This window comes from Artemia franciscana, chromosome 6 (assembly GCF_032884065.1).
Source record: "Artemia franciscana chromosome 6, ASM3288406v1, whole genome shotgun sequence".
Classification (NCBI taxonomy): Eukaryota; Metazoa; Arthropoda; class Branchiopoda; order Anostraca; family Artemiidae; genus Artemia; species Artemia franciscana.
The window spans coordinates 3,033,196-3,105,284 of NC_088868.1; the positions used below are offsets into that span (position 1 = coordinate 3,033,196).

At 34.5% G+C, this 72,089-nt stretch overlaps 2 long non-coding RNA genes across 2 annotated transcripts; one reads left to right on the top strand and one right to left on the bottom strand.

The window, feature by feature from the left end:
* Positions 1–7,660: 7,660 nt before the first annotated feature.
* Positions 7,661–37,444, bottom strand: LOC136027917 (uncharacterized). Its single transcript, XR_010617695.1, has 4 exons — positions 37,378–37,444; positions 18,285–18,440; positions 15,261–15,455; positions 7,661–9,603 (listed from the first exon to the last, which is right to left on the bottom strand). It is a non-coding gene; the product is annotated as an uncharacterized LOC136027917 (long non-coding RNA).
* Positions 18,410–37,788, top strand: LOC136027918 (uncharacterized). Its single transcript, XR_010617696.1, has 3 exons — positions 18,410–18,448; positions 27,916–28,616; positions 36,613–37,788. It is a non-coding gene; the product is annotated as an uncharacterized LOC136027918 (long non-coding RNA).
* Positions 37,789–72,089: the final 34,301 nt, after the last annotated feature.

Here is a 72,089-nt window from a genome sequence, read left to right on the forward strand (position 1 = left end):
GTTTATTGTATGGTTAAAATTCATAACAATCTTGTGACCTAGATCTTAAAACTTTCTCACTTGATGATTTGGCTTTGAATGCCCTCTTCTGCAATAACTCTACAATAATTAAACTGAAAAATAAGTAGCTTTGAATTGAGCCTTATAACATCTTAATACAATGTATTGTTTCCTGTGTCCTAGTTCTATTGGTGGCAATTAAAATCGGAGGGGGGGGGGATGATACTAAACCGCAATTTTCGGGTGACAGATTGAACATTCTGATGGTGTCATTAAACAGCTCTCTTTGTTGTTCCAATGCCTCACTAAAAGTAAGAAAAAAATAGAAAAAAAGGATAAATCAGTGCTTCTCATACAGAATATAGTTTCCTTATTTCAAGGTAAGGTTCAGTAATTTTCCCATGGAATTTTCAAAAATTGAAATACCAATGGGATACATCTTGTTTTGGTCCAGTATAATTTTAGAGGGGTTTCTGGGTCTTTATAAAAATTTCTGCAATTCTTTTTCTAAATAACACTAACTTCTAAATAATATCTGAAGCTTTTCACATCTGAAGTTCCTTTTTGGGGATGTTTTTTTTTACCAAACAGCTTTAAAATTAACCAAAGTCCTTATTTCAAATAACTGCTACAACTAACAACTCAGAACAGCACCAAGCCTCCTGAGACCACCACAGCTACGCAAGCTTCTCCTCCATCCCACTCTATTCACAGCCTCCATCTCTACACCCTAGTTGTAAGTTTATTTAAATAAGCTTACAAACTACTTTCTTTAAACTTTTTCTTATCCTTCTCTGGCAACTCAAAACATCCCTCCAAAAATAAAAATCAAAAGATAACATTAAATTTACAAAAAAATAACAATATTAAAATAAACACCTTTGAATGTTTTTCACCGTGCATTCCATTTTTATTTTGGAACATAATATTAATCAGTCGTATCTTTTCTTCATTATTTTTACTTGTTTTTCTTTCCCTTTGTTAGCCGGATTTTATGCGAGGGTGATTTTCTAGGGAGCATTTGTCTGCTGAGAGATTTGTCCTCAGGGGATAGGGCTCCATGGGGAGGATGAATATCGACCGGATATCGCCAAACTTCTCGATAATTAGGCAAGCTATTTGAATGATATGTAATTTCCTTGCTTTAGTGTCTCACTTGTCCTAAAGGAATGAAGTGAAATTACTTTAAGTTTGAAAAGCCTATATCAGCTCTGATGTGTTCCTTGTTAGCCTTGTTACCAACTCTTGCTATATATTTTTATATTCTAATTGGTCAGTTATAGCATTCCAGTATATATTTAATAATTAGCATTATTTAACTCATCAAAAAATACTCATGACATCCACAGGTGTGGCCATGTGACATTATTTTACTCTTAAGATGTTATGTGTGATTAAGATGTGATTAAGATGTTATGAATTTTATTTTCATTAATCTGCTTATAAGCTATTAAATTAAAAAAAAAACATTTTGTTTTAACTGAAAGTAAGGAGCAACATTAAAACTTAACGAACAGAAATTACTCCGCATATGAAAGGGGCTGTTCCCTCTTCAACGCCCTGCTCTTTGCGCTAAAGTTTGACTCTTTCTCGCAACTCTACTTCTTAAAATAGTAAAAACCATCACGTAACACTTAGGCAAATTTGAAATTTTAATTTAAAAAAAAAGCAATTAAACACACATCATTAATCTTTCTTTTGGCAAAAAACGGAAAATTCCACATTTTTTTTTATATAGGAGCGTGAAACATCTACAATAGGGTTATTTGAAATGCTGAATCTGATGGTGTGATTTTCATTAGGGTCACTTGGTGATTTGGGGTGTCCCCCCTTTTCTCAAAAGTTGAGCAATTTTAATAAGACGCGCAACTTTTATGGGTAGAATTAAAGTCGGGAGAATTAAATTCGGTTCTTTTGATGTATCTATTGTTATCAAGACTGTTTCCTAGGGTTTCGGTTAATTGAGCCGCATCACTCATTGCTTGCAATTCGTTCGAACTGTTCATTTTCCCTGACCTTGCTTGGTGTTCTTAAACAATAATTCCACGTTGTGCTTGTGTATATTTAACTTTGCAATTGCTTAAGGAAGAATTATGGCTTAAGCGGCTGTTGTAACGTAGTAAAGAGCGAGCCTTAGCCCATAGTAACAAAAAGTTAAAAAAGGGGCTTAGAAGAAAATTACCTAGTTAAAAAAAATGCAATCTGACACTGATTCAGAAATGGTAGCTATGATTTTGTTTCGTCTTAAAAGTAAAAGTTAATTGCGAAAACAAATGTGTGGTGACTTCGAAAAAAGGCTGAAACCCCTCGAAAATTGTGTCGGATCAAACTAAAGTGTACCATTAGAGTTAGTATAATCGAAAACCTAGGAAACGAGATTACAGTCCCCCTCCTTGAACAACAAGGAAAATCACTTTTTTGATGGGTAGCACTGATCCGTCCCCTGTTTTTTCTTTGTTTTCTTTTTCTAGCATGGCTAGGGGGTGACCAGAAAAAGATGTGTAATAGCTCATTATAAAGGAAGTCAAATTTTCTTGTGCCCTTTTAAGTGACCAAAACACTGGAGGGCAATTAGTTCCCCTCCCCAATGGCTCCATCCCCAAAAAGTCATCCAAGCAAAATTTTGAGATTGCCATTTTGTTCAAAATAGTTCACAGTTCCAATATCTATAGTTTTGGTAATGATATAACCTTCCATAATCCCTAAAGAAAAGGATGTACATTGCATCGGTATCGGAGGTATCGATATCACGGATAACGGTATGGCCGTATTGTTATCGGGTGTACTGGTATCACAGGTATATTAGACAGATTTTTCAGACCTCATATAAAGGATGTTGCTCATATCTATGTCCTTCCTATAAATTCCACCATCAGGAAGTTCTGAATGCCACTGAAAACGGCACTTTCGGCACCATGTCTAAAGTGGAATAGCTGGGTCTAGTGAGCTACTAGAAATTTTAAGGGTGATGCTTGATTGCTCTTTCGAAAGCTATTGCTAATATCAACGTGATTTTTTTCAATTCTACCATCCGTAAGTGTTATTTAGCACTAAAAACAATACTTTTGGTGTCAGTTACTAAGTGGAAAACCTTGGAAGTATAAACCATATCCTTATTGTTATAATTATTGTCCAAAACCCTAAACACCCTTAACTGGTGGTTCGCAAAAACAGCTCCCGAATGTACCTCTTTTGTAACAGGACTATTCTCCCCCTCGAACTTAAATCCCTATATATTCAGATATTAATAAAAAATAGAATAGCGAAAGAAAACCAAAATTTAAACTTACTACCCAGCTGTCAAATTGACCCTCTTTCATTTTATTGTCCCATTCAAGTAAATAAAATGAAGAAGCCCAAAACAATTTCGTCACCAGAAAATCTAATCGAAAAGTTTGTGGTTAAGAAACTGGAAGTAAAAAGCAACTTGAACTAATATCCAAAGACAAGTAAAAATGTAGTGCAAGGCCCTGCAGATATCCAGGGTACCTAAATAGGAAGCACAGAGCAAGGGCGGACCTTGTCCCTCGGGTTCCATAATAGAAACTGGGACACCCTCGCCGGGGCCATAAATACAAGTGGAGGAAGAATAAGGCCCTTCAAATGTACAGTCAACAGGGCTCACTGACGTGTCCACATGTCCCGAGAGTTAAAAACATTCTCCCAGTAACGGGTTAAATTGTATAGTGACACAGAACACAATCGTAGGAGGATCCACTATAGGAAGATAATTGCAGCGGGGTGTAAGATCCAGATCTTTGAATAACGACCTCTGCAAAGAGCTGCCTCGACCCTTTTGGGATATCTGCAAGACTGGGGATCTTACAGTCAACTCTATTCTCACTTGAGGAGTGGCGCCCCTTGAGCAAATTATAGCCTAGTAAACAACACGGCATTCGCACGGGATTCTGATTAATGGATAATTGTTCTTGGTTTGGTATGCTTTCATGGGTTTATTGGGAAGAAAATCCTCTTCCTAGCTAATTTATCTACCATGGGTTGCCTCCCCGTATTAGCTTAATATTTGTAGGCAAGAATATATAATGAATTGAAGGTAATAGACTTGGGACTGTCTGTGCAAGGTTTTGACTCTTGTTGATAGAAGAGCATCGCCAAGTGCTGAAAACCGTGATATGACAAAGGTGAACCCGGGATTCCACAAAACCACCATTCATTCCAGAGGCCCTAGGGTCTTCTTGCTGTCCGGTTCTAAGCCGGCTTAAGCGCTTCGGTGTAGGCTTGAGAAAACATGCTGATCCCCGTTCTGCACTGGTATACGGGATCATTCCTGTTCCTGAGACCAAAATAATTACAATGGTTTAAAGAACATGAAAATTGGAACTTCAAACGCTACGACATTAAAAAATGACTATTGTATAGACATTTTGACTGACGAATTCAGGCGATTTGAACTGGACTTATTAGGAGTTTCGGAAACTCATATCCCTGGGGTAGGAAGCATGAAATTAGGTGATATAGAATTTGTTTACTGAGGCAGGAAGAATGGGGTACATAGACAGGGAGTAGGGGTTATGATGAATAAGGAAGCTGCTAAGTCTTATTTAGGCTTGGAAGGTATTAATAGAATACTAATTGCTTATTTCATGACTAAAAGCTCAGGATATCAGTTATAGTGGTATATTCCCCTATTAGACCGACTGGCAGAGAAACTAGTGACTCAGATGAACTTTACTTACAGTTAAAGGAGCAAATAGACAGGATCTCAGGTGGAAATATGGTGTTTTTACCATGAGATTTTAACGCCCAGGTCGGTAAAAACTGGGATAGATGGTATACTAGCCAAAGTACTAGATACTAGCCTAGGTACTAGGGTATATAGGAGTGCTGTTCCGGAGATCTAGAAGATGCAGCTAGACGGAATAATGGTAAAACATTGTACTGGCATGTTAAAAAATTGAGAGGAAGTATTAAATCTGGACCTGTCCCAGTTAAATATAGGAACGGGGCACCAATAAGTGATAAGGAAAGAGCTAAAGAGAGATGAGCGGTACATTTTGAGAATATGCTAAACCGAGATACAGTTGCAGGAAAAGATATAGAGGAAAATAAAATAGTTTTTGATACCTTGGATGTGAAGGAAAATTCGTTTTATGAGGATGAATTAGCGACGGTACTAAAAGGAATAGAAAATAATAAGGTCCCAGGTGTTGACAGTGTGGTAAATGAATTTCTTAAATATTGTGGCTCTAAGGTTAGAAACAAGTTACTGAAGATTATAAATATGGTTTTTGAAAAAGCAGAAGTACCCAACAATTTTAGGAAAACCTGAATTAAACCACTACGTACGAAAGGTGATAGGATTGAGTGTCTTAATTATCGAGGCATTAGTCAGGTCTCTGTAGGTAGCAAATTACTTAGTAATATAATACTTTTTAGAATGAGAGATGCTGTAGAGCAAGTTTTAAGAAAAGAACAGTGTGGTTATAGAAAAGTTAGAAGATGTGTCGACCAAATTTTCACTTTTAGGTTAATAATTCAGAGGTGCCTTAGTTTTCAAGAACCTCTGGTTCTCTGTTTTATAGATCATGAATAAGCGTTTGATTCTAATGATAGAAGAGCTTTAGCAAAGCTCTTTTTCTTATATGGTATATCAGACAAATACATTAAAGTGATTAGTACTATATACGAGAATTATACTTTCGTGGTTAAAGTAGGAAATGCGGTTAGCAGCTGGTTTTGTATTAAATCAGGAGTTAAGCAGGGTGGTGTTCTATTCCCCTTTATGCACATCATTTTGAATGACTCTGCCTTAAGGAGCACAGGAAAGGCAATGGGAGACCATGCAATCAAATGGGGAGGAAAAACTCTCCTGAACTTAGATTATACTGTTGATTTAAGCATCCTAGATGAAAGTGTGAGAAAAATGAATTAACTTTTAGAGGTTTTTCGAGTATAGGGTGCTAGAATAAGTTTGAAAATTAATGTTAAGAAGACTAAATTACCAAGGCTAGGAGAAAGCGAAGATGAAAAGGTGAAGTTGGGTAACGAAAAGACTGATCAGGTGGGCAGCTTCACTTGCCGAGGTAGTTTTATTAGTAAATAGGTTGTGAGCAGTGAAGATGTTAAAAGTAGAACAGCCGATGCTCAGGGTATTTTTTCACAGTCAAAACAAGTTTGAAATAACTGCAAACCAAGATTAGAATATTGGAAGGTACAGTGATGGGAGTGGTCAAATATGGCTGAAGCATGGGCTTTTCGAAAAGCGGATGAAGATTTTCTAAATGTTTTCCAAAAAAATTGTTTACTGATTTTTCTGAGTACCCGGCTGACTGACCGTAATTCAAATAGTAGGCCTTACCAAAAATAATGTTCATTTCCGCTTTCTAGGGCTATAATGGAAAAAAGGTTGAGACAGCTAGTGTACGTTCTGCAGATGAAGGACGATATATTGCCGGAGATTATTCTTTTCAGCCAACCGTCTAGGGCTAAAAAAAAAAGCAGGTCGTCCCCATTTGTGATGGAAGACACTCATAAAGAAAGATTGAAAAGAAATGGGAGCTTCCCGGGAGGGTGTAAAGAGGAAGGGTTTGAATAGATTGAGATATGAGAGGAGCGTGCGTAGCTGTGTTGGCCTCATGCGGCTTGGTGCTGCGGTGAGCTGATAGTAATAGTGGTAGTAGACATATCAGAGAACCCAACCGAAGAGGTTTGAAACTGCAATCTTAAAAATGTGGAATTTCACATTCTTTTTTCTTCAAAAGAAACATCGTCGGGGCATATTTTTTTTCTTTCCAGGATGATTGTATTAACCCGTTGGAACTAAAATGACGGGAGAGGGCCCATTTTAATGGAAAAGAAGAACTTTAGTGCCCTTTTTAAGTGACCAGTAAAATTGTAGGTCAACTAGGCCCCCTCTTACGCTAATTTTCTCCCAAAATATTCCGGTCAAAATTTTGTGATAGTTTTTTTTTGTTCAGTCTAAAAAATTTGCCCATTGTTTACACATAGTATTTGTTATTGGGAAATATACATACATTTTTCGCATGAGGAGGAGATGACAAATTTTCTGATGGGATGATTTTGCACGGTGACAATTTTCCATGGAAAGGGAAATTTCATGGGGTGAACTTTTCAGGGGAAATTTTACGCTGGATGAATTGTTTAGAATTCCTTTACGAAATTTCTTTATATTTCTTGTTTCATCTTTTCCAATTCACTTTTACGCGTAGAGATGTTAAGGGTAATTGTCCCGGGTGAATTTGCATCAGGATTGAATTGTCCAGACGATATTTCCGCGAGGAGGGGGATTTTTCCATGGAGGTGGAACCAGGTATCTTGGTTTTATTTAAAAAAGGATAAAAATCAAATAGAAAAACACGTTTTTTTAACTGAAATTAAGGAGCAACATTAAAACTTAAAACGAATAGAAATTATTACGTATATGAGAGGCCCAACCCCTCTTCGACGCTTCACTTGATACGCTAAAGTTAATTTTTTTTTCCCAATTCCTGAAAAACAAGTCCTGAAACACAAGGGTCGTTTGATTAGAACAATGAATAACCTTTTTAAAGTGCGAAAAAACTATGGCATAAAAGCGAGGGGTTGAGGAGGGGACGAACCCCTCATATACCTAATAATTTCTGTTTGTTTTAAGTTTTAATGTTGTTACTTACTTTCAGTTGAAAAAACTTGTTTTTTTTTTATTTAACGAGGCTTAGAGACAAATTTTTTTTAATGGCAATGGAAGAGCATGTTGATTAAAGCAAAAGTGTATAAAAATGAAAAAAAAAGGAATTACAAGAAGTACACGAAACAATAGCCTACTTAAAAAACAATATATAAACCCCGTGCATTCAGTTCTGTTGAGTAATGCCGAAGCGTTTCTCGGGTATTTTTTAACAATACAGAAAATTTTGAACTTCGTTATCAAACACAAAAATATTCAAGACCTTTAGACTCAGTGTTTATAAAAAGTAACGCATTATTAAAGTAGTTTGTTCAAAGTAAAACATTAGAACGAAGATTAAGAAGATCAAATACAAAATTTTAATTTAATATTTTTATTTTGAATGCCAAAAACCACTATATTTGACACCTCTATGCTTCATAACTGTAAGAAATTAATTTTTCTTTCAAAGTGAAAGCTAGATAAGTACAATCACTCCTGGAATAAATATAAATGATAATAAAACACAAAAACATGTCTGTTAAGGGGAAAAATACAGAAATTCCCAGCATTCCACTCAGAGAAAGCATTTCCGATTGTAGTGAATTCATATGTCAGCTTGTGGGTACTCTTCACATATAATTTTCACTACAAGGAACAGTTTGGCAACTACCCCTTTCCCTAATTGTAAAATTCAAAAGCCTACTCTGTCATTGGTCTTTTAATGACAACGAATACTACTAGAAATATTTTGTTTTGTACTTGATACAACATTGAAAATAAAGTTAAATTATTGTGGAAGAAAATCATATATATAGCATTATATAAATTTTTTTTAGATTAATTTTACTATAATTTCCAAGACTGTTCCAAGACCCTCCTATATGGTACACTTTCTGTTCATTTTAAGTTTTAATATTCCCCCAGAATTTCAGTTGATAAGAAACCATGTTTCTTTTGATTACAAAATAAAGCTAATATCTATGAATCAATAAAAAAAAAGAACAGAAATTTAAATACATAATCATATGAAGGAATCATATAACAGATACTTATACAAATACAAAAAAAAAATCATAAAACGAGTGAAAATCGAAATGCATACCAAGTACAACAAAAATTATAACGAACAGGAGTTCGGGCTACTTGTTCTCGCTACCTGTAAACCCAAAACCACTCATATTGCTGTTGCTGCTCGGGGACAATTGAATTACATCATCCCTCCCTCCCGACACAAATGATTCTTCCTTTTTGGCTATGAAGAAATTGTGTGGATTTTCGACAGCGTGTTTAGCTCTTCGAAATTTCGATAAAAATTAAAAAATGAAATAACTCCAATGATTGACAATGATGACTTGGAAAAAGTATGAAAAAAAATTGAATGTTTAGTCAATACTTATTTTTAGTCTATAATTATTTTTATAATTATAATTTTATTTAGTATATATATATATATATAATTATAATTATTTTAATTCTAGGAAATTTCCTAGATTTAAAAAGACAATAAAAAGACAACAAGACAATAAAAAGGGGAGGAGAGCCCCTTTTTAGTACCAGATATAACGCTAACATTTATGAATACCCGTGTAGAAATTAAAGAAAAAGTCAGGCACCTCGGTGTTATTTTGCATCGAAAGCTGTCATGGAGCTGTCACATGTCACAACCAGAGTTGATGCAGCTAAGCAGCATTCCTTGCAACTTATGTCAGCAGCATAAACAACATGGGGTTTAAAACCACTGGCTTTAAGCAAATTATATAAAGATATCATTGAAAGCACTATACTATACGCTGCACCTGTATGGGTAGTAGCCGTAAAGAAAAAAATTATTCAAAATGTACTAAGATCCGTACAAAAAATGTCAATGATTGCCATTTCAAAGGGTCTCCGATGTACGAAAACAGATACAGTGACAGGTGTCGCTGGATGTTTTCTCTCGATCAACGTCCAATTGAAGTATCTTTGAGCAGATGCTATAAAAAAGATAGACCAAATTATTAGCCAAGTCAAGAAAACAGGCATTCTGGCATTTGTTTCAGGTCAAATATGCATAGTATTTTTATAGATGAAGAAGCATTATCATTATTTACAAGTTGTGAAAATACAAGTGACCAAATTATTAACTTTGATAGGAAAAAATTACATAATTTGATTTTAACTCGATGGTTTTCAACCTTCAAAATTGCAACCAAGCCGTGGACAAAACACTTTTTTAAAACACTCAATGATTTTAAAGCAGCGGCAAAGATAACCCCATCTTTTAAGCTTACACAAGTGTCATTCTTGATTAAATTCATTTTTATATAAAATTAAGAAAATAGATTCGCCTTTATGTGTCTGTGGTAAAGAAGAAACTATGGATCATGTCATTTCTGATTGTCCCTTTTACATACCAGCTAGATTTTCATTACAAGTAAATTTAGGTTTTTATAGCGTAAACTTCACATTGGATCTAAACTTGGTGTGGCATATGAAAGATGTACGTCGTTTATTCATGAATTTTATTAACAAAATTGGTCGCCTAGATTTTTAGAATCAAGGAATTTAGAACTCATTAGTACAATTCCTGTATTTTATATGTATGTGTGGTAAATGAATTATGTTGCTTTCACGTTCTTTTTTAAAAAAAATTTCCAGCGTTTAGCTTTAGAATAGAAAGTGAAATACTTTTTGTAAGTCGAATCACTAAATAAATTCGTTCATTCAAGTTATGTTGGAAAGAGTCCAGAGTCAAACGCGCAGATGTCAAACAGTTCTTGGTAATGAAAAGTAGTAAGGAGCCACCCGGTTCAATAGTAACCAAAACTAGAAAAACGGAATTTTTATACCAATAGCTACATCAAAAGAATCGCATTTTAATGCTTTTTTAAATATATAAGTTTCATCAAGTTTATTCTTACCCATCAAAAGTCATGAGCCTGAGAAAATTTGGCTTGTTTTAGAAAATAGGGGAGAACAACCCCTAAAAGTCAATGAATCTTAACGAAAATCACACCATCAGATTCAGCGTATCAGAGAACCCTTTTGTAAAAGTTTCAAGATCCTATCTACAAAAATGTGGAATTTTGTATTTTTTGCCAGAAGGCAGATCGCGGATGTGTGTTTATTTGTTTTTTTCCCAGGGCTGATCGTATTGACTCAGTGGTCCTAGAATCTTGCGAGACGGCTCATTCTAACGGAAATGAAAAGTTCTAGAGCCCTTTTTAAGTGACCAAAAAAATTGGAGGGCACCTAGGTAATTATTTTCCCAAAGTCACCGGATCAAAATTCTGAGATAGCCATTTTATTCAGCGTAGTCGAAAAACCTTATAACTATGTCTTAGGGGACGACTTACTCCCCCATAGTTCCCGTGGGAGGGGCTATAAGTTACAAACTTTGACCAGTGCTTACATATAGTAATTGTTATTTGGAAGTGTACAGACGTTTTCGGGGGGATTTTTAGGTGGAGGAGGGTGGGTTGAGAAGAGGGGGATATATTGGGGGAACTTTCCTTGGAGGAATATATCATGGGGGAGGAAAATTTTCATGAATGGAGCGCAGGATTTTCTAGCATTATTTAGAAAAAAGCAATGAAAAAACTCCTCCAAAGAGAGCAGATCCAGTAAGGTTATCTCAATCACGTATCGAAGACATTTGCTTATTCTACCCACCAAATTTCATCCCGATATCTCCACTCTAAGCGTTTTCCAAGATTTCCGGTTTTCCCCTCCAATTCCCACTGATGTCAACAGATATGGTCAGGATTTGAAATAAGAGCTTTGAGACATGATTTCCTTCTAAATTTCAAATTTCATTAAGATTCGGTCACCCTTTCTTAAGTTAAAAATACTTAAATTTTTCTAATTTTTCCAAATAAACACCCCCAAGCTCCCCCAGAGAGAATGGACCCGTTCCATCTATGCCAATCGCGTATCTATAACTTTTTCTTATTCTTTCCATCAAGTTTCATCCCGATCTCTCCACTCTAAGCGTTTTCCAAGATTTCCAGTTTCCAAGATTTCTGTTTCTCCCTCTCCAACCCCCTATGTCTCCAGATCCGATTTGAATTGAAAATTGAGCATCTGAGATATAAGATCCTTTTATATATCAAGTTTCATTAAGAACCTATCACCCATTCGTAAGATAAAGATACCTCAATTTTCACGTTTTCCAAGAACTCTGGTTTCCCCCTCTAAACCCCCCCCCCAATATCAATATTCTAAATATCAAATTTCATTAAGATCTGATCACCCATTCGTATGTTACAAATATTTCATTTTTTCTAATTTTTCCGAATTACCCCCCCCCCCCTCCAAACTTCAACAAAGAGAAGACCCGGTCCTATTATATCAGTCACGTATCTTGGACTTGTTTTTATTCTTCCCACCAAGTTTTATCCTGATGTCTCCGTTTTAAGTGTTTTCCAAGATTTCTGGTCCCCCCCCCCAACTTCCCCTCCCATTGACACTGGATCCGGTCGGGATTTAAAACGAGAGATCTGAGTTACGAGGTGCTTCTAGTAATAAAATTTGATTAAGATCCCATTACACCTTCGTAAGTTAAAAATACCTCATTTTTCCTATTTTTTCAGAATTAACCCCCCCCCCCCAACTCCCCCAAATAGAGCGGTTCTGTTCCGGTTATGTCAATCACGTATCTAAGACTTCTGCTGATTTTCCATACCAAGTTTCATCCCGATCCCTCCACTAAGATTTCAGGTTATCCCCTTCAACTCCCCCCAATGTCACCGGATCTGGTCGGGATTTAAAATAAAAGCTCTGGGACACGATATCCTTCCACGATTATCCTTCCTTAATGAAATTTATCAAATTTCATTAAGATCCAATTACCCGTTCGTAAGTTAAAAATACTTAATTTTTTCTTCTTTTTTTTAATTAACCGGTCCCCACTCCCCCCCCCCCAGATCGTCAAATCGGGAAAAAGACTATTTCTAATATATCCCATAGCCATACCCCCTCTAGATCCTGCGGCATGATATACAGGAAACATAATCAAACAAATCTACAAGCCAAAAATTTGGGTGATTGATTTGAGATCTCATATAGACATCTATAGTGGTAAAACATTAACTGATTATAGTTTGACTATTTCTCTCAAATCTACTTTTTAAAACTGTAAAATCTTTAGCGTAAAGAGCAGTGTGTTGAGGAGGGAATACTTTTTCCCTCATATAAGTACCAAATTTTGAGATAGCCATTTTATTCAGCATAGTTGAAAGGCAGAATTTGTATGCCTTTAGGGATAACACGACCCACAATAGCCCCTGGGGAAGGGTCTACGCTATAAGATTTGCCAATTGTTCACGTACGGTATTTGTTATTGGGAAGTATGCATACATTTTCGGGTAAGGGGCGAATTTTCTCCAGAGGATTTTTCCACATGGAGAATGTTCCATAGGGAGGGAAGTTTCCAGGCGGTGAATTTTATACTGGGAAATTTGCCATAATTCCAATGCGAAATTCTTCTTATGTCTTGCTTTCACTTTGTCGACTCATTTTTACACGAAGAGATGTTAATGGTAATTGTTTGGGGTAAATTTTCACCAGTTTTGAATTGTCTAAGGAATATGTCCATGGGGAGGATTTTTCCGTAGAGGTGGAGCCAGACTTCCTGGCATTATTTTAATAAAAAATCAGAAATTAAATAAGGAAATAAGTTTTTTCAACTGAAAGTATGGAGCAACATTAAAATTTAAAACGAACAGAAATAATTAGGTATTTTAAGGGGGTAGCCCCCTCCTAAGCACCAAGCTCTATATACTAAAGTGTATATTTGGTCCCAATTCTTTCGAAACGATTCCTGAAACACAAGGTTCTTTAATTAGAACAGTAAGAAGCTGTTTTAAAAGTACTCGAAAACTTTAGTGTAAACAACGCTGTAAAAACATCTTTTTTAAAAACATCTTGTCAAATCTTTCCACTTTGACTGACTCATTCAAAATGTGTGAATCAACATGATTGATCACAGCAATAAATGAATTTATTGCCAGGAACTGAATAAAAAAGGCAAGAATCCGACGCACAACTGTCTTCATACACCAAGCATGTCTAACCTGTTTATTTGTATCAATAAAAAATTGAAAGCGTGCTTCCACAATAGAGAATACCTTTCAAGGCGAGTCTATTAACTTTTCCCCTGCAAATTCTAAAATCTGGAAATCTGGAAAATCATGTTATTGCCAATGGTGCTAATCACGTATTGTAAAATTTCACTAGGGTGCTCGGGAGCTTTTAAATCAGCTAAAAAACTGTGAGATTTTTAAATGGCAATTCCCGCATCTGCCTAATGGCACTTGGAGGCCTTTTAAATGAACTTGGCTGATTCAGAATATATATATATATATATATATATATATATATATATATATATATATATATATATATATATATATATATATATATATATATATATATATATATATATATATATATATATATATATATATATATATATATATATATATATATATATATATATATATATATATATATATATATATATATATCCTCTGTTGAATCTTTTCAAGATACGAAAAACAATGCCCCTTATATCCAGAGAAAAATTGACAAAAAAAAATTTTCCTCTTTTTTACGGTTGTACTAACCCCTTTTCAAGATCACAATATTTTTTTTATATTATGGCCCATAAGATATGGCCCAAAATATACGTATGTTTTTTAAAATATCTTTATCGTTTTCATAAAATGACGGTGCATTCCTTTGCCCTTTTTTATATATGGAAAAATTTATAAGCCTTGTATATGTTATTCCGCTTTTGTTTTTGCTTCGATTAAAAATTTGGCCCAGGCTAGCTTTCGAGTTATCTTAAAATAAATTTTATCTTACTGTTTGCATTTGATGGCGTTTGCATTTGCTTAAAATTTCTTTTTAGTAAAAGGAAAAATGTTTAATATTTGAAAATTTGAACCGTAAGCAAAGTTACATTATTCAGCTGTAACTAATCGACTACCTGTAAATCAGGATATACGTAATAAAATATTAAAATTGTTATTAATGTAACAAACTTAGTTTATGTCTCCTTTAAACTTCTATCAGCAAAACGAAATTTCTTTTACCAAATGTACAATTTTCCTGACTGAATGACAAAAAGCAATTTCAAACGAACTATTATACCAATTGTCTTATAATTTAGTTTTATTGGGCGGCGTTTGAGATTTCTATCCATTAGAGAGGGGTCTTAAAATCAAATAGCGTCAATCAAATCAAGGATAAATGATAAATTCGCCTTTTACCGATAGCTAGGAATTAACTCAAGGGTAGTTAATGCGAATTTCGCTACCCTTAAATGTATTCATAAATATGAATTCATCTCTGTCAGAAAAATTATATATTTGTTGATTACCCATCACACCATAATGTGTAGTCTCTCCCTAGTCCCCAGTATTAATCCAAAAGAGAAAACTCTTTAAGAGAAAAAATAGCACTGAACGATATTAACTACTGCAAATAATATGGTAAAATAAAAATAGATAATTGTCAGTCAACCGCAATTAATTCAGTTTCAGATTTCAATCAAGTTTCCAAAATAGCTCATCCAAGAAACCCAATATTCCTCAACCCGTTATCGAGGAAATAATAAAAATTTATTTTCCCGATCTATGTCTACTACCTTATATTTTGCTTTGTCATTAGCCATTGGTATCAAATTGAGTGTCGCTGAGTCTCTTCTTTTCTCTTAAATAACATTCTGTAGCCATTTTCAATTTCTAATAAGTTTCTATACAAATTGTTCTTCTTTTTTTGAAGTTGTTCTTCTTTTTTTGAAGTTGCTCTTCTTTCATATTACGGTGGGGAGTTTTTACGCCTGAAAAAGCACATAATTTATGGTAAGTAAACAGTCACATTTTACTATCGTGCTTACCGTGCTTCGGTATGGCGATCAGCGAATCAGTTTCTTTTTAAAAGATGAACTAATAATACCCAAGAAGAATGAATCCCAAGAAGGTAGGCAGGAGACATGGGCATTCAATCCAAAACTCTAGCTTTTTTCTTTTTTCACTAAGTGTTTCGCAACTTAACGAAAAACTCGAAACAAAACTTGAAAAATACACCTAAACAAAAAATCGTACTAAATTGAAGTACTAAAAACAAAACGAATATTAAAATGGACCTCATTGACAGGTATCCAGTTGCTTTAAGTAAAGAAAGTAAGCAAGAAGACATGTTTGCCACAACCTAAGCCGTTACAAGATATTAAAGGCCTAATGTAGTGTTGCATAAAGATACTATGGAGAGGATTATTCGGGGCATACAAACAAATATTAGCCTAATTACGGGTCAAATAAAAATTCCTAGAAACTGCTCCACCGTCCTTAATAATTATGCTACCTGGGTAAGTAACGCTGTTTTATTGACTTGAGTTTTCTTAAAAATAATTTTTTTTAAGAAAGCAACCCCGTTGAACTCCTGATTTAATATGAAACCAGCTTCTGACCTCATATTCTATCTTGACCGCAGCAATGTTATCAAACAGTTCATGGTAACGAACTATAGTACGGAGGGACACGGCTAAATAGTAACCAAAACTGTAAAAACGGAATTTTAATACCAATAGATGGGCCTACATCAACTGAACTTGACTTTTATGCTGACTTTAAATATATAAGTTTCATCCAAATAAATCCTACCCAACAAAAGTTACGAGCCTTAGAAAAAGTCATACAATCTTAATTGAAAGCACACAATCAGATTCAGCATATCAGAGAACCCTACTGTAGAGGATTCAAGCTCCTATCTGCAAAAATGTGGAATTTATGTGGAATTGTATTTTTTACCATAAAAATCACTGTGTTTATGCTATTTGCTTCTTTTTTTTCTCCCAGGGGTGATCCTGTCGACCCATTTTTCAAAGAATGTTGCGAAAGAGCTCATTCTAACAGAGTTTAAAAGTTCTAGCGCCCTTTTAAGTGACAACAAAAATGAAGGAAAACCAGCTCCCTCCCGCGCTTATTTCATCAGGGGAGGGGGATACGAGGGAGGATCTCTCCATAAAGGAATTTATCATGAGAGAAGAGAATTTCCATGAAGGGAGCACTGGATTTTCTGGAATTACTTTGAAAAAAAAACAATCAGAAATTAAACTGAAAAAAAAGTTTTTTCAACTGAAAGTAAGAAACAACATTAAAACTTAAAACAAACATAAATTGTTAGGCATAAAAGGGGGTTGGTCCCCTCCTAAATACCTCACTCTTTACGCTAAAGTATTTTCAGTAATTTCAAAAGAGCTATTTATTCTAATTAAACGGCCTTTGTGATTCAGGGGTCATTCTCAAGGAATTGGAACAAAACTCGAAATCTAGTGTAAAGAGCGAGGTATTGACAATTTTAACTGCAAGTAAAGTTACATTATTCTGCTCTAGCTGATCGACTATCGATAAAAGAACAAATCCGCTCTCAAATTGTAAAATTTTTAATAATGTAACAAACTTAGCTTATGCTATGATGTTGCGAATGGGAAATTGTTGGGAAACAAGTTTCCCAACAGACACCAAAGAACAAACAAAAATCATAAAACCCGTTTTTCAATCAACAAAAAATGTATGATCATCTTGAGATCTCTTTTTACTTATTTGCAAGGCCAGATGAAGGGGCTTATCGGGTCTGAATCCTGGTACTACTCGTACAAAAGCAACTAGTATAATTTTAGACAAATTTTTGATGCGTTTTGAAAAGCCGTTTTACCCCCCCCCCCCCTAAAAAAATCCTGGAGTCATTTCTTATTTTATTTTTATTTTTTTAATTTAAATGACTTGGATTGGATTTTCTAGACAACTTTTTAGAAAAGTTTTAAAATAAATTTTATCGTACCGTTTACATTTGATGGCGTTTGCATTTGCTTAAATGTTCTTTTTAGTAAAAGGGAAATTTTAATAGTTGAAAATTTGAACCGTAAGCAAAGTTACATTATTCAGCTCTAACTTATGGACTATCAAATTTTAAAATTGCCACTAATGTAACAAACTTAGTTTTTGTCCCCTTTCAATTCCCCTTCTTAAAATTCTCCTTTAAATTTCTAACCGCAAAACGAAATTCCTTTTATTGAATATACAATTTTACTGACTGAAAGACAAAGAGCGAGTTCACATAAACGATTACGCTAGTAATTGCCAATTCGCAAGAACTATTATACTAGTTGCTTTACATTTTAGTTTTAATGGGCACCTTTTGAGATTTCTATCCGTTAGACAGAGGGGGTCTTTAAATCACATAGCATCAGTTAACTCAAGGATAAACGGTGAATTCGCCCTTTATCGATATTAGAATTAAACTCAAGAATAGTTTGCGCAAATTTACCCTGAGTCTCTAAGTAAGAAAAATTTCCTTATTAAAAAATTATAAATAAGAAATATTTGTTAAACACCTGTCACGCCGATATCGGTAGTCTCTGCCTAGTCCCTAGCATAAATCCAGAAAAAAAAACTCTTTAAAGGGAGAATAGCACAGAACGATGCTAACTGCTCTACATAACATGGTAAAATAGAAATAAATAATTGCCAGTCAAAAACATTTAATTCAGCCTTCAATCAAATTTCCAAAAAACTTCATCCCCGTGCTTATATCCAAGAGACCCAATATTCCTCAGCCGTTATCCGAGAAATTATACAAATGTATTTTACAGATTAATGTCTACTACCTTGTATCCAATTTCGTCATTAGCCATTGGTATCAACTTGGGTTTTTTTGAGTCTCCTCTTCTCTCCTAAATAGCATCCAACTGCAAGGTATTATAGACATTGTTCTTCATTATTTTATGTTGCGCTTCTTTTGTATTACGGTGAGAATTCTGCGCCTGAAAAAGTACATAATTTATGTGAAGAAAATGTTGGTTAAAATAGGAATAGATGCTATCTTAGCCTAAGTAAATTACATATAGCAACAGAAAACAGTGATATTTACAGACCGCTGCAATTCAGTATGTATAAAAATCTAGTAATATAAAATATAGTATTTTGTCACAAAACAACACTAAAGTTAAAAGGATATTCACATGATGGTAACCCTATAAGCAGCTAGCCTTATAGATTAGGTTTTTGTAAACCAAAAACTGGGAGGATCAGTACAAGATGCTAGGATATATAGGAGTGTTGTTATTAATATTAAAGTAATGATCGCGATCGTAGAGTTTATAGGGTTAATTTAAAGCTATGTTTAGAAGGGTAACAAGTTCCAGGAGGCTATTACGTTGGTGGACTCCAGGATGAGAATTAGAACTAAAATTTTCAGAACCAGTTGAATGACAGACTGGGGAGTTTCAAATTTAACAATATAGAAGATGGATTGAACAATTTTAAAATAATAATTTGTGAAGTTGCTTATCGTGCCTTAGGGAAGATTAAATTTAAAAAAGAACAAGTTTTTTCAACCTAAAGTAGGGAGCAACATTAAACATTAAAATGAACAGAAATTATTACGTATTTGAAGGGGGTTGACTCCTTTTTAACACTTCAATCTTCAGGCTAATGTTTTTAGCACTTTTAAAAAGCTCCTTATTGTTTTAAGTAAATGACCCTCCAACATCTTTAACACCGTGCTTGCCTCATAACATTGTGCTTTGGTATGGCGATTAGCGAATCATTTTTAAACAGATGAAACACGATTCCAAAATGGTGAATGGGAGACATGGACTGGCACGTACGTAGGGGATGCACCCCCAACCCAAAATCCCACGATTTGTTTTACTTTCACATAATTTCCTGATACCTCTCACAGAATAAGGGATTTGAAGGATTTGTGTCCCCCCCCGAAAAAATTCCTGCGTACGTGCCTGGACAGGAAAATTCAATCCCACCACCGCTTCAAGGGCAAAAAACAAAGTTTTTTCATTGTTGGACAATTCACCACTAAGACTGTTTCGCAACGAAAAACTCGAACAGAACTTGAAAAACATCTAACCGAGAAATCGAACAAAATTAAAGTACTAAAAACGAAACGAAAATTAAAATGGGCAAAATTAACCACAGGGTATCCAGTTGCTTTGAAACTGTAGGGTACAAAAAGTAAGCAAGAAGACATAATTCAGTGTTTTATATAGAAACTATTGAGAGGATTATCCGGGCAGAAAAATAAATAGTAGCCTAATTAGTGATCAAATAAAAATTTCTAGAAACAGCGGAAATGGGGACTGAAGATTTGTCCTAGCGTCAAAAAATATCACTAGTTCCATCTAGCGTTTGACAGATCTTGTCGCTATTGTTTTATTTCTTTAACTTAGCAAATTTGCTAGTTTCAGAAACAGAGATCCAGTGCTTATTACTATGGTAATAATGCCTTACAATTACACCAAAAGAATTGAAGAAACGTCAAATACCAAGCCAGGCCTTGGTCACTTTTTCTTCGACAATAACACAAAATTTAACTGTTTGAAGTCACCAATATCTCATCGTGATTTTCTTCATTTAGAATTATGCAAACATCACGTTTTATAGTATAGGAAACAAACAAAAACAGAAAAAAACAATTATACAGTTAGATTACCCATCAGATACATTTACATAATTTGATAATCTCTGCTGTGACAGTTACACACTACTGAAACTGACTGAGACCCCCCCTGAAAGGCCGACACGTAGTTCCTAACTATATGCAAAATGAATTTACCGATATATCTTGCTGAAAACAAATAGCTGGCAGAGACTTTGTGTGTGCTTTTAGACGAAAGACATGTTAGAAGACCGAACTTTATATAAAACTACCACTCAACTGAAAACTAAGATTTATTAGAGAATTGACATCTAAAAATACTTATTAGAGAATTCCATAAACAAAGTAACTTTCAAAATCTAAGGGAAGAAGCAAAAAATATAGGGGGATATCCCCCCTCACTTTGATTGTGTTCCAAAAGAAATATGACTTTAACATGTCTTAAAGTCATTGTTTATGCTTATACCATCTGGAAGCAAAATTCATCGTACCTTTTGCATAAATATCTGTTAATGATCAATATAAAATATGTCACTCACATCGAGAGTTAACTGCTAGAAAAAGAAATTTCACACTCACCGGGGAATGTCCGACATACTTTTTCTCCTTGGTTTTATTCAGCGTCTGAAAAGCTTCTTTGCATTTAAATTTGTTTTCAATTTAGTTTCTGTTTGCATTTTATTGTCAAAGTTCTATTATTAATTAACTTAATGAACTCTTTGACTTATTTAAGTTTCATCTTAATTGATATATCCACAGCATCAGGTTTGCTCTAATGCATGAACAATTTTCTGATACATCTTCCTGAATGATCTAAGAACCTTAGAACACCCGTGTCGTGGTAACAAAAACTAACTGTAGGTAAGGAGCACCCTGAGAAAATATTAACCGAAAATGATAGAAAAGTTTTATCGAAAAACATAGGCATCAAGACAATCTATTTTAAGGTGTATTGCCAGATTTAAGCTGACACATAAAAGCTATAAGTCTAAGAATCTTTGCCTCAAGGGCCGTATCCAACATTTTAAATACATTTTTTTTTTGGGGGGGGGAGGGGGCTATATAGAGGGTGAGGGTAAATTTCTTGGGGAGGGAAGGGCTAGGGTATTCTCCGTGACTTAAGGTGGTGTTTTCACCTTTCTTTCGAAAATCAAGGGAATTAGGGAAGGTATTTTCCAGTTTGTCGCAAGAGGATGGATAAACACCGCTTCCCCACCATCTTGAATTAGTAAAAACAGTAAAGTAAGATCTCACTTTTTGAACTGAATCAGTGGCAACTTAAGCTTTTAAAAAAGTACTATAATTGTAAAAGTATTACCTTAAAAACCGATGAACAAAAATAAAACTCATAACTTTTTTCCAAAGAGTAACATAATGTCACATGGCCACTCCTGTGGATAAAACAGAAAATAACGCAGGAAAATGGCAATGTTTTGAGTATTTTTTGATGAGTTGAGCAATGCTAAACATCAGATATACACTCCAAACGCTATGACTGACCGATAAGAATCAAACAGTTCATGGTAACGAACTGCAGTAAGGAGCAACCCGGCTCAATAGAAATCGTAACTTTGAAAAATAGTTGCATCAAAAGAATTGCATTTTATGTCTATTTTAAATATATAGGTTTTATCAAGTTGAGTCTTACCCATTAAAAGTTATGGGCCTGCAAAAATTCCCTTATTTTCAAAAAAGAAAGAAACACCCCCTAAATTCATAGAATTCTCATGAAAATTACACCATCAGATTCAACGTATCAGAGAACCCTACCGTAGAGGCTTCTATCTGCAAAATAATGGAATTTTGTATTTTTGCCAGTAGAAAGATCACAGATACGTATTTATTTCTTTTTTTTCAGGGATAATTGTATCGAGCAAGTGGTCCTAGAACGTCGCAAGAGGGCTCATTTTAATGAAAATTAAAAGTTCTAGCGCCCTTTTCTAATTGACCAAAAAAAATGAGGGCACCTAGACCCCTCCCACGCTCAGTTATTTTCAAAAATTACTAGATCAGAATTTTCAGATAGCCTTTTGTTCAGCATAGTCGAAAAATGTAATAACTATGTCTTTGAGCAAAACCTAATCCCCCACAGCCCTTGCGAGAAGGGCTGTAAGTTATGAACTTAGCCCATTGTTCATATATAGTATTGGTTATTGGGGAGTTTACGGACATGTTCAGGGAGGATTTTTGTAATGGTGAGGGGTCGGTAGGGGGGGATTACGTGAGAGGATCCTTCCAAGGAGGAATTTATCATGGGGGAAGAGAATTTTCATGAATGGAGCGCTGGATTTTTCAGTATTATTTAAAAAAACGTTATTTAAAAAGTTTTTTAACTTAAAGTAAGGAGCAACCTTAAAACTTAAAACGAACAGAAATTATTACGTATATAAAGGAGTTCGTCCCCTCCTCAATACCTCGCTCTTTACGCTAAAGTGTTTTTAGTAATTTCAAAAGAGTTAATTCTTCTAATTAAACGGCCTTTATGATTCAGGGGTAATTCTTAAAGAATTGGCAAACAAAATTCAAACTATAGTGTAAAAGGGAAGGTATTGATAAGGGGGCGAACCCTCTGATATACGTAATAAAAATATACAAATATGGGCGTTCGATATGTAAGTTAATTTGTAAGTTACGTATATTTGTTACTTATAAAAACGGTCATAAATAAAACTGAAAGTTTTAGTGGCCTTTTTAAGTAACCAAATAAATTGGAGGGGAACTATGCCCCCTCCCCACCTCTTTTCTCTCAAAATTGTCCGATCAAAACTTTGAGAAAGCCATTTAGCAAGAACAAATTAATATGAAAATTTTGTTTTAATTATTCATATACAGTGAGATAAAATCAAAACCAGTATTAAGTGAGCTAAAATCTTACTTTCAGTTTTAAAAAACAAGTTTTTTCAACTGAAAGTAAGGAGTTATATTAAAACTTAAAACGATCAGAAATTAGTCCGTATATCAAAGGAACTGTCCCCTCCTTAACGCCCCGCTCTTTACGCTAAAGTTTGACTGTTTCTCACAACTCTACTTTTTCAAACAATAAACAATTTCAAGCAATAAAACAATAAACAGGGGAGGAGAGCCCCTTTTTAGTACCAGATATAACAATGTTATAGCATATAACAATGTCTCCAGGGTGCACAAAACCTGCCAGAGCCCAGTGTCAATGATTGTAAGCTATGCCCGAGGCATATAAGGCTTTTATGGAACGGGCTGTCGTATAAATTTCGGATTGGGTTGATTTGATTGGAAGTCTGAAATTTAAGTGTCCTTTTTTAAGAGACCAAAGTGAATAGAAGGCAACCAGCTTCCTCCCTCTAAACCCTTCATTCCCCATAACACAAAATTTTAAGAGTGTTATTTTGTTCAGTATTGTTGAAAAATCTAGTAATCATTTCCTTGAGGATGCTGACTTCCCCACAGTCCTCAGGGGGAGTTCGGCAATTCGTTCGTTAGTCATATATTGTATATGAAAAAGCTATACTTGTTTGAAATTTACATTCCAAAAAGACAAGGACCTTTTTTGTCAAGATTTGGGCTAAGAATCTTGGAGGCTGTTGGAGTGAATATACCTGAATAGCTGATGTGGCCTTAGACGCTTCTCATCTTGAGTAATTTTTTGCGCAGGTGACTTGTTAGTAGTAGTAGTGGTTACGTGTTGCTAAATGTTTGATTTTGCCCCTGTTGATTGTTAAGCTAATTCTGTGTCTGCCAACGTAAATCCAAGTGAGCTAATGAATTTTGTTAATTCAACAGTATGCATTCTTCCTAGCTGGTTATGTGATGGACAAAATGACTGCTGGAATAATTCTGATGAACAAAATTGCCAACCATCACATCAGCAGCTTCTGCAGTTGGTAGGTCAATAATTTGAGATTAATTTATCTACTTGAGTTAAAACAAAAAAGTAGACACGTAGAAGCATCATGAACAGAGGTCTTAACAAAAATATCTTATTCAGAAAGTAGACGGCATTCATTTTCCTTTTTAGTACCAATGTCGTCACTGCCGTTGTCAAAAATGTCGTTTTTTATAAATTCCTAACAATCAAAATTTTTTAGAAAAGTAGAGAATGTTTTAATATTGAAACTCGCTTAGCTACCTGTAAGTTAACTTGCACAGTTTTATAGCATCACTATAAAAAATATTGTATTTTCTATTTAATTGGTTTTGTGAATTTTCTTGCCATGCGTTTGGATTACCATTTTCAATTTTAATTGGCCTATTCCCTAAGCCAACAAAATTATTCATTACATTATTTTGTTACTTTAAAAATAAGCAATGTAAATTGATTCTCAATTTGTTTTTGTTTTTTTTCACCATGGACCACAGGTGTTGTGCTCAATCTTCCAAAGGTCATTTTTTCCTTCAAATGTACATACAGGCTAAATTATCACAAAGTACGTTATTTTGCATGGAAAACCGTCGCTAAATTTAGAGAAAACAGCAGATCTAGATAGCATTCGGTCACATTAAAGCATTCTTTCTGACAGAGAACTTTAATTTGTTGTTTTTGATAGTTAGTACAATTTTAGGTTTCGTCTTCTCGATGTTTGACATGAAAATTTGAAATCCTAATTCGAAAAGTGCATGTTCTCGTGTATATTTAGAACTTTGGAGGGGGAGGTGGATAAACCCCACCTTATCTTGGATTTCATTTCAATATGAATGCTGCAGTATGTGTCTCGGAGAATTCTATCGTTTAATTATCTAGTTTGGCTAGACTGGAGATAAAAAAAAATGACATAAAAAACAAAAGACACTAAGTGCATCTCGTTCGTAAGAAGGGAGCATTTGTAATATCTCTGGAATGGCAACGGCATTAAGCTCAAGTTTTCAGATAATATCAAGGGAATGTTGTAATTCAAATAAAAAAAAACCAGGGGAAATCAAAAGAAACTAGGTGCATCATGGTTGTCAAAATGGCATATGTGTAGTAGCTCAAGAGCAGATAAGGGTAGGCATCTGAAACTGTCAGGAAAAACGTTAATTTAACGATGTCCTATTCTTCTTGTTTCGCCAAATTTTCTCAGGTCAAATTTTCCATGATAATTTAAGGTGCTTTTACTTCGTAAAATCTATCCGTTCAAGATTAGATTCTCATTTTTTTAAACTTTCAAAAGTGTAAATGAATATACCCTTTACATTTGCAAATAAGACAGAAATCGAATAACTGAAGAACAAAAAGGTAAATATGCAGTAAATCTATTTTCCTGAATTAAAAAGAGATAACTGAAAAAGAAAATGAAAATTAGTGCTTCTTATAATGGTTTTTGTACTATATCTAGATAGGTCAATTCAGTTGTAGTTTGGTTATGAAATTTGATAGAGGGGATCCGCTCGAGGAATTATGCAATAGTTCTGATTTTATTTGTGGTATTTAATTGAAACTCAAATTCTCCTATTTGTCATTGGAATGTCTAATAAGCAATGACAACATAATATTCCTTACATTCCAGATTACATAATAGCCCATAAATGTAGAACTGCCTCCATGCACAATACCATGACTTCTTACTATTTTCACTTTTCTAGATATCTCCTTTAACCAGTTCCAAAAACAGAATTGACGTAAATGTAACGAGGATTATTGTTGGCATTAGTCGCATTTTATGTAACACCAGCACTACTTGTGAGACATATATCTCTGTATAAGCATATTGTACAAAATGTCTACTGTAAGTAGGATAAAGTGAATTTAATCAAAATACGTATATTTTTTTCACAATTTGCAAATTTTGCGCGCACGTATAAGCTGTACTAACCCATTCCCTTTTTCAATTGTCATCAGTTTCCTCATGCAGCAGTAGGAGATCGGGTTTTGGCTGTGAAGGGAATTATAGACACAAAGCCGATAGTCAGTGTAAACCCTTTGGAAATGTATACCCCTATACCCTAATTTGCACAAGAACAAATTTTGTGTAATTTTTATAGGATTCGTTTTCTTAAACAAATAGACCAAGGGAAAGGTAATTTTCAAACTCTAGGAGTCAAAATTTCCCTTCCAATTACCATACGTGACAGTTTTTTATTTATTTAAAGTTTCTGCTGCATTAATTTGCAAGAACTGTTAAAATTTCTTGGATATTCCTTGTCATACAATGCTAAGTAGATAAGTTAATAATTCTAACTTTATTTTTGAATACGTTAAAAAAATTTAAAATACAGTCGCTATTTAGAAAGTGGGGAATATTACATAATATAATGTTAGACAATCTCTGGTAATACTTTGACTTATCCGGTATCTTTACTCAGAAAGCACTATTCCCCTACCTATAATTTTTGTTTCGGCTTTATGTGGTTTGCTAATACCAATGCTATTTATCAATATGAATTAGCGAACCCACAAACGAATCAATTTTATAAAAATCATGAATAATGTTTCAATAAATCATGTATATTAAAAGCTTAGTACAACAGATTAAATCTTAGAGAGTCAAAATGCATTCAAAATTATGAGCAAATGAACAGCACAATACCTGGGACTATTAGAATAGAGCTTAGTTCAATTACGAGAGTGGTATAATATGAATGTGAGACAAATAGAAGACAAGTACCACAAGGGAAAGTGGAAAAGATGGAAAGTCTCACAAAAGAAATTCCCAAAAAAACGTTTTTGAATACTTCTCTGAAAAAGACTTCAAACAGCACATTTTTATGATTTTTTAGACACAAAAAATTGATTTATTCAATGGAAAATTTTGCCAGCTGTTTATAAATTCCCCTACTCTGATTTGTTAAAAAAGCGAACCAAATATTTGACCAAACAAAGACGTTTTTTTAGAGTGACTTTAAATTCAGCTACAGAAGAAAAATTAAACTTCTAACAGAAACTTATTAGGATTTTTTTTCCTTCTCAATAACAAGTTTGCTTTTCTAAAATAGAAAGGCAATTTTATATTTTTAAAATCCCATGAACAAAAATTTAATAAATTTGAAAAAAAACGGCAGTAGAGACAAATACTCCTACTCAGATCCGAAGCAGAAGCGAATCAAATATCCACCAACGTGATACACTTTTCCCTTCTGTGCTACTTTAAATCCAGATCTCGAAGAGCAAATAAACCTAGAAACTCACTGTCACTCAGCGATACTACTTTTTTTGGCTTTCTACGCATTGTCATGCTTTTATTTTTTTTTCTGTTTGTGTTTGACGGCGGCAACAGACCAATTTGAAATGAAGGGCTCTGCAAATTTTCTGTACCCATTTATTTCACCTTAGAAATTACATACTCATGGGCATCCAGAGACCCTCAGGGCATCCAAAATGATTCGTTAATTATCTCTCATCGTGGCAGCCACTCTGAGGGGTTTCACAAAAGAATTCCTTATGACTATATAAAGAACGAACCATGCATACATGTCGTAGGCTCCAAAGGTTTTAGTAGCCTCATGTCTATACTTTTGAAATATGTTAAATGGATCATTGTGCTTAGAAATTACCTTTATTAGCCTTCATAAACTATCATGCTTCAATGCCTATCGTTAGATGGCAGTAAATTGGCAACCTTGCTGAAAAGATTTTGGCATGGAAGCTGCAGTGAGTTACCGGCTCCGAACCCCCAGAGGGTTTTCACCACATATATTGAAGATATAGGCACACCGCTATTGACCATTGTAATCATTTTAAGTCATGCTCATTTTAGAGGATTGCCTTTTGCGTGGACTGGCAACACATAGTTGAAATTTACCTAATTCTCCAGATTAATGTTATATCATCAAGCAATCAATCAAAAAGTGAGAATTTTGATGAATTTTTGTATGAATACCTATGCTTAATTATGAATATTAGAAAAGCTGTTAAATTTGTTTAACCCTCTTATTATTTGCCTTTCTTTTGGCAGCTTCCGAGACGTGCAATCTTCACCAGTTTTCGGTTTACATTTTTCCGTCCCGTGGAATGGCAAAATCTGGCGTTAGGAAACAATATCCGGGGTAGATTCGTTATGATGTACCAAGGTGTCTAAAAGTGACCTTTGCTTGTAAATGCTGTTTAAACAGCATATTTTAAGGTTAATGACATCCACAAAACCCAAAACTTGATTGATTCTGGCGTTGTTTAATCCTGTCAGACCAGTAGGTGAACCTGTTAAATTTCATTCAAGATAAAATTCTTAAAATCAAAACAGAAGAGAAAAAAAGAAAGGTGGCTGGGATGCAAAAGAAAAGGAACCAGCAGTTTTTCCCGTCTTTGTTCACAAAAAGTAAGTCGGATTCTCTGGAAGTGCCATGACAAAGTGACTCTGCAAGACTATATGACAAAATTTGAGAAGCTGAATATCTCTCTACAAAGTCTGAGTTCAAGCAGAGTCCAAATGGCTCTGCATGAAATCTAAGGCCTATTTCCTCGTGTTTGGAAATCAAGAAATGTGCAGATGTTGGACAATGTGCTTAGTTCTTCAAATTTTGACAGAAACTATAACTAAAATTTGAAGTTATCGGTTATATAATAGACACTATAACATTTCAACACAAGAAACTGGTCTAGTAACTTCTTTATACTGTAATTCCTTTGGATGGCGAAGATCAGATGGGATAATAAACGGTTAGTTTTATTTCATTTGCTTTATCAAAAGTTTGGGCTATATATTTACAAATTAGGGGGATGGGTGGCGGGTAAAGCATAGCATATATTAAATACAGCAATTTAATATATTTAAACCCCCATCCCCTAATGAGCAAATATATAGCCCAAATTTGTTTCTAAACTATTATATATTTATCATATTTTGTTTGATTTCATTAGCATTAATCAAACTTCACTTATCGAGTGTCTATTATATGACCGATAAGTACGCTAAAATTATTCCAGTTCTTAAGATGACTTGAAAGAAGTAATGAAAAAAGAACTAATGTTTAATATAAAATGATTTTTTTTAGAGATTATTGCTTGAAGTACTCCTTGAAGCCAACAAAATTTATAAAAGCTCATTATCTTCTTGATTAAAAAACGATTTATTTTGATTAATTTCTAATTGTCTGTTTTTATTCCAATACTGCCATAATTCTATGCTACCCGTTCCTGACATAGGATCCTCTATGCGACCCTCTTTATGCAAGTGAAGACGTGTTTTCACACTAGAAAATGAAAAATCTGTTATAGTCGGTAAAAAATCGTGAAGAAATCTTTTTGTAACAGTAAAAAATCCAAAAATTTTCCTGGCAAGCACAGGCTGCTTCGATTTGAATTTTTGCTAACATATACTCATTTTTCAATATTGCAATATGACGTCTTAAACCAAACTTGGCAATAAGAGAGTTTGAAGATTCTAGCTGACTGAAATTTTTGAAATTTCAACGCCAGGAAGAGTAGAACCTAATTTATTTTTTTGGCACAAAAAAAGGACAAATACAGTGGGAACTCATAAGAAATGAGTGTATAAAATCACAGAAAAAATTTGTTTTCACATTCATCAGCTGTAGCTGATGCTTTGGCTTCTTAATAAGTAAAGTTCAAAAACTAAAGCACAACATGAGAAAAAAAATAGCACTAGTTATTATTTTGTTACCAAATTATTCTTGAACCTTGTTCCAACGTTTTGGATTAGTATTTTTTAACACGAAAATCACTTTTTATCAATGAGTAGTAATACTCTCTCCTGTCTTCTTGATTTTTGTGTTTTCTGAAATCTGCAAGGTAGCGAGGATGCGACACAAGAAAACCCACGAGCAAAATATATCATAAGTTCAATACAAAGTTTATTTTGTTTCCAAAACACATCTATTGATCTTGCCTTTTTGTTTCATTTGCTATCTTCCGTCGAAGCAACGTTTTCAAATTTTCAAATATTCACTACTTTCTCATACCAGAAGTTGCACTATAAAGCAAAACTTAAGGAACTTTAAGGAATTTTTTCTAGTTTTCCAGATTTACTTTAAAAATAACTTGATTTTGATGATAATTTTGGGTATACAAGTGGGGAATTTGGAATATAAGGAAAAAGCTATAAAATTTGACATGGTCTATGTTTTGGATAAAAGTCTTTAAAATTTTTAGTATTTGACGATGGGGAGCTTGTCTAAATAGGGTTTGCTGTTAAAGGAGAAAAAAACTTACAAATAAATGATAAATATTTTTTTGAGAATTTCGAAAATGAACTGAATTTAATAGAAACCCTGAATATTTAGGTGCTTGAGGCCAACACAGCTCTACTTGTCAAATTTTTCTTTATGATATTCCCCCGTCCAATTCTAGGACGACCTGCTTTTCATTTGGTCCTAAACGGTTTGCCGACAATAATCCTCTTTGGCTGGGAAGAATCTTATTAAGATTGAAATTTTTTCCATTATGAATGAATAAGATCTTTTATTATTAATAAAAAATGATGCAAAATTTTAACTTGTATTTGTTTTTACATTGTTTGGAATTTTTTATTTTATTCTTAATTGCTAAAGTATTTACTATAAAAATAGATAAAATTAAAATAGAAAAGGAGGCAAAGTGATAACAATCAAGTCACTGAACCCTGTATAAGAAGTTAAAAAAAATTGATTTTTTTGCAGTAAGGAGGATAGTCAGTTGACACATAGCTGGTTAATAGACGTTATAATTTTTACAAAAGTCCTCCAGTTGCTTTGCTAGCTATTTAAAGGAGTACATCGCAACACAATTAATGACAAGGTTACTACAATTATTTCAAGCAGCCCACAGATATTCAGTTCTAATTTTACGTTTGCTCTCCACAGGGTTTGACGATCTACTGAATCAAACGCCGTTTCGAAGTCCACAAATAATATATATAAGCACTGTCTCCATTTGTTAGGTACTTTCAGCATGGAGCGTATGGAAGTGAGGATCAAGGACAGCTGGGACTTTTCCTAATATTATCGTTGTGAAGAGCATTGCAGGGATCGAGAGATGATTGATTCTTCTATAATTGCTGAATTCTTTAGTGTCTCTTTTCTTGAAGAGTGTGTCAAAGGCTCCTGCTCTCCAGTCTTTGGGGAATTTTGCGGTCTGCCAGAGGAGCGAGTGGAAGGATAGCCAGATGGCCAGGGCTCGATGTAGGCTGAATTTGATCATTTCTGATGAAATGCAGTCTCTACCAGGGGCCTTCCCAGTCTTTAGTCTCTTAGCTGCTGAGAGTAACTCGTCAGTTATCCGCTTTTCATCACTAATGTGAAGAGTGAACAGAAGTTGGTCTGGTATATCTGGTGGTGCTGGTGGCGTTAGGCGATTAAATAGGTCTTTGAAATAACTCACCCACCGTTCCTTTTGTTCTTCAACATCTGTAAGGTACCTTCCATCTTCATCTTTTAAGAGGCATTCTTGGATCCTTGACTTGCCTACTATTTTTTGGTAAGGCAATATATGGTTCGTGTGTCTCCACAGTCACTGCTTCTTCGGCTTTTCTGGCCTTTTTGTTCATGTTTTGCCGTTAGTCAGATCTGGCACTTTTCTTTAGATTTATATCAGCTTCTTTATAGGCAAAGCTCTTGGTCACCTCTGAGTGATTATTTTTCCCGAATGAGCTCTACTTGAGTTTCTTTCACCTTTCTATGAGATCCCAGGTCTTTGTAGATATCTAATGTTGCTTATCCGGCTTTCTGAACCCGTGGGTTTCTTTTGCTGCATCTGTGTAGTTTTTGCTGATGTCTCCCAATCTTCTTTGACGTCTTCTGGTAGGTCATATAGGGATTCAAATTTATTGGACAGATTGAAGCCAAACGAATGCCTTTGTCCCTTAGTTTGTTCACTTCAAAGCTTTTGAGTATGTCTGTCTTCAGCTTCTAACTATTAGACTTCAGGTTCAATTTCAGTATGGTGACTACTAGTTTGTGGTCTTAACCAGCATCGGTGCTTTGGAAGCTTCGAGCCCCTCTTAGGCTTGTTTGCCATCTCTTTTGGATCAAGAAATGGTCGATTTGGTTTTGACAGTGCCGTCCAGGGATGTCAAAGTGAATGTGTTGATGTCTTTATCCTCAAAGAGCTCTCCGCTGATCAGCAAATCATTCCCCTTTGTGAAGCAGAAAAGTCGAGCTCCATTTTCGGTTATGGTGCCAAGTCCATGGTGGCCCATCACTCCAAGGCAGTAGAATCTGTCTTGGCCAACCTTTGCTTTAAGGTCAACTGCGATATAGGTGAGGTCTTGGAGTGGGATTGAATCGATCACAGACCGGGGATTGTCGTAGAACTCATTTCTAAAGGTGTCATCAGCATAATTTGTCGGTCCATAGCACACGATCATTGACAATTTGGCGTGGTTAGAAACAAATCTTACATACAGTATTCTTTCATTGACCAGTTTCTATGAGTAGAGAGCCTTTGTTGCATTTGGACCTAATATTGCTACAACTCGAGCATGGGGACTTCCATCTTTTCTTCTGCATAAGACTTTAGACATAGCCAAGTCGTCGCTGATTTTCCTTTCGCTGCAGCCTTTCCACCTTGCTTGCCAAATGGCGCCTATGCCAAGTTCAATCTTCTCGCATTTGCGAAGGACTTGCTCTGTTTTTGACAGTGTTGACATGGTTCTAATATTTCTTTGGCCGATTTTAGACAGTTTGGTTGTCTTGTTCAGGGCCTTGCATGGGTTGCCATCAGATTTTGAGGTTCAGATCCAAGGCTTATCGTTGACGTATCGTTAACGGTCCTTGTTTTACAGGGGTAATTTTCTAGGCCAACTCCCAACCGGCTTCTTTGGCTTGGTTCGTGGCAGGGACGCCCGTCGCTGACTTTTGGGCTGGAACTCAACAGGCCTACCCAGCATGCAGTGGACGTTGTCCGAATTTGGATCTTCCACCTTATTTTGCAGTTGTCCTCTTGGAGAGGATCCTCCCACGATGGTATCCTGCAGTATCATACAATTTAAACCATCGCTGGAAGAAGCTTTGCATCTAAAGTGACTTGTCCACAAGCCGATGGGCCCTGCTCAGTTTGTATTAGAGGAGCCTTCTTCCTTTTCCGCCTTTATTTATGGCCCCCAGGTAAAGGTACTCCAGTTTCAATTTATGGACCACCAGGGGCTAGGTCCCCCTTAGTCAGCACCTCTCTTTATGGGAGTTATCCTATGTATCTATAAGATCTTCCCCTATCCGGCACTTCGCTATCCCCTATCCGGCATTCAGCAAGACGTGCTGAGTGGCCTGGAAAGGGCCCTCAATGAGAAGGCAACTCAGTAGGTACTCAGCCTATCTAGTGAAGTAAAATACCTCGTAAAATATCCCGTGGAAATTATCCCAGAGCAATACCCCCTCCCCAACATACACAGAAAATAGCCCTTTTTATTCCCCCTTTTATTGTAACCTCTAAAGTTTAATCAGTTGCAATTAATTACTGCTTTGGGAGCTGGTGTCTACCCTACCCTTCCCCCCTTCCCCAAAATATTAACCCAGAAAACACCCAACTGAAGAAAATTCCTCAAAATTTTGGCTTGATACCTCTGGGTAAAAGAGGATAGGGAAGGAGGGCTGGCTATTTCAAAATTTTGATAGGAAGCATTTCAGGAATAGGGCGAAGAATGATTTCCTTTTGATCACTTTTGACTCTTAAAAAGAGCTCAAGAAGTTTCGATTTCCAATGGAAGGAGCCTCCTTAAAAGCTTATACAACCTTACCTTCTGTAAAAACCTTATATGCTGACGATGGGCAACTACCAGAGCTTATAGCACTTCCACTGAGGGCTGAGGGGGGGGGGGGTCAAATTCAAAGCAGTAGTTATTCGACATTTCGACCATTATCAGTAAAATGGCCAACTCAAAATTTTAATCAAAGGTGTTAAGAAAAATGGGTGTGTTAGGGATGACTTGTTGCCGTCCGATTACTTTTGACTTTTGGAAATAGACCTAGAACTTTTAATTTCCTATCAAATGAACCTCTTTGAAGATTCTTTCAATCCTTCTATCAAACCTTATATGCTCCTTGGATATAACTTAAAACCCATACCTACAGGTTCTGTGGGGTTGTGTCAACCCTGGAAGCATTGCTATATTATCATTGGATGATTTTGGACAAAATGATTATTTCAAAATTGCAATCTGATTCATTTGGGGAAGAGACTGCATCTGGGGGAAGGGTGGGTGGTGAAAAGCATATTTGCCATCCGATTACTTTTGACTCCTTAAAAGGGAAAACTACCAATTTCCAAAGAAATTAGTATCTTTCTAAGTTTATACGGACACTTTTTTAATATGAACCTTGCATGTTCCCGAACCTAAATCTTTGGACTATTTTGAACACATTGGTTATTTTCAAATTTTGATAGGATGTTTTGGGAAAAAACGGGTTGAAGAAGGGAAGGGGGACTGGTTACCCATTTACTGTTCGATGTACAATCAAGTGAGCCTCCTCCGAAGTTAATACAGTTATTATATTAGGAAGGAACGTTTAGTGGGAAATAAAATTGATAGTTATTTGACATTTGGATCATTTTACCACTAACGACACACTCAAAATTTCGTTCGCAAATACTGAAGAAAAAAGAGTGGCGGGGGGGGGGTTCTGGCTACCATCTGGTTGCTCTTGAGTCTTATAAATTGAGCTAGAACTTTTAATTACCAATCACATTAGCGCCCTCTAAGATTTGTGAGACCATCCCTTCTATCAAGCCTTATAAGCACCCTGGTTATAAGTTAAAACCTATTATCCTAGACTTTGCAGGGTTTTCTTAACCTCGGTGGCACTGCATTATGATCTATGGGCAATTTTGAACACAATACCTATATCAAAATGTTTATACGAGCGATTTGAGAAAAAAGGGAGTGGGGGGGGGTCTAGCTGTCCTCTAATCACTTTTGACTCTCTAAAAGAGAAACAGAAATTCCAATTTAAAATCGAATGAGTATACTAGAAAGCTTACGTGGCAACCCTTTCAAAAGAACCTAATACGTCCCCAAGCATGACTTAAAGCCCTTGTCCCGGACTCTTAATATTTGTCAACCTCAAAGGCACTATCTATAATCTTTGGGCTATTATTAGCGGAGTGGTTGTCTCAAATTTTCGGCCGAGTGAATTTAAGGAGATAGAGGGTGAAGGGGGACTTTTGTTTTCTGATCACCTTTGACTCTTAAAATGCTGAACAGGTATTGAAATTGTTTTTTCCACATTTCTGACAAGGGCACTGGCTTAAGAGACTTTAAATGAAGGAACTCAAAGTTTTTACTCCGCTTGAGATGCAATGTAAGTTAAATATTCAGAAAATTAAAAAGTAAATTATAAGCTGCGAAGACAGCTTTGGTGTTATATATGATGATTCAAGGATTTTTAAGACCAAATGAGAGACTGTAGATGGCCATAAAATGCAAAATGATTCATCCAATGCCAATTGTGACATTTAATGGAAGCGAACATAGTATTCTGTTCGAAAATGACCGATTAGCCTAAAAAAAGGATAATAAACTGCAATTTTGTTTTATTTTTTGTAATTACAGGTTCATAATCATACAAATTTTTAAGGATTTGTCACGTGTTTTGGGTTGATTTAAACACAAACAATGGATCCCAGGTTAAAACATACCTCACCTAAAAGGCATAAAAATAATTAAAAATTGACATTGAATTTACTAAAAAGAATCCCTAGCTCACATAGAAAAACGCAGAAATTCAAAATAAACAATTTCTTCATGAAATAAAATTTATTTTCAATACTACTAAAGATCTCCATAGAGATACCTGTCATCTAATAGTATAATGGAATTATTCAATTGACGAGTCAACGCGATGAAAAGGGTATTTAAGCTCACCTAAGGTCGGGATTCCCCCGATTTTAGATGGCCTTCTTGAGCAATGCTGCCACCTCGAGTTCAGGCATTTTCAAATTTTAAATGATTCGTAGAATAATTTCCTAAGGAGACCATCACAAAAGAAGGAACTTTGTTTAATCCTAACCTAGGTTGGGAAGAGTGTGACGGCTAACCTATTAGAATATTCACTTGGAAAAAAAGCCTATAAGAATCAAAATCCATTATTATGAGGCTACACTCCACTGCCCTAATAATGCCAATATCTACTGCCTTAAACTTTTCAAAATGCCCTCAAAATAGGTGAAGCATATCACCATAACTTGTTTTTGCCTAAATTTTGTAAACAGTAACTTGAAAATTATTTTAGTATGGTGTATTTTTTCAAGCTTTCACCTGTATTAATTTTTTTTTACCTTTTAAAGCCGGTCAAGTAAAGGTGTCGACTGAAATATTTACATAGTTTTCTTTTATTCTTTACTTGCTGGTATTATCCTCGCTCTCTCTTATTTACGGTCTCTCATATTAACAATTCTTTCGTTTTGTCATGATTAGCCAGTTTGGCATAAGAAATGATTTCTGGCTGTTATCAAACAATCAATAAAACAAGCAAGAGCTAAGAGCTCATATAGCACTTTTGACGAGGCCAGAAGAGCCAAGAGCTCATATGGTATGAGCTCTAACAAAATTTTAAGAATCAATAGATTTATTTAAAAGGAAAATCAGAGGCTTAATGCCGGTCGGGATTTAAAATAAGAGCTTTGAGTCACGATGTCCTTGTAAATATCAAAATTCAATAAGATCCGATCACCCACTCGTAAGTTATAAATACCTCATTTTTTCTAATTTTTCCTCTTCCTTTAGCCCAAAAGATGGTTGAATCAGGGAAAACGACTTTATCAAGTCAATTTATGCAGCTTTCTAACACGCCTACCAATTTTCATCGCCATAGCACGTCCAGAAGCGCCAAACTCGCCAAAGCACTGAACCCCACCCCCTAGCTCCCCCAAAGAGAGCGAATCCAGTACCGCACTCTAAGTCTTCCCATCATTCAAACACATAAAAACGGTGAGCAACTAACTACAAACGCTGAAGTTTGCCTCCAGGCAGCAAATGAATTCTTCGAAGAGCGGTTGCTGTCCCTTAATACAAAAAAGACAAAGTATATCATTTTTAAACATGGAAATGATCCAGTTTACAACAGCAAGATAAATACGGCAGACCACGAAGAAATTGAACGAGTTGACCACATTAAATATTTAGGTATAATAATTGATGAAAAGCTGGATTGGACAATCCACATTAAATTTCTTTGTATGAAGCTGTCAAGAGCTGTTGGTATTCTCCATAGACTGAAATTTATTTTTCCCCATAAAATGTTACTGATCCTATATTTCAGTCTATTCCCCTCATATCTTTTATATGGAACAAGCATTTGGGCTTCAAATTATAAGTCAGAATGGAAGCAAGTTCAAATTCTTCAGAATAAAGCTATGCGTGCAATTTGCAAGCTTGAGCCTCGTCAGAGTGTGAAGGCGTTTTTAATAAAACTTAAGATATTAAATGTGGCTCGACTTTGAGAAAAAAATATTGGCGAAACTTTATATAAAGTAAGCACAAATACCGCACCTTATTCGTTTATGTCGGCTTTTCGAAGGAATGATGAAATTCACCAACATGACACTCGACATGCATCACAACTAGTTACAGAAACGAGACGTCTCACATCATCTGGTTTTTCAATCAAATTTAGCGGATCGAAAATATGGAATTATTTGCCAAATACGTTGAGAAATGCTAATAGCCTACCAGAGTTCAAAAGTAAGATTAAAAGCTTCTTATTGGAAAATATTGAATTAGATCCTAATTTCTTGTACCGATAATTCTCTATGTTTTGTTTTATTAATTTACGTTTGTTTTCTTTTCTTTTCCCTTCTTCTTCTTTTCTTTTCTTACCTTATATTTCTTTTCTTGATGATTAAATAAATACTGTCACCCGTTACGGGCAGTGCTCTCTTAGGGTGTAGTTAGTTTACAGTGTATGATTTGTTTTTGTTAGTAAACGAACTGAATTGAACTGAATAATAACCATTACTGTATGTAAACAATGGTCAAAGTTTGTACCTTGCAGCCCCTCCCCCGGGGACTGTGGGGGATGAAGTCGTCTCCAAAGACATAGTTGTTAGGTTTTCAACTAAGTTGAACAGAATGGCTATCTCAAAATTTTGATCTGGTGACTTTGAGAACATGAGCATGGAAGGGGGTCTAGGTGCCCTCCAATTTTTTTGGTAACTTAAAAAGGGAACTAGAACTTTTAATTTCCGTTAGAATGAGCCCTCTCGCGACTTTCTAGGACCACTGGGTTGATACGATCATCCCTGGGGGAAAAAACAACAAAAAACACAAACAAACAACTAACCACGCATCCGTGATCTGGCTTCTGACAAAAAATACAAAATTCCACATTTTTGTAGATAGGAGCTTGAAACGTCTACTAAAGGGTTCTCTGATACGCTGAATCTGATGATGTGATTTCCGTTAAGATTTTATGACTTTTAGGGGGTTTTTCCCCTATTTTCTAAAACAAAGCAAATTTTCCCAGGCTCGTAACTTCTGATAGGTAATACTAAACATGATGAAACTTAAATATTTCAAATCAACATTAAAATTCAATTCTTTTGATGTAACGATTAGCATCAAAATTCCGTTTTTTAGAGTTTTGGTTACTATTGAGCCGAGTCGCTCCTTACTACAGTTCGTTACCACGAACTGTTTGATGAGTAGGTGATTTATGGAACTAACTAAGAGGGTATGGAGGGGGAGTATATGTAAGGGGTGCTTATAAACCTCCAAATTTCAAATTTATTTTGAAGTCCAGCAATGTACTAACTGAACCACGCTTCTAATAATGTAATTTAATATATTGGTGCTTGTAGGAGTTTAATTGCGTGGCTTATTAAGGGGGCCTTGAGGAGGAAGATGCGGGAGGTGTTTTTGCAAACCCCCATTTAAGGGTTTTGGACCATAATTATTACAATGATGCCGTTTTATGGTTCCAAGATTTTCCACTAAGAAGTGGCAGCAACGCTGTTGTTTTCAGTTCTATATCTCACTTACGAATGGTAGAATAGATAAAAATCGCGTGGATATTGAGCAAATGTTTTCAAATGAGCCATTAAATATCCCTATAAGAAGTTCTGGTAGCCCACCAGCCCCAGGTTTTTCACTTAAGACATGGTACGAGAAGTTCTGTTTTAGTGTCATTTGAAACATGCAGTTGGTAAAATTTATAGGAAGAACGTAGATATGAGAAATAATTTTTATATGAGTTATCAAAAATATATCTAAGACGTTCTAGTAGCCCGTTAGCTCCACCTCTAGAAAAACAGCATAAAAAGAGCCTTTTTTCGCGCCATATGGCACTTGCAGATGATGCATATAATAACGTTGAATATGGCATTTGCAGAATGATACATATAACGTACATATAATAAATAGCTTTTGAATGAGCTCTTAAGCATCTCTCTATGACGTTCTAGTAACCCGCTAGGCCTGTAAAAAAGAAGAGAAAAAGACCATTTTAACATTTTTAAAATTTTATTTACTATGGGCGGTGGCTTGCTCTTTGCTAGCTTGCAGCTATTGCTACAACTATGATAAAGAGTTCATTGCGAATTCTCCTCAGAAACTAGTTAACATTGAAATCTATGAAATCTAATAGATGGAGGAATTTGTAAAAAAAAAAAAAACCTAGCAAATATAAGCAATAGCTTTTAATTGAGGCATTAAATACCTATATACGATGGTGTGGTTGCAGGCAAATGTTTCAGTATCTTACTGATGAGCAGACGATTTATGAAACTTACTAAGGGGGCTGGGAGGGGGTGTATAGGAGGGGCTCTTTTAAACCTCTACATAAGGGTTCTGGAATATAACTATTACAATAGTGCCTGTTTTATACTTCACGGCTTTTCCGCTTTGGAACTGGCACCAAAAGTGTTGTTTTCAGTGCTATATCCAACTTACGAATGGTAACATTGATGGAAAAGCACTTATTTATGAGCAGTAGATTTCAAATGAACCATTAAACATCACTCTTTTAAATTCTGCATGCCCAATAGCCCCAGCTTAGCTACTTGAGACACAACACCGAAAGTGCCATTTTCAGTGCCATTTGGAGCTTGCAGATGACGGAATTTATAAAAAAAAAGCACTTAAATATGAGCAAAATCTTTTGAAAAAGCGATTAAACATCTCTCTATGACGCTATGGTAGTCCGCTAGGCTTGCTGAAAAAAATTACAATAAAAAAACAAAACAAAAAACAGAGGAAAAATCAGTGCTACCCATACAAAAAAGTAATTTTCCTTGTTGTTCAAAGAAGGAGACTGTAATTTCCCTCAATGAGGTTTTGGACCATGTTGATTCCAATGGTGCACTTTTCATTTTCATCTGACGCCATTTCTTAGAGGTTTCAGGCCTTTTTTTAAATCACCATAAATTTCTTTTCGCAATAAACTTTTACTTTTAAGACAAACCGAAAAAATACCTACCATTCCAGAGTCAGTGTCAAATGACAATTTTTTCACCAGGTATTTTTTTTCAAAACGCGTTTTTCGACTTTTGGTTAACATGGGCTGGAGCTCACTCTTCACTAGGCTGCTGCTACCGCTGCAACCATGTAAATGGACGGCATTCATCTACAATTCAAAATGAGAAATTGGCTTACATTCTTGACAGTTGGGAAAGGGCAAAATGTATTTTTTTCAAAATCTACGGCCGGACTAATTTTTTGTTTTCAAGGTTTTTGATAAAATACCAAAATAGACATTTGTCAATAAAATTACCCAAGAAAATATTTTCTGAATTAAGGGGTAGGGAAAAAAATATAAGACGGACAACATACTCACTGTCCCCATCTTAACAGATTTCACTGAATGGGAACCTTCATAGAGGAAGGTCCCTCGGGTAAAAATTCTTACCTTTTTCTCATATCTTATATTTGCCCCCGCCCTCCATGTGATTTTAGAAAACTGCCAAAATGGACCGAACATGTGATATGTGAAAGATTTTTGGCAATACAGCTGCCCCATTTATATCTTTATTATTATTATTATTATTATTATTATTATTATTATTATTATTATTATTATTATTATTATTATTATTATTATTATTACTGTGTAAGATTAATGTTGGCTTTTGAATGGTTTACCCAAATCCAAAGTGTGTTACATTACTATTAAGATATAACTCAAAATTAACAAGCATACAACTTCTAAGCGCACTAGTTTACATTTTTTATAAGCTTTTTTTTGGGGGGGGGGATGAACTATTTTCACTAAGTTAGTTTTAATATTATCAAGTACTCGAAATAAGTATGTCTCTGTAACTGTAAATTTATTTTTGCAATTTTTCACAATGTATATCTTATGCGTATTTGCCATGAATCGTTACCAAACCTCTCATAACATTAAACAGCAGAGACCCAGTTTATTTATACAGCGGAGACCTTTTGCGGGAGATTATTTCCTGCGGGAGGAATTTTCCAAAGGGAAAATTGTACTTGGAGTTGAAATTTTCTGGGGGAATTTTCTTGACAAATTTTACAGGTGGGAGGTTTCCTGGCATGATTTGAATTGAGTTACAAATTAAATGACAAAAAAAAAAAATTTTCAACTGAATGTAAAGTACGGAAAGTAACAGATGTTACTTTGTTTATAAGGGAGCTGCACCTTCGTCCCTTTTTGCTCTTTACCCTAAGGTTTGACTTTTGTCACACTTCTTTAATAAATGCCTTTCAAACACAAGGCCGTTGACGTTGAATGAGATGTATCTTTTTCTAGAGCTTTGAGAGTATAGATGTTATAGCTTTGAGAGTGATGATGTTAGTAAAACCTGCAGGGAGATTCGCGCTACGCTGAATCAAAAAAAGAAAGAAATGGAGGATAAAGTATTTGTTGCATGGATCCCACCCACGGTATCACCCACATTATGCTACATAGACCAAGACGGAGTGAAACAAAAAAAGAAGTGGTATAACGTCCCACCAGTCGAATAAATTGTGTTTTTTTTTTTGTCATTATTAGTGATTTGTTAGGATTTGTTCATAATAGTCATTATATAAATGCACAAATATGCATTGGTGTGCGCACATTGTTTCCAAAATGTGCGTGTTCTCTGTTGAATGAGAACTTCCACCGAAACGCAATGGAATTCTCCGACGTGTGCGGTTGTTATATATGCTTAGCTTAGTTTTCTTTTTTGAGTGGTCTTTTGTTAAATTGTTGATTAACCGGAGTGAGGCTTTTATGTTGAATTATGATATTGAGTTTACATAATTTACCTGATCTTGCAAGCAGAACTAAACTGCTAGAGGAAAATCCTTTTGATATACTGGAATGCATGAGGGATGTGAAGGATGATGAAGCAGTAATTTTGGAAGATAGCCCGAAAAACAAATATTTATTTATGGATGATTCTATCCCCACATGCAGTAATGTACTTTTTTCTAGTTTTAACTGCAGAGGTTTACTTAGTAGCATTGAGTTCATAAATGACATAATTAATAAAAATAAAATTGAAGCTTTAGCGGTAAACGAAACTTTCTTAAATGATAGGAATATTAATGATGTAATGTTTCTTGATTATGATTTTGTTCATGAGAGTAGAAAACACCATCAGCATGGTGGATTAGGATTTATCATAAGAAAAGAGTTAAAATCGAAAATAAGACGAGACCTAATGATTTGGAATGTAGAAATGATTTTTGAAACGTGTATTCTGGAATGTGAAGTTAATAAAAAATCAACAATTATGATATTTTTATATTGCCCACTTTCCGGAAGCATAGATCAATTTTTGATGCAATTTGAAATTCTGTTCAATAAAATATCACAAATGAATAAGCAAATATTTATATTTGGTGATTTCAACCTAGACCTAATGAAAATTCAAGCAAAGCAAAATGATTCTAAGATAAGAGAATTTTTAGAACTAATACTTTTTCAAAGACTGCTCCCATCATGTCTCATTTCAACTCGAATAGATGATAATGGAGCAACATTAATTGATAATATTTTTTATAATAGTATTTGCTTTTCAACTTTTGTCATATTAAACGATATTTCAGATCACGGTGTGATAATTTCTGAATTTAATTTGGCCAGATCTAAAAAAAAAAAACGTAATGAAAAAATAGGTTGTATAGTAAATGATGAATCAATTGCGCCTTTAATTATTAAGCTAGGAGATATAGATTGGCAGGAAGTAGTCAGTACTGAGGATGCAAACAAGGCATTGGAAATGTTTTATAAATCATTTAATGATGTTTATAATGATATATGTCTGAAAGTTAAAAGGAAAACACCCAAGTCAATGCCACAAAAATCATGGATATCCCGAGACTGTTAAAATGTATTAATGAAAAAAATAGACTATACAAAATTAAATGCAACTATCCGTCTGATGAAAACATACAGAAATTCAAATTGTACAAAATACTCTGACTAGAACTTTGAGAGAAAGTGAAAGAAATTATTATGAGAAGGAAATTTCTTCAGCTGCGTCCCAGCAGAAAATGTGGGAAATCTTGCGTGATAAATTAAATAAAAATAAACCAAGAGCAATACCAACTTTTCTTAATAATGGATATGACACTAATGAATCAACTGAAAAAAAGGATATCGCAGAATTATCAAACAGTTCGTGGTAACGAACTGTAGTAAAGAGCGACCCGGCTCAATAGTAAACGAAACTCTAAAAAACGGAGTTTTGATATCAATAACTACATCAAAAGAGTCGCATTTTAATGCTGATTTTAAATATATAAGTTTAATCAAGTTTAGTTTTACCCATCAAAAGTTAAGAGCCTGAGAAAATTTGCCTTATTTTAAAAAACAGGGGAAAACAACCCCTAAAAGTCATAGAATCTTAAACGAAAATCACACCATCAGATTCAGCGTATCAGAGAACCCTAATGTACAAGTTTCAAGCTCCTATCTACAAAAATGTGGAATCACGGATGCGTGTTTATTTGTTTGTTGTTTTTTTTGTTGTTTTTTTCCAGGGGTCATCGTATCGACCAAGTGGTCCTAGAATGTCGCAAGAGGGCTCATTCTAACGGAAATAAAAAGTTCTAGTGCCCTTTTTAAGTGACCAAAAAAATTGGAGGGCACCTTGGCCCCCTCCCACACTCATTTTTTCTCCAAAGTCAACGGATCAAAATTTTGAGATAGCCATTTTGTTCCGCATAGTCAAAAACCATAATAACTATGTCTTTGGGAATGACTTACTCCCCTACAGTCCCAGGGGGAGGGGCTGCAAGTTACAAACTTCGGCCAGTGTTTACATATAATAATGGTTATTGGGAAGTGTACAGCGTTTTCAGGGGATTTTTTTTGGTTTTGGGGGTGGGGTTGAGGGGAGGGAACTATGTGGGAGGATCTCTCCTTGGAGAAATATGTCATGGGGGAACAGAAATTCAATGAAAAGGGCGCAGGATTTTCTAAAATTACTATAAAAAAATGAAAAAATAAACATGGAAAAGTTTTTTCAATTGAAAGTAAGGAGTAGCATTGAAACTTAAATTGAACAGAGATTATTACGCATATGAGGGGTTCTAAAAATACTTTAGCATAAAGAGCGAGGTATTTAAGAGGAGATAAATACCTCGCTCTTTATGCTATAGTATTTTTAGTAATTTCAACTATTTATTCTATGGCCTTTCGGATTAGGGGGTCATTCTTAAAGAATTGGGACAAAACTTACGATTTAGTGTAAAGAGCGAGGAATTAACTAGGGTACAAACCCCCTCATATACATAATAAAAATTTAAGAATATAAAAGTTTATTACGTAACCTAATTCTTAAGTTACGTATATTTTTTACTAATAAAGACATTCGTTAAAAATTAAAATTTATAGTTGCCTTTTTATGTAACCGAAAAATTGCAGGGCAACTAGGCTTTCCCCACCCCTTATTTCTCAAAATCGTCTGATCAAAACTAAGAGAAAGCCATTTAGCCAAAAAAGAATTAATATGCAAATTTCCTTTTAGTAATTTATGTACGGAGAGCCAAAATCAGACTTGCATTAATTCAAAAACTTTCGAGCCAAAATCAAACACGCATTAATTCAAAAACGTTCAGAAATTATATAAAACAAACTAGTTTTTTTAACTGAAAGTAAGGAGCGACATTAAAACTTAAAACGAACAGAAATTACTCCGTATTTGAAATGGGTTGTCCCCTCCGCTACTACATTTCGATACTAAAAGATATATCAAAAGAATCGAATTTTTATGCTGATTTTAAATATATAAATTTCATCAAATTTAGTCTTTGTCATCAAAAGTTATGAGCCTGAGAAAATTTGCCTTATTTTGGAAAATAGGGGGTAACACCCCCTATTACACCATCGCATTCAGCGTATCAGAGAACCCTATAGAAAAAATTCCAAGGTCCAATCTACAAAAATGTGGAATTTCGTATTTTTTGCCAGAAGACAAATCACGGGTGCGTGTTTATTTGTTTTTTTTTGTTTTTTTTTCCCAGGGGTCATCGTATCGACCAAGTGGTCCTAGAGTGTTGCAAGAGGGCCCATTCTAACGGAAATGAAAAGTTCTAGTGCCCTTTTTAAGTGACCAAAAAAATTGGAGGGCACCTAGGCCCCCTCCCACGCTCATTTTTTCCCCAAAGTCAACGGATCAAAATTTTGAGATAGCCATTTTGTTCCGCATAGTCGAAAACCACAATAACTATGTCTTTGGGGATGACTTACCCCCCACAGTCCCTGGGGGAGGGGCTGCAAGTTACAAACTTTGACCAATGTTTACATACAGTAATGGTTACTGGGAAGTGTACCGACGTTATCAGGGGGATTTTTTTGGTTTGGGTGTGGGGTTCAGGGGAGGGGGCTATATGGGAGGATCTTTCCTTGGAGGAGTATTTCATGGGGGAAGAGAAATTCAATGAAAAGGGCGAAGGACTTTCTAGCATTACTATAAAAAAAACAATGAAAATATAAACATGAAAAAGTTTTTTCAATTGAAAGTAAGGAGAAGCATTAAAACTTAAAACGAACAGAGATTATTACGCATATGAAGGGTTCTAAAAATACTTTAGCATAAAGAGCGAGGTATTTAGGAGGAGATAAATACTTCGCTCTTTATGCTAAAATTTTTTAAATAATTTCAAATATTTATTCTACGGCCTTTCTGATTCAGGGGTCATTCTTAAAGAATTGGGATAAAACGTAACGTAAGTTACGTAAGTTATGTACATTTGTTACGTAAGTTAATTCTTAAGTTACGTTTTTTTTTTACTAATAAAAAAGTTCGTTAAAAATTAAAAGATCTAGTTGCCTTTTTGAGTAACCGAAAAATTGGAGGGCAACTAGACCTCCTTCCCCACCCCTTATTTCTCAAAATCGTCTGATCAAAACTAAGAGAAAGCCATTTAGCCAAAAAAGAATTAATATGCAAATTTCCTTTTAGTAATTTATGTACGGAGAGCCAAAATCAGACTTGCATTAATTCAAAAACTTTCGAGCCAAAATCAAACACGCATTAATTCAAAAACGTTCAGAAATTATATAAAACAAACTAGTTTTTTTAACTGAAAGTAAGGAGCGACATTAAAACTTAAAACGAACAGAAATTACTCCGTATTTGAAATGGGTTGTCCCCTCCGCTACTACATTTCGATACTAAAAGATATATCAAAAGAATCGAATTTTAATTAAAATAAAAATTAAATAAAAAAAAAACAAGTTTTTTTAAATGAAAGTAAGGAGCGACATTAAAACTTAAAACGAACAGAAATTACTCCGTATATGAAAGGGGCTTTTCCTCCTCGACACCCCGCTCCTTGCGCTAAAGTTTGATTCTTTCTCGCAACTCTACTTTTTAAAACAATAAAAAACTTTAGCATAAGGAGCGGGGTGTCGAGGAGGAAAAGCCCCTTTCATATAAGGAGTAATTTCTGTTCGTTTTAAGTTTTAATGTCGCTCCTTACTTTCATTTAAAAAAACTTGTTTTTTTTTATTTTTGCTAGGCATTTCAGTAAAATTGGTGAAGAATTGGTTAGAGATCTTTTGGAAGAGTCATCAGATTATACACGATTTTTGCCCCAAGAGGAAGATAAATCATTGTATATGTTACCAGTATCATTTAATGAATACCAAAAAGCTATTAGCGATTTAAAGAGAGGATTTTCGGCTTCTGTAGATGATATATCGACAAATCTTTTAAAGAAAATATCAGGAGTAATATATGAACCTCTTGCACATTTTATAAATACGAGCATAAAAAATGGTGTCTTCCCTGATCTTTTGAAAAAGGCTAAAATAATCCCTATATTTAAAAAAGGTGAGGCTCAAGATCCCAATAATTACCGTCCTATTGTACTCCTTTCCCCACTGGCTAAAGTTTTTGAAAAAATAATGAAGTATAGACTTACATCATTTCTGGTAAAGATAAGTTTTTTTTCGAAGTTCCAGTTTGGTTTTTTAAAAGTTAGATCGACAGAAGACGTCGTCGCCGCAACACATATTTTCATTAATGAGGCTTTAGATGATGATTGTTTAGCAGCTACAATGTTGTTTGATATTAAGAAAGCTTTCGACACTTTAAATCATGAAATTCTATTTAAAAACTTGAAAATACGGGAATAAGAGGAGTACCTTTAAAATTAATCAAATCATATTTGCACAATCGAAGGTTTGTGGTAGATAATGATGGTGAATATTCATCTGAGAATTTAAATAATAATATCGGTGTACGGCAAGGTTCAATTTTAGGACCTCTATTATTTTTAATATATATAAATGATCTCCCTAAATCTACTCCTGAAAATGCATTAACAATTATGTTTGCGGATGATACTGCAGCAAGTTTAAAAGCACCAACATTAGATGCACTGAAAGAAAAACTGATTGAAGTTGCAAAATCCATCACAAATCGGTTCCAAATTAACAAACTTGTCCCTAATTTTGTTAAAACAGAATTTATTATTTATGGAAGATCAAATCAAAAGTTGAAAAATATTTCTCTGAATAAAATTACCATTGATACTATTCATGAAATCAAAACAGTATACACAACAAAATATTTAGGTATCGTTTTTGACCCTACTATGAATTTTAAAACACATATTTCGTTGTTGAGACTAAAATTATGAAGAAATATAGGTTTGCTCCACCAACTAAAATTTTTATTCTCATATAAGGTTCTAAGAATCCTATATTTTTGCCTAATTGATGCACACCTCCAATCTTGCTCAGCTGTATTTTTGCTGACTTTTAAATCACATATTAAACCACTACAAGCCCTACAAAACAAAGCTATTCGAATTCTAGATCAGTTTTTACAACACCCGAGGAGTACAGATATCCACTCTGAAACACGTACTTCTTACCTGTTTCTAGACATAATGACTCTTACACAGAAATCTCATCTGCTATTATCTAGTTGGTTTTTTTAAGATTCAGCATGTACATAATTTGTTTTTGACCAGAATTTACTGTCCAAACATCAAAATTCACTGATAACTAGATGGGTTAACCCGTATAAACTACCTCTGGTGAAAAATAAAAGATCCCGTTTCAACATCCGGTATATGATCCCATCAATAGCCAACAAATATTCCTTAAAAAAACTTGTTGAGTTACCAAAAGAATCTTTCAAGAGACAATTGAAAAGTTATGTAATGGAATCTGCTTCCAAGAACGGTTGGCAAAATTTTTTATTTTATATTTTATTTTGGCCTCACTCCACTTACTCTACCTGAAATACTCTCATTAAAGATACTGTTTTTTTTTTTATGAAATAGTGGTTCATTTTTTGTTTGTTCTGTATCAATGAGGATTGTTAAATTGTGTTTATATGTCTTGCCCAGTAGTCGAGCTTGTCTCTCCGCTTGGGCAAGTTGAAGATTTTGATGAATATGAATTTTTGAATAAATGAATCTCAATCTCAATCTGAAAGAACACGTACTATACAGAGCAATATAAATTCATTTCAAATTTAATTTTTGCTCCTTACTTTTAGTTGAAAAATTTTATCTTTCGCTTTTCATGTGCCTTTTGTTTTTTGGGAAAAAATAATTGATGATGAAAAAAAAAAATGCCATCTGGGACTGACTTAGGAATTGTAACTATTATTTTGGTTGATTTTAAAAAGTAGAAGTTTACTGCGAAAACAAATTTATGGTCATTTCGAAAAGAGCCTGAAATCCCTCGACCGAAAGCGCTAATTTTCTTTAAACATACAAACAAATGAAAATATCATCAGATTATTTGCTTGCACTAGTTTTATCGATATATGTTCGACTAATTAAAAAAAAGTTTTTACCCGAAACAAGTGTCTCAGAAAAAAGATAAGAGGTTCTTGCTCCATTAAGCAAAAAATCAGCAAAAATAAATTCAAATAATCTTCCAAGAATAAAACGTCCAAAAATCACAATAAATAAATAAATAATTAACAGAAATAGCAATAAGTAACCAAGTCAAAAAGAAAACGAGCACAAACTAACATGAGTAGAGCTGATAACCCCCATACCCTCTGAAGACCAGAACATACTTTGTACTGTATTGAAAAGAAAAGACCGTGGATGGTCAGTTTAGTATAAATATAGGGCCTGCAGATATTTATTTCTTAAGAGTTATAAATCTTTTTTAACTAAGATAAAAAGTGAAAACATCCAAAATTGATTTTGTTTCAGTAGCAGAAGTAGTAGTACTAGTAGAATTAATAGTAGTAGCCTTAGTTTTAGTGGCAGCAGCAGCAATAGAAGCAGTGATAATAGTAGCAGCAGTAGTATTTTCTCCATTAAGCTCCCCGCTCTGTGAATTCTGTTTAGAGAGGAATTTTGGGGATATGTGTAGTCTTGTATTTTTTACAAACCCTTAATTTGTAAATATTTCCTTGGGATATTTTAATTCAAAAATCTCCTTTTTGGTATTTTATCATAAACCTTAAAAGCAACTAACCCCCAACCCTAGATTTAGGGTTGAATCTACATGTTCAACCCTATCAACCCAACCCATAAACCCTAGATGTAAAAGTGTTTTCTCCTCCCTAATTGTCATGAGTTAAAGCCAGTTTCTCAGTCTTAATCACTGTAAGTTTATTTAACACTGAAGAAATTATTTAATCAATGTAGATTTATGTATCTGCAGTGTTCTGAATTGTCGATGAATGCCGTCCATTTTAGCTGTCAGTTAGAATTAGAACAGAGCCAGGTATGCATGTACTTAATGTCATCGCCAAAAGAAGAATGCAATTAAGCAATTTAATTGTTATTATTTGAAGGATATGAATCTACATGTTTTTTTTCGCTTTACACGGTGGCCTTTACTTAGAAAACACATACAAAATCGGCAATTATAATACATTCAGTCAATTAAAAACAGTATGAGCATCAAGCTAGGTTTTGTGGAGCGAATATACTAAATTTGTTTGAACCAGAGGAGGGAGAGAGGATAATCATCAATAATTTTGCAATCCAATAATTTATTATTTTATGAATTTCTTCCTCTAATAATCATAGTTAACACATCTTGCATGTTGACCCACTGTACTTTAGCCCCCTCCCCCCGTAAAGTGCAAATATATAGCCCAAATTATATATTTTGAATGCATTATCCCATCTCTAACTTGTTTTTCCAGTTTTTGTTTGGTCAGGTTTCGTTTCCAGTTTTTGTTTCAATTTAAACTAACACGGGTTGAAACAAAGAGAGACACATAGCAAGAATAGCTGGAAAATATATAATTTGTGCTATATATTTACAGATAGGGGGTGGGGTAAAGCATAGTGGATCTGCATTCAAAATGTGTTGGCTACAATTCTTCTGCGTATTATGAAGCAAGAATTGTTTCATTAGGATTAACCTAACTTCATTGCTTGGGAGCGGTGGTTATAAGACACAAGTACCATTTAATTTATCATTAGGATGTTTGTTCATCCGCGGAAAACGGGCCTTTGAAAGTGGTCCATGAACCAATAGGAACTATTTTTCAAGATTACATGGCCTATGTTATTGTTATCATAGGCAGCGCAATAGTGCAGCTTAAGGGGTAATGTTTCTATAAATGAACTATTCAGTTAGCTAAGAAGTAAACTTACCTCTTTAGTCAGCACTGCATCCTAAATCCAAATTTAGCATTCGTTTGCATCGGAAATAAACTTCACCCACTCCTGTATTTACCATTTCAGGGTATATACTTGCACATTAGGGGTGGGGGTAAAATTCATTTCCAGCGCAAATGAATATCAAATTTGTACTCATGATGTAATTCTGTCCGTAGACGTAAGTTTATTTCTTAGTTACATGAACAGTCCGTTAATATAGACATTAGCCTAAGTAAAAAGCAGTGTGGGTACAATGTGTTGTTTATTTATTTTATTTTATTTTAGACTAGGGCTTTTCGTATATGTAGATTGTCGCAAAAACTTCAAAACGGGTTTGGTAAATTCGAAATTGAAAGCCCTTTTTGATAGTCCAGTTATTAGAGGGCAACCACTCCCCCCTTCCAAGCCCTTCATTGCTCCTAACACACCCAATCAAAATCTTGAAACAACCATTTTGTTCAGCTTTGTTGAAAGGAACAGAAATTGTTTTGTTGGATGACAACCCCTCCCTCCTATAGCCCTCAGGACAAGAATTTTACGTTATTCACTGAGGGCATATCAGTTCTTTAAAAAGATGGTCGTGTAAACTTTGGAGGGGAATCACTGGATTGGAAATCCTAAAATTCAGTGCCCTTTTTAAGAGACAAAGTGATCGGAGGCCAGCTATCCTCCTTCCTCCACGTCGTATTTTTCCCAAATGAATCCGATAGAAATTTGGAATAGCCGTTCGTCCGAAAAATTTTCCAAAGATCACTTTGCAAGGCCTCTGGGGTTGACACAACCTTCCAGAGTCTGGGGGTAGGGTTGTACGTTACGTTCCTGGGGTTACAAGGGTTTAATGGAAGGAATGATCGTGTAAACTTAAGAGGAGGTTCATTGGATCGCAAAGGTATAATTCTAGTTCCCTTTAAAGAGTAAAAAATGATGGAGGAGAAATAGATTCCCCTCCTTGAGATTCTATATTCCCAAATTATATCCGATCCAAAGTGTGAGATAGACTTTTGTTCACAATAGTCAAAAAGAGCATATAAAAATGTCTTCAGGCTGGACACAACTACCTAGAGCCCAGGGGCATGGGTTGTAAGTAATCCCCCAGGACATATATGGTACTTATGGAACAGACGGTCTTATAAACCTCGGATCGGATGGGGCTCGTTTAATTGGAAGTTCTAGTTCCTTTTTGAGTCAAAAGTGAATAGAAGGTAACCAGCAATCCCCCACCCTAGCTTATCATTCCCAAAGCACTCCTGATAAAAATTTTAAGAGAGCTATTTAGTTCAGCATAGTTGAAAGATCCTGTAATTATGTGTTTGAGGATGTCAACCTCCCCAAAGTCCACCGGGCAAGAACTGTTGTCGGTTTCCATGTGGAAAATTTGCCGTCAGGAGGAGGGTTTTTAGGATGAACTTTTCGGAGGAAATTTTAAACTGGGGGCTTTGACAGAATTCCTATACGAAATTCTTTAAATTTGTCTTACTTTTTCTTTGCCAACTGAAGTTCGCATGTGAATATGTTCTGGGGGAATGGCCCGAAGGGAATTTTCTGCAGGTTTGGATTTCCCAGAAAATATTTCCACGAAAGAGGGGATTTCTGGAGTGATTGGAAAAACGATCAGAAATTCAATTCTTTTTTATATGGAAGTATGCTAAGGACAATTTTTCCGGGTAATTTTATGGTGGGCGGGGTGTATTTTACATGGAAATAACTTCCACGGAGAAGTTTCCCGTAAGGGGAGGGAATTTTTTCATGGAGCATGAGCCAGATAAAATATATTAAAGGGTTTGTTAAGCTAAATCAAAATACACTATGTGCTTGCCGGTTATCAAAAGGATGCATCAACAATATCTCATGAGGCAATGGCTTCGATGATTTTGTTGAAACTATTAGAAAATGTAACTTTGATTGAAACTCAGGATTTGAAACACTTAAGACTTACTGCTAATGCTAATGCCACTACTAATGTTATAACTACTACTACTACTATTTGAGTCTTAGGCTATTTGATAGTAGACGACAAGGTACTAGTTGGAATCTGATTGTCCAAACGGCAGATCAGGAACGCTAAGGGCGTTAAGTTGAAACTCTTAGGGCTGCTACTACTACTACTGATTTACAGATGCACAACTAGGGTCTAAAGTAGAAATTTTCGAGAACGTTTATGCTGAAATAAAAGTAAATTAAAAGGTACTTTCTAACTGTTGGTTTTGAAAATAGTAAAGTTCATATTTCGGCAAGTACCTTTGGTATGCTGTCCTTAGCGCTAGAAAAAGGGAAGGGAAAACTAAAAAAAAATTAAATGGAAGAAACAACAATCAAGTCAAAGCAATGAAATGGTGCTCCGTACTTTCGACTGAAAAAAACTTTTATCCTTAATATCTGACCTTTTTAAAATCTTACTATAGAATCCCCCATCCCATTGTAAATTTTCCTGGAAAAATCCCTAGAAAACTTCGATTTACATGAAATTTCTTTCAGTTGAATACCCTCCCCCATCTAGGAAAACAAATTTCTAAGGGCTGTGGGGAGTCTTGTCATTCCCAAAAACATAGTTATTGGATCTTTCTACTATGCTGACTCAAATGGTTCTCCAAATTTTTATCAGGTGACTTGGGTGGAGGGGCTTGGGTGGGGCTGGTTTTTCTCCAATCTCTTTGGTCACGTAAAAGCGGCGCTAGAACTTCTAATGTTTGTTGAAACGAGCCCTGTTCTGACGTTTGAGGACCATTGGCTTTATACGATCATCCATGGGAAAATTCAACTCGGATCTGTGATCTTTGTTTAGGCAGACAATACAAAGCTCCCCATTTTTGTAGATATGACGTTGAAACTTTTATAAGAGTATTCTGTGACTCGCTGAATCTAATGATTAATCTTTATTAAGATCATTCGAACTTTTGGGGAATCCCCTTTTCGGAAAATAAGTAAATTTTCTCCGAGTCGTACCTTTGATTGGCAGCATTAAAATTAATGATTTTTTCTTTATTTGGATTCAGTAAAAAAAGGCCAATTCTTTTGATCTATCAATTATAATCAAAATTCCCTTATTACAGCTTCGGTTACTTTTGTTCCGAGTCGCTCTCTACTTATAGTTCGTACTATAAACTGTTTGATGAAAAGGACTGCTAGTTTTTTCTCGTTACATTAAGTTATAATGCAATTTGTTTATAAAAATTTTCTTATTATCTCTGTTTATACCGGATTCTTCATATATTTATTTTAAATATCAGTTGCCTGTCTGAAAGACTGTTTTAAGCCAGTAATTGTGGAGATTGAAGTTGATTTATCAAGCAAAACTAAATGATTTAGATATTCAAACGCATGGACACCAAAGCAGTCAAAAGCCGAACCTTCAAATGAATTTTCAATTTGGCTAGCCTATACTTACCTCACTCATTGATACAGTATTAACAAAAGCTTTTCTTTGGTTTTGTAATACAAAGACGAACATAGATACCACAAATTTTGCGAAGACCCCACGGCGAACAGCCTAAATTCCAACCGAATTGGTGGTGGGTTCCTAAATCAGCTAATATATTATTTATTATAAACTCAAATAGTTCCATGCGCAAGTAATTATATAAATGTCTAAACCGCGATAAAATTTAAAGCATTGGTTTCACCTTCTATTGCATGAAGGTAATGTCATTTAGGCGTAGACTCCGAAGACCAGCCAGCAGCACTCATTATATCAGCAAGAGGTAAAAATTTTGATAGCGTCCATGACGCCGCGTTGATCTTGTAACTTGTGCTTTCCTTTTTTTTACGATCTTCTTATTCTGTGTCGAATGCCATATTTATAGCCTGATTTATCCAAGAAGAAATAGTTCCCGCCGCAACTTCTCTTGATGAAAACTTAGGAAAAGGAATGATGAATCTCTTTCTCTCATTTCTGATCGCCATGTTTGCATTTTATTTTACGTAGGTCAATAATATCCTCAGGAGACACAGGTTTGAATCTACGTGTAATGCTGGTAGAAAAATAGGTAATGATATTTCATGAGGTTTTAAGGTCTTGGGTCTAAACAAAGGAAGACATTTGAACGTTGCTTAATTCTCAGAAAATTGTGTTGCACTGAAGGGTAAGGCATGAATTTCACTCATCTTGACGACCTGATGCTATAGCAGGAATGAATACCGTCTTAAGAGTAAGATCTTTCATACCGATATTCAACAAGTGAAGAAATCGAGTAGATTTAAAAACTTTAGGACACGACCCAGATCCCAGGCAGGAACTTGGTGTCGAGTTCGCGGTGATTTCTGCTAAAATTTTGTATCATTTTCTTCAAAAAAGTGTCTTTGAAAAAGCAAAAGCGATTGAAATGAGCGTGTACAAGAGATGGTTCCGCGAGAAAGGGCAGTTTCATTAATAGTTCAACGCAATTCAACGCTTCAAATCATAGGAGATATCAAGATGTTTAAATAGCTTTTTGATTTCTAAGGTGTAGCCTACCTACCATGTAATATCGGCTGAGCTCTGGAAGTGTATTCCGGTACCATAGTTTGAATAATATACCTGCATTACTTTATAGAATTATTTACATTACTTAATAGAAGTCTAGTTCTGTCTCCTCGTTTATGAAGTTGTGTCTCATTCCTAAATGCATGCCACCTCCAGTGGCTTTGTGGCGATTCTGATTTTTTCTTGAACAAGTTCAAAGCCTGATAAAGATGATGCTTCTCAAGAAATAAACAAAGCTATTAAAGGTATTACTGTGAAACTAAATAAATACATAACTATCTACATTGACTCATTGAGGACATGATGCCCCCTTAACTTTACCGGGAAAATAATTTCTTAAGCCGCACTGGCCTGCCATAATCTAAAGAAAGAAAATTATATAAGGAAATTTTACATAATATAAAGAAATGTTCCTTGAATATACTATTTTATTCGCGCTGAAGAAGAGAGGCGGTTGTCCTCTCGAAATATTTGCTTGTGTGTTTTATTTTTTTGGTACTCTCGTTTGGCCCTCAAAAAACCATTTTTGATCGTTTTCTTTCTTTATATAAATTAGCTTGGAATTGCCAATAAGAAGAAGTAATTGAATAAGTGAGTGATTGAAATTTTCGCTAGAGTTAGACATTTAGATTTTTGCCCTTAAGCCTGTTTGGGTGATTTAATTTAAAGGAATTCATGTGTCACCCTAATACCTCAGAATTTTCATTTTTTTGTGTGTCTTCACTTAAAACACCCCTCCCCTTCCCCCATGTTTCCATGCATTGGCAATTTTTCAGTATAAAGTGTCACAGTTCATTATAAATTGAAATCAATCAACCAATTTTCTTCAACCAATAAATTTTACAACAAAAACGCTTCAACATAGACTCCCCCGTAAGGCTCTATGGCCAGGAAAAAAACAGAGGAGAAACGAAAATGAGACAGATGCTACAAAAACAGACACACACAAAACACATTCACTAGTTCGTAATGATAAATCCCCATGAAAGCCAGGAAGGTTGTCAGAAAGATTGAAGTTATTTAGAATAAATCTCCGCAGGAGAGGAGATTTTTCACGAGAAAGATTCGTCATAGGAGAATTTTCTACGGAATAAATTCTCCGGAGGGAATTTTCTGTAGGAGCAACTTTCTACTAGAGGGCAGGTTATTTGTGCGATATCTTTTGTGGAGGAGGAATTTCAGGTATGTTTTAAATTCAACCTTTTCAAATTAAAGTGCGCTAAGAACCTTTTTTTCCCGGAACCGTCCACAAGAAACATTTCAAGGGAATTTTTTAGCTAAAATGGAGTTGTCTCAGAGCAATTTTCCTGGCGGGAGAGGTCGGTTTTTTTTTACGTGGGAAACTTTCGATTGAGGGATTGTCCTTGGGGAGGAGGAATTTTCCAAGGAAGGGGAGCTAGATTTCCTGGCATTATTTGAAAACGATCAGAAATTAAATAAAAAAGATAAGTTATATATATACAGATATATATATGTATATATATATATATATATATATATATATATATATATATATATATATATATATATATATATATATATATATATATATATATATATATATATATATATATATATATATATATATATATATATATATATATATATATATATATATATATATATATATATATATATATATATATATATATATATATATATATATATATATATATATATATATATATATATATATATATATATATATATATATATATATATATATATATATATATATATAGACATGATTTATGCATGAAGACAGTTGTGCATCGAATTCTGGCCTCTTTTATTCAATGTCTGGCAATATATTCATATACTGCTGTGATCAATCAAGTTGATTCACACATTCTGAATGAGTCAAAGTGGAATGATTTGATTTTTTTTTTTATTTGAGTTTCTGTGTTGTTTGTTTTCTATGCAGTATTTAAATAAGAATAAAAGCAGTATTGATTCATAGTGAAAGGACTAATATTGGTAACGCTAGATTTGATTCTCTCCACAAGAAAAAAAAGAGCAATATTTTTAAATTACTTTTTTTATGTTTAAATTTTCTTTTGTGAGAATTTATTCCCCTCAAATCACATGGAATAAATTATAATAGGCTATCTAAAAATTGTTTAGAATCATAAATGAAGATATTAGGCTAACCTTCAAATGAAACTGTTTTGATTAAAAAGGAGATAAATTTATAAAAATTCATATTTTTGACTTACCAATAAAGTGAACATATAGTTCAATGTCTTTTTTATGCTCTTTACGAATATAATAATCGCTTCTATTGCAAATTCAAATTTAACCACTTTTTTAGCTCTAAAAAATGACAAATTTTCAATTAAAGTATGAGTTATCGGTCATTTTGCGACAAAATAATACTGCTTTTTCCCAGTGCTGTTTTCTTGGTCGTTCTCGACAAAATAATACTACATTTTCTCAGAGCCAAAATTATTTATCATAAGGTTAGTTTAGGTTAGGTCAAAAAGTGCTTAAATTTGAATTTACAGTAGAAACAATTATTATATTCGTAAAGAGCGTAAAAAAAAGACATCGAGCGTTATGTTCACTTTATTGGTAATTCAATGACATATACTGTCATAAATTTACCAAAAAGGGAAAGTGTTAAGAGAATAATTAATGCTTCATATTATGCAGAACATTTTTAGCCTAGTTAACACACTTGAAGGCACTTCGACTCTACTCTACCCCAACAAGAACCATTCCTTGGTAGGTGGTGGGCGGGTAACTGTCGTAAGTACTTCGGGTGCCGTGGCTGGGGAACTGCCCATTTTGATCCAATTTTTCTCTTCTATTCGGCTCTTTTTGTTTACATTCGAGACGGGAGGTAGTGCTGTAAATGTTTTTACAGTGCTTTTTACACTAAAATTTTCGAGAACTTTTAAAACAGCTTCTTACTGTTCTAATTAAACGAAGTGTGTGTTTCAGGAGTCGTTCTGAAAGAATTGGGACCGAATTCAAACTTTAGCATAAAGTGCGAGGTGTTGCTGAGGGGGCTACCCCTTTATTTACCTAATAATTTATGCTTGTTTTAAATTTTAATGTTACTCCTTACTTCCAGTTGAAAAAACTTATTTGTTATTTAATTTCCGATTAAAAAAAAAAATAATGTCAAGAAGTCTGGCTCGACCTCTACGGAAATATCCCACCAACGGATATATCCTTTAGACAATTCAATCCTGGGGAAAATTTACCCTGAACAATTATCCATAACATCTCTTCACGTAAAAGTGAGTCAACAAAGAGAAGGCAAGACACGAGAAAAATTTCACATAGGAATTCTGGCAATTTCCCTCAGTGTAAACTTCACCTACTGGAAACTTCCCTCCCTATGGAAAATTCTCATGTGGAAAAATCCTCTGGAGAAAATTCGCCCCTTACCCGAAAATGTATGCATACTTCCCAATAACTAATACTGTACGTGAACAATCGGTAAATCTTATAGCGTAGACCCTTCCCCAGGGGCTATTGGAGGTCGTGTTATCTCTAAAGGCATATAAATTCTCCTTTTCAACTATACTGAACAAAATGGCTATCTCAAAACTTGGTACTTATATGTTAGCCCGACAACACTCAAGAAATGAAGTTAGGTTAATTCTAATAAATATCTCAAAATGTGAGGAAAATATAATACTTTATTAACAAAATTATGGAAACTACAATAAAGAATTATGGAAAGGGGACCGCCGAGACCAGAACACATTATATTAAATACCTAACCCTACCAAAATACCATTTCTATATTTCAAATATTAAATGAAAATAGCTTCAACGCAGTTTATTTCAGTGAACCAATCAGCTAATCGTTTCCGTATACAGTATGATAAACCGGTTTGTAGCAGCAAAATTCTTGAGTGTTGCCGGACTAACGCGAAAGTACCCAAAATTTTGATCGGACGATTTTGAGAAAAGGGGTGTCGAAGGGGGCCTAGTTGCCCTCTAATCTTTTTGGCCTCTAAAAAATATCACTCAAACTTTTAATTTCTGTTCAAATGAGCCCTCTCTCGATATTTTAGGGTCACTGGGTCGATACGATAACCACTGATAAAAAAGAGGAAACAAAAACTAACAAATGAACGCGCATCCGTTATCATTTTTCTGGCCGAAAATACAAAAATCAACAGATATGAGCTTGAAACCTCCAAAGTAGGACTCTCTGATACGCTGAATCTGATTGGAAATATATAGCCTAATATGGGCTATATCTTTGGACAAGGTTAGAAAAGTTAGGTTACGTTTGATAGGGCAATTACTGTTATTATCGTACAAATGGAACATCAGAGATGGGAACGCTATATATGTTGAATTAGGCCGGTGCATTCTTTTGATTGCTTTATTTATATTTAGTTTCGTAGTAAAAGATACAGGTGCTTTTAATTTTTATTAAATTGTCACGGAAAGAGAAAGTGTCTTCTCTTTGAGAAAAATGTCTTTAAAATTTTCTCAAGATCAATTGCCAACTTAACTTAGGTTCCCACTTAAATCGTTGGACTATATTTATGTAGTGCTTTCAAGACTTTTTTATTCGCAGTGAATTTTTATATGAACAATTCTTACATGAACAATAGTATGAATTGAAGACCATGGAAACCATAAAAATCGAGAATTCACAATGTTTCCTCTCCCCCCCCCCTCTTTCACAAAATTTCCTGGCAAAATTTTTACAAAATTATCATATAATTGTTTTAAATTTATTAGTTAATTAATATTTATTTTTTGAATGTTATTAATTCTCCATGAAAATTATTTAATTATTGTTAATTATTATGATCTAATTATTTTAATTATATTTATTTAAGATACCGGTACTTACGCGTTACAGCAACCACAATCAAGTTCTTGATCCTAGTAAAACTGGAGTCTCTGTCTGCATTTGGAATTAAATTAGCTTAGTCTCAGAGAGATAAACGGTATGCGTGTAACTTAAGTACCGTGTAACTAAACCCCAAGCAACTGAACCCCTATAACTGAACCACCGTGGAACTGAACCCCCTTGCTACTAAACTCATTGAAACTAAACTACCATGCAGCCCAATACTATTTAACTGAACCCCCGTTTAACTGAACCACCGTGCATCCGAACCCCGGGAAGCTGAACCCCCGTGTAATTGAACCTTCCCTGTAACTGACCACCGTGTAACTGAACCAAAGTTCCACTTTACCCCGTTCAAATGAACCCTCGTTTGACTGAACCCTCGTTCAACTGAACCACCGTACTCAGTTTTTCAACATTCTACAAATATGAGGCAATAGTATTGGGTATAACACAAGTTAGAATCTTTACATGATCAACCTCATTGGAGTTATTTGTTTTAAAGTCATTAAATAGAACCCTGTCAAGATGATTCACAAACAAGCTTTGTTGTTTTTTTTTTGTCACAAAAACATAGAAAATCAGACGTTGCAAACCATTGAAGCCAGATTTATTTTATCGTTGTTATATTTTATGTCTCCACCCTGTCATTGTACAAAAATGCCCCTTCCCTCGAAAATACCCATAACCACCCTTCCCTTTAGCAGGTTGGTTTCAACTCACTTTTGACTTATAAAAAGGACTAGAAGCCTTAATTTCTGATCGAATGAGAATCCTGTGAAGTTACTAAAACCATTAGACGGAGGTGGAGATGAGAAAGGATGAGTCCCCCTTCTTTACGGAATGAGTTCTGTTAATTTTGGAGTTTAATGTCACTCTTTATTCTCATAATAACAGCATGGATTAGAGATATTCCCAGAAATCAAGAGAGATTAAATATCAGTTTCACATTTTTGATGTTCAAAGATTTTTGTCCCTCACCAAAAAAATAACCCCCCAAACAAAAGTCCTGGATACGGCCTTGGGGATTTCATTTTGAACAAAGTGATCATATAGGCTTCTTGGGCGGATCTTTCCATCAATTTATTTGCCTTTGGGAAAAGGAATTTTCCCTTTGATTTCTTGGCATTATTTAAAAACCATCAGAATTCAATAAAAAACAACAAGTCTTATCAGCTGAAATTACGGAGATTCATTAAAACTTAAACAAACAGAAATTATGACTTATATGAGTGGGGTTGTATCCACCTCGATGCACTCTTTTTTTTAGAACCTTTAAAAAAGGTTAATATTCTAAAAGGTTATTATTCTAATGAAACAACAGGGAAGGGGTCTTATGAAGGATTGACAGGTAATTGGAGCCCCATTTTATTATTGTTACTTTTTTTTTGACCAATTAAAAATTTGGAAAATTAACTTCAATATTAAAAAAAAGTCTATTCTACCAGTAAAACTGACAGGCCGGGAAAAGCGCCATAATGCCTGATTTATTTTGTCGTATTTATTTTGAACGGACCCAATTATTTAGTTTGGGACGGGGTCAGTGTTGTGACTCTGTAGGCTCAGCCAGAGTCAACCCATTTGTATATGGGTACCTGAAGAAATCTGTGGAAGGTAAACAGGAAAGGTGCACGAAAGCACAGGATGGTTGCCCCCCCCCATCGCGCTTCCTGGCTGATGGGCCAAGAAACGGAGAAGAGCACCGCCGGTAGGGACTGTAAAGTTCAATGGCGCATTCTTTACCTTTTTCTTTACCTACCTCATTTATTTTGGATGGGCGAGTTCAGACAAGGAGGGAAACTAGAAATTCCAAAAACGGGAGAACTTTATTTCTCATTTTCATAATTTGATCATTGTTCGAATTTTTCCTGGAAAAGGGAGGGGGTCACATCCCTGGCCGCAACCGGTGGAACTCATTTAAAGATAAATACTCTTTTAAGTGAGCCCACCGGACTAATCGTGTTTCAAACCAAAAGTCTTAGGGAAAATTGGATTCGACACTGCTTTAAAGTGTTAGAATGAGAGAAAAGTTGAGATGGCTAGGAGACGTGCTAGGAATGAAAAATGGCAGACAATCAAATATTCTACTTTTTAGCCATCTATCCAGAACCAAAGGGAATGCAAGTCGTCTCCGAATTAGGCAGCCAAATTCATTTGGGAGGATTTAAGGGAAATTAGAAATTCTTGGAAGGGTGTAAAGAGGGTAGCTCTAGATAAGTTGGTACGGAGGAGAAGCGTGGTTAGCTATGTTGGTGATAGGCAGCTTGGTGCCGCAGTGAATTCTATTAGTTGTACAGAATGCACAAAAAAAGGTGATTCAAAAAGTCTTCACACATAACAGTCTCCTTTGGTTTGTATCTACAGAGCGACCCGAACTTCCATCTTTCTTTTTCAGAAGAAAGGATAGTCATTGCAGTAAAGTTGTTACTTTGAATTTCCGAAGTCCGGTTAACTTCATCATTGACAGTTGACTGTCTGAAATTCCCGTTTCTCTGCTTCGATTCAATTAGCTTTGCGAATCAGCAATTTCAGTCTTATGCAAGCTTTGATGGTAAAAGTTAGGTTAAATTAGTTTATAAATCTTACAAATGGGTTAAAAATCTAACCTATATAAACCTGTCACCATCAAACCGTTCATAAAACTAAAAAAAAAAGACTGGCAAGGCTAAATAAAACCATAGCTCATGCGATGTTTACAAGAGCCCAAATATTGTTAGTAATATATCTTCAAAATATACAGTACTGTGTCAGGATACACTAATCCACGAATTTTTATTTTTTTTTCGAGGAGAAAGATAATTTCTTTTCAACTTGGCTTTTTGAACACAAAGTTTGATCTTCTAACATGTCTTTTTGCGAGTTCTCCGTCTAAAAGCAAACACTAAGTCATTTTGCAATTGCAATTTTTTTTTTGTAAATCCCAATATGCAAACAGTCGTTTTCCAGTTCATTTTGCCTATAGTTAGGGACTGCGTGTCATTCTTTAGAAGGTTAGGTAAGGTTTTAGGAGGGTGTTTTTTAGGTTTTGAGGGTGTCTTTTAGGAGGATTTGAGTAGTATGTAACTGTGACAGCGGAGATATATCAAATTTTGAAAATGTATCTGATGGGTAAACTAACAGTATACTTTTTTTTTCCTGTTTTTTTTTTCTTTCCTAAACTATAAGTTGTAATGCTTGCGTAATTTTGAATGAAGAAAATCTCGATGAGATCTTTGTAACTTAAAACAGTTAAATTTTGCGCTATTGTCGAAGAAAAAGTGACCATCGCCATGTCTGGTATTTGATGTTCCTTCAGTTCTTTTGGTGTAATTGTAAAACAATATTACCATAGTATTTAAGCACTGGATCTCAGCTTCTAAAACTAACAAATTTGCTAGTTAAAGAAAGACTACAATAGAGGCAAGATCTGTCAAACGCTAGATGGAACTTTTTTTGAATTTTTTTTTATTTAATCACTAATTAGGCTACTATTTATCCATCTGCCCGGATAATCTTGTGCAATGTTAATAAGGATACTCATTAAATTTTTTTAGAAGGTTTCAAAAACCATAAGCTCATCAATATATTTCAATTCATGGAAAACTCCTTAGCGAGTCTGTGGAGTCGAACTTGGAGAGTACGTTGGGTTATTCCATTGGGAACAAGGAGGGTAAGCAATGAATATGGTATTTGACTGCTTGTGATTTATTTGATATAAAAGAGGAAATCAATTTCACTCGGAAAAGGTCAATATTTAATTCAGTGATAAGTTTTGAACTAATGCATTGTAATTAACCAATTAAAATGCTATTTTTGGATTTTAAATGGAAATTAATTTAAGTCAGGTATTAGACTTTTGTGGAATTTTACCAGTTAAATTGACAAGATAAGCAACAGGATTATAGGTAGATGTGGAACTGAGGCTCCCGATTGGTCCCAGGTCTATAAGAGGAGGAAGAATATTTTCTCTCTGCCAATCAACAAAAAATTCTTTGTACAGTTAGGAGAAAAAACGAGATTGGATAAACACCTTCTAAACCAGTATTCTAATAAGGGGAAATGGGATATCTAAAGGACAGGCACTTGCTTTTCTTAGCTTCCCAATTCTTCTTTCAATTTCTAATGCGAAAATCACTGGAAGAAAGGGGAAAATGTGTCAGCCGGATTAGACACTACAAGATAAGTTGCTTAAGCATGGTGGCCCTGAGGTTAGAAATAAATTACTGAAGATTGTTAATATGAATTACGGAAAAGGGGAAGTACCTAGCGATTTCAGGAAAAAAGCTTAATTAAACCACTGTATAATAAAGGTGATAAGAGTGAGTGTTGTATTCATGTAGGCATTAGCCTGGTCTTTGTAGGCAGCAAACTACTTAGTAACATTATGATCTTTAAACTGAGAGATACTGTAGACAAGTTTATGAGAGAAAAGCAGTGTGGTCTTAGAACGTACTGAGGATGACAAATGGCCAAATTTTCCCTTTTAGGCTAATAATTGAGAAGTGCCTGGGTGATAAAACACCTTTATTCCTTAGTTTATAGATGATGAACAAGCGTTCAATTCTGTTGATAGAAGAGCAAAGGTCTTGTCCTCGTATGGTATACCAGACAAATACAATTTAGTAATTAGAGCTGTGTACGACAATTTAGTAAGAAAAACAAGTTTTCTTAATTTAAAATAAGGAGCAATATTAAAACTTAAAATGAACAGAAATTATTCCATACGTGAAAGGAGCTGTCCCTTCCTCAACACCCCACTCTTTACGCTAAAGTTTTCTATTGTTTCAAAAAGTAGAGCTGTGAAAAAGAGTCAAACTTCAGCGTAAAGAGCGGGGCGTTGAGGAGGGGACAGCCTCTTTCATATACAGAGTAATTTCTGTTCGTTTTAAGTTTTAATGTCGTTTCTTACTTTCAGTTAAGAAAAAATTATTTTTTTATTTAGTTTCTTAACGTTCTTTAATTAAGGCCGGTTTAGATTTTGTCTCACCGTACATGGATAATTAAAACGAAATTTGCACATTTTTTTTTTTTTTTGGCTAAATGGCATTCTCAAAATTTTAATCGAACGATGTTGAAAAAAAGGGGATGGGGAGGGGTCTAGTTTCCCTCCATTTTTTTGGTTACTAAAAAGGGACACTTGAACTTTTAATTTTAATCACGGACGATTTTATTATCTCTATTCGTTCATTTTTATTACGTATATGAGAGGGTTTGTCCCCTCGTCAATACCTCGTTCATTACACTAAATTTCGAATTCTGTTCCAATTCTTTAAGAATGACCCCTGAATCACAAAGGCCGTTTAATTAGAATAAATAGCTCTTTTGAAATTACCAAAAATAATTTAGCGTAAAAAGCGAGGTATTGAGGAGGGGACCAACCCCCTTTTATGCCTAATAATTTTTGCTTATTTTAATGTACTTACTTACTTTCAGTTGAAAACACTTTTCTGATTGTTTTTTTTTTAATAATGCCAGAAAATCCAGCGATTCCTTCATGGAAATTCTCTTCTCTCATGACACATTCCTCTATGGAGACATCCTCCCTCGTATCCCCCTCCCCTGATGGAATGAGCGCAGGAGGGGGCCCAGTTTTCCTTCATTTTTTGTGGTCACTTAAAAAGGGCGAAAGAACTTTTAAACTCTGTTAGAATGAGCTCTTTCAATACATTCTTTGAAAATTTGGTGGACAGGATCACCCCTGGGGAAAAAAAAAACAAACAAAAAAAAACAAATAACCTAAACACCGTGATTTTTCTGGTAAAAAATACGAAATTCAACATTTTTGCAGACAGGAGCTTGAAACCTCTACAGTAGGGTTCTCTGATATGCCGAATCTGATTGCGTGCTTTCCATTAAGATTGTATGACTTTTAGGTCGTGTTTACCTCTTTTTCGAAAATATGGCTCGTATACAGGCTCGTAACTTTTGTTGGGTAGGATTTATTTGGATGAAACTTATATATTCAAAATCAGCATAACAGTTCGCTTCAGTTGATGTAAGCCTATCTATTGGAATCAAAATTCCGTTTTTACACTTTCGGTTACTATTTAGCCGTGTCCCTCCGTACTTCAGTTCGTTACCACGAACTGTTTGATAACATTGCTGCGGTCAAGATAGAATATGAGGTTAGAAGCTGGTTTCATATTAAATCAGGAGTTCAATGGGGTGGCGTTCTATCACCATTAGTACGAATGATTCTGGTGGACTTTGTCCTAAGGAGCACAGCAAAGGTAATGTGAGAGAGCGGAATTATAAGTCCCCTTGACTTTAGGTATGCTGATGATTTAAGCATCTAAAATTAAAACGTTGGTAAAATCAAGGGGTTAGAATACGTTTGAAAAATTATTTTTAAGAAAACTCAAGTCAATAAAGCAGTGTTACTTACCCAGGTAGCATAATTATTAAAGACGGTGGAGCAGTTTCTAGGAATTTTTATTTGACCACTAATTAGGCTAATATTTGTTTGTATGCCCCGGATAATCCTCTCGATAGTATATTTATGCAACACTGAATTAGGCCTTTAATATCTTGTAACGGCTTAGGTTGTGGCAAACATGTCTTCTTGCTTACTTTCAAACAGTTCGTGGTAACGAGTAAGGAGCGACCTGACTCAATAGTAAACGAAACTCTAAAAAACGGAATTTTGATGCTAAAATATACATCAAAAGAATCAAATTTTTATGCTGATTTTAAATATATAAGTTTCATCAAATTTAATCTCTGTCATCAAAAGTTACGAGCCTGAGAAAATTTGCCTTATTTTAGAAAATAGGGGAAAACACCCCCTAAAAGTCATAAAATCTTAACAAAAATCAAACCATCGCATTCGGCGTATCAGAGGATGCTATAGCAAATTTTCAAGCTCCTATCTACAAAAATATCGAATTTCGTATTTTTTACCAGAAGACAAATCACGGGTGCGTGTTTATTTGTTATTTTTTTTTTTTTTTTTTTTTCTTTTCCCCAGGGGTCATCGTATCGACAAAATGGTCCTAGAATGTCAAAAGAAGACTCATTCTAACGAGAATGAAAAAATCTAGTGCCCCTTTTAGGTGACCAAAAAAATTGGAGGGCACCTAGGCCCCCTCCCACGCTCATTTTTTCTCCAAAGTCAGCGTATCAAAATTTTGAGATAACCATTTTGTTCCGCATAGTCAAAAACCATAACAACTATATCTTTGGGAATGACTTACTCCCCCACAGTCCCTGGGGGAGGGGCTACAAGTTACATGCTTCGGCCAGTGTTTGCATATAATAATGGTTATTGGGAAGTGTACAGACGTTTTCAGGGGATTTTTCGGTTTTGGGGGTGGGGTTGAGGGGAGGGGGATATGTGGTAGGATCTTTCCTTGGAGAAATATGTCATGGGGGAACAAAAATTCAAAGAAAAGGGTGCAGGATTTTCTAAAATTACTAAAAAAAAAAACAATGAAAAGATAAACATGGAAAAGTTTTTTCAATTGAAAGTAAGGAGTAGCATTGAAACTTAAAACGAACAGAGATTATTACGCATATGAGGGGTTCTAAAAATACTTTAGCATAAAGAGCGAGGTATTTAGGAGGAGATAAATACCTTGCTCTTTATGCTATATTATTTTTAGTAATTTCAACTATTTATTCTACAGCCTTTCTGATTCAGGGGTCATTCTTAAAGAATTGGGACAAAACTTAAGATTTAGTGTAAACAGCGAGGTATTAACGAGGGTACAAATCCCCTCATATACTTAATAAAAATTTAAGAATATAAAAGTTTGTTAATACGTCATATACATAATACGTAAGTTAATTCTTAAGTTACGTATATTTTTTACTAAAAAAAAAAATTCGTTAAAAATACAAATTTATAATTGCCTTTTCATGTATCCGAAAAATTGCATGGCAACAAGGCCTCCCTCCCCATCCCTTTTTTCTCAAAATCGTCTGATCAAAACTAAGAGAAAGCCATTTAGCCAAAAAAGGAATTAATATGCAAATTTCATTTTAATAATTTATGTGTGGAGAGCCAAAATCAAACATGCATTAATTCAAAAACGTTCAGAAATTACATTAAAAAAACTAGTTTTTTTAACTGAAAGTAAGGAGCCACATTAAAACTTAAAACGAACAGAAATTACTCCGTATATGAAATGGGTTGTCCCCTCCGCAATCTCTCGCTCTTTACGCTAAAGTTTGACTCTTTGCTACAATTCTACTTTTTAAAACAATTAAAAGCTTTAGCATAAAGAGCGAGGCGTTGGGGAGGGGACAACCCATTTAATATACGGAGTAATTTCTGTTCGTTTTAAGTTTTAATGTCGCTCCTTACTTTCAGTTAAAAAACTAGTTTTTTTATGTAATCTTTACTTAAAGCAACTGGATACCCTGTCAATGAGGTCCATTTTAATATTTGTTTTGTTTTTAGCACTTCAATTTAGTACGATTTTTTGTTTAGGTGTATTTTTCAAGTTTTGTTTCAAGTTTTTCGTGAAGTTGCGAAACACTTGGTTAAAAAAGAAAAAAAGCTAGAGTTTTGGATTGAATGCCCATGTCTCCTGCCTACCTTCCCAGGATCGTCTTTCATCTATTTAAAAAGAAACTGATTCGCTGATCGCCATACTGAAGCACGGTAAGCACGATAGTAAAATGTGACTGTTTACTTGCCGTCAATTATGTGCTTTTTCAGGCACGAAAAACCCCCACTGTAATATGAAAGAAGAGCAACTTCAAAAAAAGAAAAACAACTTCAAAAAAAAGAAGAACAACTTCTATAGAAACTTATTAGAAATTGGAAATGACTACAGAATGTTATTTAAGAGAAAAGAAGTCAGCGACAGCGAACTCACACTCAATTTGATACCAATGGCTAATGGCAAAGCAAAATATAAGGTAGTAGACATAGATCAGGAAATTAAATTTGTATTATTTCTTAGATAACGTTTGAGGAATATTGGGTTTCTTGGATGAGCTATTTTGGAAACTTGATTGAAATCTGGAACTAAATTAATTGCAGTTGACTTAAAATTATCAATTTTTATTTTACCATATTATGTGCAATAGTTCATATCGTTCAGTGCTATTTTTCTTCTTAAAGAGTTTTCTCTTTTGAATTAATACTGGGGACTACGGAGAGACAACACATTATGGTGTGATGGGTACTCAAGAAATATATAATTTTTCTGACAGAGATACGGGAGGTAAATTCGCATTAACTACCCTTGAGTTAATTCCTAGCTATCGGTAAAAGGCGAATTTGTCATTTATCCTTGATTTAATTGAAGCTATTTGATTTTAAGGAAATCTCTCTAATGGATAGAAATCTCAAACGCCGCCCAATAAAACTAAATTATAAGACAATTGGTATAATAGTTCGTTTGAAATTGCTTTTTGTCATTCAGTCAGGAAAATTGTTCATTTGGTAAAAGAAATTTCGTTTTGCTGATAGAAGTTTAAAGGAGACATAATCTAATTTTTTACATTAGTAACAATTTTAATATTTTATTACGTATATTCTGATTTACAGATAGTCGATCAGTTAGAGCTGAATCATGTAACTTTGCTTACGGTTCAAATTTTCAAATATTAAACATTTTTCCTTTTACTAATAAAGAAAATTTAAGCAAATGCAAACGCCATCATATGCACATATGTAAATTATGTACATATGTATTTGTGCATCAAATGCAAAACAGTAAGATAAAGTTTTATTTTGAGATATCTCGCAATCCAGGCTTGGCCAAATTTTTGATCTGAAGCAAAAACAAAAGCAGAATAACATATAAAAGGCTTATAAATACTTTCATATATAAAACTGGCAAAGAAATGCACTGCCATTTTATGAAAACGATAAAGATATTTAAAAACACGTAATTATATTTTGGGCCATAATATAAAAAAAAAATATTCTGAACTTGAAAAGGGGTCAGTAAAACCGTAAAAAAGAGGATAATTTTTTTTGTTCATTTTTCTCTGGATATAAGGGGCATTGTTTTTCGTATCTTGAAAAGATTCAACAGAGGATTATATATATATATATATATATATATATATCATGAAAAGAGAAACCACCAATGCAACAGCACACACACACAAAAGAGACAGAAGGAGAAAAGGAAGACTGTTTTCCTAAATTAGTGATTAATATAGACCAGCACTTGCAAGAGACCTTAACCCTACTCATCCATACAATCACATAGGTCAAACAGCATAGCCATACACAATCAACATAAAGAATAATCCATGGACAGGCAGTCATGTCGTCAATAAGTATAAGTCATCATTTACCAAACAATAGAAAAAATAATAAAGACAAATAATTCAGAGGCAACAACCCAACACAAGGGCTCATCAGGGGAATACACTGGCCTATGTAGGGTTTCGCCACTTTAAATTCTCTACCCAGCCAAGTGTTGTGGCTACCAGAGAATATCCATGGCATCCCCGTGTCCGGTATCACCCCAAAATACATCCCTATGAACGAAAAAAAAAAACCAGCAAATGTAAAACAACCAAGTAACACCAAAACAAGCTTATCCTGTTAATATATCCCTCTTTTTAGCACCAATAGGTAAACTAAATATAATAAATTTTGCCAAATCACAAATATTAACACATTGCAAAACACCTGAATGAACTAAACAATTATAGAATTCATCATGACCATGTGGCTATTTTAAAAAAAAAATCCGCTCTATTAGAAACACAATTCAAAATAAATGGCGCTGCATCATCATTTGTCGAACCTCCGAAATTAGTTGAAAATTTCTTTAAGTATTTCCAGATAATTCTTTTGATATTTATTTAAAAGTTCGTTATAATGAAAACTAAATTCTTTAAAATTGCCAAGTTAATTTATTTGCAGAAAAACCCCTTGATATCAATTTTTGGCTTAAGATTTTACATCTATTTTTAAAATCAATATAATTACTACAAATCCTTGCATAACGAAGTAACTGTGAGAAAAACGCAGAATATTTGATATTTGAGTGTATATTACTTTCAGGGAATGGGAAACTAATCACTTCAAAATCAAAATCATCCGTTTTATTATACATTTTAAAACTTAATTTATTATTATCACAAATATTAACATTTAAATCTAAGAAATGATCTTCATGTCCAGCGCCATGACTAGATTCAAGAGTAAGCTCTGATGGATATATATTTTTAGAAATATCAATGAAATCCTGACAATTTAAGACCAAAATATCATCTAAATATCTTTTATTATTTGACAAAACATGTTTTCAATTATTTGGATTATTCTTATCCATCATATATTTATATTCTAGTTGACTTAAAAACAAGTCAGCTATAAATGGGCTGGCATTCCCCCCCCCCATGGGAATTCCCACGATTTGCTTGTACAAATCACCACCAAATCTTATATAAGTATTGTATAAAACAAATTCTAATAACTCAAAAATCATATCCAAGCTGTAACATCTCAAGTTAACTGTAGTATTAAAGCAATTTGTCCATATAGCTTTTTTATTATAAGTGTCTATTTTTAAGAACCTTTTACTAGATAAGAGGAAAGATTTCTTGATAACAGTTCTTAAATTATCAAACACTGCATTAAGTGATAAATTAGTATACATTGTCGCAAAATCGAAAGACTCAATTCTTTTAGCTGAAACCATTGTTAAGGAATCTATCACCTGCAGTGAATTATTAACACTCCAATATGAATTGAAATTCGAAAATTTTTTAATACCAGAACAATAGGTTTTAAGTTTATTTACAATTTCCTTTAAAATTAAAGAGAGGTCAGTAGCAGCCATGCGGGTTGGGCATTTAGCTGCTCCAGCAATAAACCGTGGTTTAGGGGGATTCTTATGAAATTTTACAGTCCAATATAGGAAAGGGAACTTTTTATCATTGTCATTTATTTTAATATTAAAATTTTTTATAAATATTTTTTCAGTCTTTTCAATTAAATTCTCATCCTCTATATTTACCTTTTTGTAA